The sequence below is a fragment of the Urocitellus parryii genome, chromosome 1 (genome assembly GCF_045843805.1).
Source record: "Urocitellus parryii isolate mUroPar1 chromosome 1, mUroPar1.hap1, whole genome shotgun sequence".
Lineage (NCBI taxonomy): Eukaryota > Metazoa > Chordata > Mammalia > Rodentia > Sciuridae > Urocitellus > Urocitellus parryii.
The window spans coordinates 228434768-228502739 of record NC_135531.1 but is presented as its reverse complement, the minus strand read 5'-3'; the positions used below and the strand labels follow the sequence as shown (position 1 = coordinate 228502739).

Sequence of the window (67972 nt, the reverse complement as noted above, 5' to 3'; positions counted from 1 at the left end):
CTCCATTCTGCCCGATCCACATCCCAGATCCCTCACTAAGAAAAGCTCTTCACCCCATCCCGAAAGGGATTTTCATTGCCAATGTTGCTTCTCAGCGGCATCAGCCATGGAGCCCAGTTGCCGCTTAGAAGGTCTCAGACAAGGGAAAGTGCCCAAAAGCCGTAGATGAGCACAGGAACAAGGGAAGAAGATCCTCTGCATCCCTATCCCAGAGACTCTGGGATGTCCCTGAGGATGAGTAAGGGTCCCAACCTCCAGACCTGTTGGCGAGCCCCTCCTTTTGTTCACCTGTCCCAGCCAGGGCGGAGACCCACTCGGGGTGTCTCTCCCAGCCCGACCGTGTGTGTCCCACTCCACTCCCACTCGGAGGACCCCGCCCCCAAACCTCCCGCTAGGGGCCAAGCCTGAAGCCCGCGGCAAGTGTTAATCCCCAGCCAAAGAGGGGGGCTGCTTTGCGGGAATTTGTCTCCAGGAAAGGATCTAAGCCTTCTTCAATCGGAGCATATGTTCATAGAGCAATAAACCGGAAAGATTTACAGTCCTCGCCCGGCCCCCAACAGCCTCACACCCTTTCAGGAATTACTTACGATGATTTATCACACCAACTCGGGCAATTGTCACACTGATAAAATAGCCCGGGCCGGTGCCCGCCAAGCCCAGGCCTTGGGAGGCTGTTAGCTGCCGGGCTGCCGGGCCAGGGAAGCTTTTTCTGGGTTTCTTTCTGGGCCTACAAGGGGATGTCTGGGTGCGTTGAAGTGGGTGGGGGTGGGAGGGGAGACCATTCTCATTGAGAAAAATGCAAGCAGCTCAGAGAAAGCGCCCGGAATCTGCGCTGGAGTCACTTGCTAAGCACATAAACATTTGTCATCTTTGAATAATTGAATTAATGTGTTATTGTTTGAATGTATAATTCATAACGGAGGAAACTTTGTTTCTTTCCTGACGGGAAAATATACACACACCAAAAAAGAATGAAAACACACATAGTCCCAAAACAACCACCGCAGACAGCCAGTTCCAGCTTGCTGAAATCATCCTCAAAGCCAATGGAGGCATCTCAGGAGGAAAGGAGCCGAATAAAGAGACTGTTCTTTGGGACACACAGGTCAGAGCTGAGAGTTAGAGGAAGAGAACCTTTGCTGCTGCCCCCAGCCCAGGTCCTCAGCAAGCTGGGAGTGGGGTGTGGCGGAAGCAGAGGACTCCAAATTTTGGAGTGCGGGTGGAAAAAGAAGGCTGAAATGGGAGCAAGCGAAAGAGGTGGCCTTTTGCAGTTCTCCCCGGCCTCCCCCGCGTATCCCTTTCCTGGAGGAGCCCTTCTCCCCCGGCTCTCGGCTCTCGCACTCAAGCTTTCTTTTGCTTTTATTTTAGATCTTAAAAAAAAAAAAAGTAAAAATACAAAAAATACAGGGAAAATAAGGAGAAACTCCTCTCTGGGAGAAGGAGCAGAGCTTGGGTGAGGAAAGGGGAGAGTGGGAGAAGCAACTCGGAAATCATTATCTGTTGGTTAAAACCTGCCTGGGGTAAAATTTCAACTCAATTTTATAGCCTTCTATTATGACGCAAAGAAAAATTTACGACCCTCGCTTGAAAAGAGGGCCGGGGCCTTTTCTCGCCGGTTTAAGAATAGGCGGCAGATGCCGTGACAGCGACCATTGTTCCCGGTAGACACAGGCGACCGGGCAACCTCAGCCCGCGTGCGCCAGGCGTGTCCCCAGCCAGGCCGGTTTCTTACAACTCTTGTTGTCTGGGAGCAGCCTGCGCGCACCCTCTCCCTCACCCCTCGCACCCTCGCCCTTTGCACACCCTCACATCCTCTCTCTCTCTCTCTCTCTCTCTCTCTCTCTCTCTCTCTCTCTCTCTCTCACACACACACACACACACACACACACACACACACGCACACACTCGGCCGCTCTCAGTGATTTTTCATAAGTGCAAAGCTTTGCTGAACCAAGGGTCACTATCCAAGCCACAGACAACTTCTCGCCGGCGCGCGGTTCCAAATCAGGAAGCAAAGGGAACTATTTGTCAGCGGCCCTGACAGCTAAGTTCATTAAGGATTTAAATCTGATGAAATAAAAGTCGCCAAATATTTACCTGCCGGCCGCGCTCCCGCGCCCGCCGCCTGGGGCCGGGGGTGGAGGGCCGGGGGCGCCACGCGGCCCCCCTCAGCGGGTGATATTCTTGGGATCCCTGCACTTTCCAAGTCGGAGAGAGCCCTTTGCGTGGCAGATTAATGACGACTCCTTGTTTCTTAAGGGACGTGCTGAATTAATTATTTCGCCAATCACGTGGTCGGGACTTGTAGAAATCTATTCTTATCATCTTCCTTGCACTTTGAAAATTCTCCGGGTTATGAAAGGCCCTCCCCCGGCTGCCAGCGAGCCCCGGCCGCTCAGCCCGGCGCGGGGGGCAGGGAGGGCTCCCCAACATGGCGGGCGGGAAGCGCCTTCTGCTGAGGGTCCCGATTTACTGTACTGTACTCAGCGGGCTTGGCTATGGACTCGCTTCCTTCTCATCCCTGCCGGTGATTCAATACACACAACGGTATTGATGTATTGGTGGGCACAGGAGGAGCCATTAACCAGAAGACGGGCAGAGGACAATCATAAAATGTGTCTGAATATTTAAACTTCTGTCTAAGCACTTATAAATACACATGTCCACGCGTCTGGAGCGAGTCCTTCCATATATTAAGGATACATGTCTGATTTTATGCATTCTATTCATTTCCTGTCTCTATCAAGACCCCCATCTATTTTGGGACTCCTGTCTTGGCCCCCTTTTCAAGACTGAGGCCAAGATGAGGAAAAGCCCTAGGGATAAAAATAGTGCACGGTCCTTTTTTTTTTTTTTTTTTTTTTTTTTTAATAGTGGGAGTGTTTATTGTTGTCTGAGGGGTGGAGAGGTGCTGAGAAGGAGAGGCAGGTGCTGAAGGCCCCAGGTGGAGCTGAGCAGCACCAGAAAAGTAGAGGGAGCCCAGGATTGGAGGCCAGCCCGGTCAGATCAGAGGAGCTACAAGACAGCCTCAGCTCAGGTCAGCCCAGGACCAACACTCTCTCCCAGCTTCTGGACAGCTGGAAGTTTTCTTATACAAATTACAAAGGCTTCCTCTGAGGTCCTAGACTGAAGGGGTCTGGGGCTGGCCTGCACCAAGCAAAAAGCCAACATGGAGTCCCCTAATAGCCCAGGCAGTTACTTCTTTTCCTTTTAATAAATAATGCCCAACACCCTGCAACCTGAATTCAATCCCAGACTTTCCAATGCTCACAAAATAATGGTGGCCAAACTGGGAGTGTGTTTATACTAGGAGGGGGTAATAATAATTGCTAAGCCTTATACCCCTTAACAATCACACCTTAACACCAAGTAAATTGGTGCCATTTTTTTTTTACAGGAAATAATAAGTTGTTTATCTTGAATGTTAGCTTTTAAAAGACTTAACGAATGCTTCTGTCGAGGCATCAAACAGGAGGGAGATTTTGCTACACTTTTTATTATTTCAAATATAGATCAATGGATTACATCAAAACTACAGGCAACAATTAGTATAAATAATACTTTAATCAGTGGCAGCAAAACATTGGTCAATTCTATTAAAAAAGCATCTCATGTGAACAGACTCCATGGGGCTGACTGACAATGTCATCTCACAACAAAAGGCTGCAATGGACAAAGTGAGATGGGAGTCTGAGGAGCAGTGTCCTCAGCAAACACTTCACCTCCCCCTGTCATGACCCCAACACAGGTTTAAAAAAGTAACACCACAAAACCAAATACTACTGGCCCATATATGGGGGGAACAAACTGGAAATAAATAATAGCAAAAGGGTTCTGGAGCTTTCCACACAGAGCATATTCCCAGATGGAAACTGATTTCCTTCCCTGCCCTAGGTGGTTGGAGGGCCTTTCCCCTTTCCTGGCCCACTCCTGTGGGGCCCAAATGGATACTGAGGTCTGAGTGGGATATCAGGGTTGGGAGCTACCCTCTGGGTCATCCAGGCTCCATTAACATTTCAAAAGACAATCCCTGGAAGCTGAGAAGAAGAGCTGAGACTCATAAACAAAGAAGTTGTTTCTCTGATGAAATTACTTTCCAAAGTAGAGGGACTATGTTTAAGAAGAATCTGGGGTTTTCTTCAGGAAAACATGACTCTTGCTTGGCTTTCCTTTGAGACAGGGGAAAAGGCAGTTAAGCAGTGTGGCATTTGGTCTGAAGTTAGGTGAGTGACCAAAACTTTTTGGGAAAGGAAAATCTACATGATAATTCTCCATAATAGATTGTAGTTAGATGTTGTGAAAATATATACTTTTTTACTTCTCCCCAGGGGAAGGTTCTATGTATGCACAGATTAGGGTTTTAGGAAAGAATCTTAGCAACTCCCCAATTTGCCTAAGGATAGTGGCTCTTTTCAAATGCTACATCCAAAGACTGCTCTCTACGTTAAAGGGGGGGGGGGGAAGAAGGGTAGTTAGAGTCCAAAAGGTTAAGGGTTTAGAGGTCAGTCCTCCCGGCTGAAATACAGCTAATCGAATAGAAAATTTGTCCTCTGGATGAACCTGATTCTGTAATTTAGCCGAACTTCAGTAAAATACCTTTTCAGCCTCTCAACGTGGGGCATCAGAAAAAAAGACATCTTGACTATGTATGAACTCTGTGCTTTTTGTCATAGAAACAATGATGCGAATAATGCAGGAATATCCATCTTTAATATCCCGACGTGGCGATATTCAAGTATTGCCATGTGCAAGTCTGAGAGCCAGGCTCACCCCAAAGAGGAACAAAGAGCTGTCCCTAGGGTCTAATACAAAAGACCAAGGCTTGGAAGACACTTTAGAGAAGCGGAATTTTAGCCTAGGGAACCTCAGTGAATACCTGCCCTCAGCTCTCAGGAGACACAGCACCAAAGAACACGCCTCTTTTTCCCTCTTCACTTAAGTGTATTTTAAGAATTACTACTAAAAGCTAAAGCATTCTAAAGTACTAGGGAAAAATAACTTCATTATGGATCTTAATATTAAGTTTTTAGCTTACCCTTTCTGCTTTCCCACTTGGGTCACTTATAACTAGGGGTTTCTTTTTTGGAGGCTTTTCTTTTTTGAAGGCTTTGGGATTCAAACTTTTGAAAACTTGTTTCATTTGAGTATATGAACTCTGAACATTACCTTTGACTCTTTCTCACTTATCCTTAAGGGTCAACATTTTTAGAAAAATGAGCTTTAAATTCTTCCCAAACATGGCATTTAAAAAAGTGACTAAAAAACATCTCTTCTGTGGTTCAAGACTGATTTTTTAAAAGCACTATTCTCAAGGCAAAGAAGAGGGTCTGAAAACTTTTGTACTTTTGCAATTTCTGCTTCTAATTAATGGATTGAGAAAAACTTCCTTAGGGTTTCTTTTCCCCCTTAAATTAAAACTTCAGGGGGAAAACTCCCTAAGACCAACTTTTGTACACTTCTAGATTCAATTAGTTTCTTTCTTAAAGCAATACTTCCTCACCTACCCACTGTTCCCAACTGCACAAACCCTCCACCATATAGGCCATAACACCAATTCCTATGAAATCCTGCATAGCAGGATTTTGGAGCTATTTGGAACCCAGTTGGAACAGAAGATTCAGTCATTATCTGATGGCCCAGGGCATAGAGGTTTTGTTTTCCTTCCCCAGAAGGAAAATGTTGAACCATTTGTTTCCCCCACCACCACTCCTTTCCTTTAATTACCCAGAACTGCTTATAAGCACTGTGCTGGAAAACAAGCACATGTGGAAATATATTTTTCAAGAACTCAACTTCCAGTAGATCCTTTGCTTTCTCTAGAAGGGTTAAGGGTCCCCTATATTTCTTTTCAAGGAATGGGGAGGGAGTGGAGTTCCAAAGGCAGGTATCCGCCAGGAGTGAGTCCACACATATCTGATCCAGCTCTCTGAAGCTCAGCCCCTTTGGCCATCTAAAGATTTTTGGCATGATGGTGTTAGTTATTTCTGTACCCATTTCCAACAAATAAATATTTAAGCAAATATAATCTAAACATAAAATAACCCGTTTCCTTTCCTTCTTACACTATTTCTTTGGGCATGGGACCATTGGGAGCAAAACATTTTCTTTTCTAATCACTCTGGAAGTATAACAACCCAGAAAGTTCAGAAATCCTGGCCCAGCTTTCCAGCTCCCATTGAAAGCACCTAGCACAGGGGTGGCCAACCTTCTGCCTCAACTCCCCCACATTACTAAACCACAAAGCTCCCTGGAGGGGTGGAGTGGGGGAGGGTATCCAAATTCATAATGGGATAAAGCATCCAACCTTCATTTGCAAAGTCAAAATCCAACAGCTGAGATTTTCATGAGTTTAATGACTCGCCAAGGTTTTATGTTCTCAGTAGCTCCTGCCATATAATATACGTAGAGAGAATCCCGCCCATCCCTCCCACCCCCTTCCCCACTCTAGGGAGGGGGCTGCCCTCGGGCGGGATGCTAACCTAGTCCGAGGGCGGCCTGCAAGTCCCAGGTCCACCCCACAGTACCTTAGAGCCCAGTGAGGTGACAGCAGGCCCGGCCTGCCCCCGCAGCTTCGGCTCAGCCTGGAGCGAAGGGAGGGTTGGGCCCAGAGTCCCCACTTCTATAAAGTCGTCAGGTCCGTATGGTGGTCCTTGGTCATGGGCTGCAAATGCTGGCCTGGGGTGGCTGAGGAGGAGCAGGAGGAGGAAGAAGATGATGATGATGACCTGCCTTTGGTGTTGGGCAGCTTATGGTCTTTTTTCCACTTCATCCTCCGGTTCTGGAACCAGATCTTGATCTGGCGCTCCGAAAGACACAGGGTGTGAGCGATTTCAATCCGACGGCGCCGTGTCAGATACCTGTTAAAATGAAATTCCTTTTCCAGTTCTAGGACTTGCTGCCGGGTGTAGGCCGTCCGGGAACGCTTGGGCTCCCCGCCGGTGTAGTTGGGGTTCACTGCGAGACAAAAACAGACCGGACAGCCAGGTCAGCGCCAGGCCACTAGTTAGGCCCCTGGCCTCTGCCGCTCACTTCCTGGAGCGCCCGAGGCCGCGGCCCGCCCGCGCGCGCGCGCTCCCAGGCTCGCGGCTTCCTCCCTCCTGTCCTCTCCCCGGCGCGCACACTCCCACCCACCGCCTCACACCCACTCACTCCCCCCCAGCGCCTCACAAAATCCCCCCCCCCCAAATGCTCCCTTCTCCCTGCTCCATCAAGAGCTCCGGAATTCCTAAACATTTTGGAAATGCCCTTCTCCACTGCCTTCCTCTCCTCTGAAAATGGAGTCCTCCCCCACCCCATCCCATCCCCACCCCCTTTTGCTCCCACAGCTAAGCATCCAGCCACATGGTCCCAGCCTGCTCCCTCAGCTATAAAAATTTATGGAGAGAGTAATTGCAGCGCCCAAGGAAGCTCCACCCGTCCCCATCCCTACATCCCCATCCACACACACCCTCTCCCGGGGGGCCCAGGCCAATGGGCTGTGGTAGGGGCCGTGGGGGCACTGGACCCCTGCCTTACCCGAATTCACGTGCACCTTCTTCATCCAGGGGTAGACCACAGCAGGCTGTTTGAGTGCCGTCCCGGGGGGCGGCTGCTTGGGGCCGCCGGGCTGGCTGCAGGCCCGGGCGCCAGGCAGGGGTGCAGGCGGAGGCGCCGGGCACGGCTCTCCTGGGGCGCTGTAGTGACCACCAGGGCCGCTGGGCTCTTGTCCGTGACCCCGCGCAGGCAGTGCTGAGCCGGGACCGGGGCCGCCTCCTCCAAAGGGCTGCTCACCGAAGTCGGGACGCGGGTAGAGCCCCGGGGGCTGGAACTCGGCGCCCTGTGCGCTGCCGTAGTAGTCGGTGCCCTGCTCGCCTAGGTAGCCGCCCTGCAAATACTCCTCGCACGGAGGAAACTTGGGGTCCACATACTTAGAGTTCACCATATACGAACTCATGGCCATTAATTTCAGAAGGTAGAAAATACTAATTTTTCTCGTGTTGTCTTTTTTTCTCCTTCCATAGGGCCCTCCTACTTGCTGTCAACTGAATAAAGTTGGGCAGCCATGTGACCAGGCCAACCAATGGGGAGGGAGGGAGTTTATCACTGGGTTGGTGAGCATCTCATAATTTTCACAAATTTAACTAAATAACATACATGTAATCAAGTGACTTGCCATGCCACATTTGAGGGCCCCGCCAGATGTTAATGTAGTTACAAATCCCCAGCACCCCTATCCCCAGCAGGTAATCCTCAGCTTTTGTCTGCCACTGACTTTGCTAACCTTCTATGCCCTCTCTACTCACCCTCTCCTGAAAGCAGCTCCTCCAAAGTGGGCACAGTTCAAGGAAGAATGAATCCTTCTATTCAGACACAGGGCAACGAAGTGTGGGTAGGCAAGGTGACCTCCGAGTTGGGCAAAATGTCCCAGGCAGGCAGACTGCCTGCCCAACCCGCGGGAGCCGGGACTCTGCCATACAAAGACGGAGTAGGGCTTTGTCTTCATCAGGGTCACCCAAAAGTTACCAGAATCCGGTAGGCCTGAATTAAGTTAGGCAATGAGTAACTGCCATGCTTTTCTACCAGTGCTCAGAATGGGCTATTCCTAGCCAAAAAGTTGGGCCCTGCTGATAAGACAGGAGGTCCTCAATGCCCAGGTTCTTACAGCTGAAGGTTGTAGTGGGAAGGTGGCAAGGGGACCCTCACCTCACCCAAAAGCACCCCAGAAGTGACCACTATCCTTCCTCTCAGTTTGCTTTCTTCCCACATAGGGCTCTAAAAGCCACTGAGTCCCCATTTGGGTACCTACATCTCTTGTCCCTGGAGGAGAGAGCAGGGACTAGAGCTAGCTGGCCATTCACTTTACTTCTCAATACTCCAAAACCTAGCCCTCTAGCCCTGCATTTGTACAACCAATCAGGGTTTCTTTCTGTAGCAATATCCACCGGAGTCTCCATTTAAAGGTGAGGAACTTCTTGAGGAAAAGCCTGCATGATATCACCAGGCACAGTCCATCCTCCTGGAGTCCAAGGTAATGAAACAGAAAAAGGGAGCTGACCCATACCAGCTGCTTTCGTCTTTGGTCTTTGGCTATTTCAGAGAAACTTGAAGTTTTTGCATCGACCATATATTCCCCTAGAATCGAATCTGTGACTATGTGGATACCACACAAATTCGGTTCTACAGGGTATATATAGACAACGTTACAACCTCGGGTCCTACCCAGGGAGAAACTCAGACGGCTGCCAGCTCTGGCCTCTTCCTCTGCATCACCACCAGCCCAATGCAGCCACCAGCATTTTCGGAGACAATTTAAGTAGACTGACAGGTTTGGTGGCAATTTGCAGCAACCAGTTCCTTAATTCTTTGCCAGGGATGGGGTTATTGAGCAGCAAGAAACCAGGACATTCTTCTTAAAAAAAAAAAAAAAGAAAGAAAGAAAGAAAGAAAGAAAAGAAGAGAAAGATAAAGCATCCTAGAGATGGCGGCTTTATTACCCCCTCTTGGGATCCAAAATACCCTTCTCCTTCCTCATCAAGTGATATTTTCCAGAAAGGAGTAAATGCCCTGAGCAGCAAAAGCAAAAAAGGCAAGAAGGAAATCTCTTTTGCCTGTTCCTTCCCCCACTGCTTGGCTAATTCAGGTTGGTGGCCAAGCTAGTTGTCCCAGAAGCCACACATTTACCTTCCTGGGCCCTCAGCCCGGCTGGCCTCTCCGTCCCTGCTGCTCCTGCAGACCCCAAGGCAAGGCGCTGCTCACAGGCACCGAGCTGACCTGAGCTGAGGCCGGAGTGCTAATGGTGAAGGGTAGGGTGAGGGGTCATTCAAAATCATTTACAAACATATCACAAAGTTTCATTATTTTTGCTTTGCCGACAGCAGCACACAAGAGTACAAAAGTTCACGAATTTTGCCCGCCCCAGCGCCTCTGTGCTGTCCGGGGCTTGCCCCTCAGTTCAGGGCATCAAGAAGGAAGACACATTTAGAAGCCAGGCAGAGTTCAGAGACAGAGAGATTTCCTGGCTTGAATGAGGTTTTTAGATGCATGATAGTAGGCCAAGGGTATCCAAATTTTTAATATTGTTTTGATCCACCCCACCTATAATTCAAAAATTAGTTTTTCAGTCTCAGACCTGGGTCTGTGGGGCAGGGATACCCCTACCCCCATCATGCCTGGCAAATTCGGCTGCTTACTTCTATTCTGCACTTGGTACATGCACAAATGCCTCCAACTCTTTGGTTCTACTGCTTTAGTTACTTTACAGGAATTTCCTCTGTGTCTCTTTTAACAAGGGCTTTAAGGCTACTGAATCTCTTTGTCCCAAGAGAGTATCACCAATTTCCCCTAATACCAAGTGCTTTCCTCTACCTGGCTTCCTAGAATAGTGGGCCTACCTAGGTATTGCCCAGGCAAATTGGGGGAGTCTGATGAGGTGGGTGAGGACTTGGGCCAGCGTACACATTTTCATATTTGTTAGACGCTGTGACCTGCATTTCACCTTATTGCTCGACTTGTTCAGACAGGTCAAAGCCAACGAGTTATTGATGAACAAAAGCGTTAAATATTCACCTCTCGCTCAACTGCCCATACTAATGCTTTTGATCTCTCGGGCTTTTTGTGCTGTGTTCAGCTACCAGGCACCAAATGTGAGTTTGCAAGTGAGCAGCATTGGCAGAGATAAGCACCTAGAACCAGGGCAGCAGGAGAAAGGCGGCAAGACCAAGAGGTTCTGAGGACACTCTCAGCCTGGAGCCCAGTGCCCTATTTTACTTGAGCCAGACTGGGTCAGAGAGGAACTAGGTGAAGTGCTGGGTAGATCTCAACATCTCCGGGTGAGCACAGCCCCAGGGAGTCAACTACTACCCAGCCTAGCAGGGCAAAGAAACTCAGCCCTGAGACTAGCACTAGTTTCTCCAACCATGAATAGAGGGGCCGCTCACAAGAAAGGGAGGATGCCTGGTCCCTGCAGTCCTAGCGCATCCCATTTTCCATTATAAGAAAATCACCTCCGTTTTGCAGTGAGGGAGGGGTCATTATTGTTTTCTTGACCCTCCCACCACTACCACAATCTTAATGAGATGGTCCTCCTGGAGACTTCACAGATCTCCTCAGAAGTGTACCTGTCTTTCACAGGCAGCTCAGAGAGATCCAAACTTCCGAACCAAGGAACCCAAGAGTCCCTGGCCCCACTCCACCCCACCCCTACTGTTTCCTTAGGGCACCAGCAACTCTGGCCCAGAAATTCTTAAACTGCTGTTATAGAAAAGCAGAGGTGAACAAGAGGAATCTGTACTCTCCTCACCCAGCTCGTGTCGGAAACCCAGAGCCCACACTGCTCAAGTTGGAGCAGGGGGAGGGGTGGGAGAAGGATGTCCGTGTAAAGCTCCAAATTCTCAGCCCTTCCGGGAAGCGGGCCAGCTGAAAACACGCCAGCCCATTGAGGGTTTTTTGTTTGTTTGTTTGTTTTTAATTAATGTATTTAAATGGAGGGGGCAGGAGAAATCTGGGCTAGACTGGGCCAGATTAAGCTGGACTGGGCTGAGGAGGGGGATCACTTGCTGTTTACTGTGTTGTTGGAGCTGGAGGGGATGATCCCCCGCTACTTATTAGGGTGGGCTGCTAATTAGCTGCATGCTTCTTGACCCAAGCGACCGCTCCAGCGGAGCTGCACCTGTGTGAGAGACGAAGCCTGAGAAGGCCGGGAAGAGCCAGGGAGGCCCAAAGAGACCAGGGCGAGACCCCGCGGCAAGTTCCCTTAGGCAGGTGACTGTGAACTAGGCCCCAGAAAAGCTGCCCAGGAGCTCAACTTGGAACCTCCACCTCCCAAAGCGAGCTCTTCTCCACCGGCCAGGCCCGGGGAGGCAGGGCCGTTCATCCACCCGCCCACTGCGCTGGCCCTTCACCCACCATCTCCCAGGATCAGGACCGCCTCTTCGCAATTCGGAAGAAACGGGAAGGTACTTACAGCGGCGCTTTCTCACGGTCCTGAACCTGTTGCAATGAAAACGGAGCTCACTTAAATTCCACAGAATAATAAAAAAGAAATAGATGACACAGAAAAATGACAAGACCCAGACCTCCTCACCCCAGGCCATACCCAGACCTTCCTGCTTTGGGCGCGGGTCCCTGGGAATTGCGCAAAGTTCTCCTCGGACCGCAGCGTCCAAGGGCAGACCCACAGAGAACAGGGGAGAGTTCGGTCCCCACCACCTCCCCCACTCCCCGCACCCTTGGGCAAAACCCTACTGGTTGTTTGGCCCGCCTCAGACTGTCTTTAACAGGGTTTCCGCAGTGGGAAATCGGGAAGCGAGGAGAAAATGGGCCTTTGTGTCTTGCCTTCAGCATAATCAGCCGGGTGGGTGCAGGTCTACTGGAGGGAATGACCGGTCCATCTGTCCCCTAACCCAGCTCCCCTTCTCTCTCTCTCTGGAAGTAATTCAGCTTTCTTTTCTAGTTTCAGATCGGTTTCAAATTCCTCAACCCCAACCAGTGACCCTCCAAAACCTGCCTTCTCTTCCTCCCTAAAAAAAGGATCAGGCATAACTGGGACTTGCCTTTTCTCTTCTTCTCCAATCTAACACAAAGAGCAATTTCCAGGGGGAAATGAAGACCCAAATGATAATCAGGGAGGAAGAAAATCAATGGGTTTAAAGGTAAATGGCAATTCTTTAGATTGTTACCTAGCTCTCTGGGTATGACATCAATGTTTCAGAATTGCTGCTGGAGAACCCACAAACCATCTTACAAGGCAGCGGTCCTTTCAGGGATTGGTGTTCAGCTTTAAGTATTTAGTCTTTTCCAGTTTTATTCTAGGATAGCAATCTTCTCTGAGAAATCTGAGGGGCAAAGCCATTTCCACACTCATTTTCTCTCCCCACCCAGAATACCACTGCTTTACTCCACTTATGAAGTAGATGCTCCATCTTGGGGAGGGGAAAGGCAGTAAGTTCCCCTTGTGAGTTAGAAGCCTTCAATTCCTAACTTTCCATGTTCAGAAGAGAAGGAAAGAAAACTTAGATTCCCATTCTATGTGTCAATTTAGGGTTTAGGTTTAAATTAGAATTAACTTCAATGAGACTCCCTAAGCAGCAAAGTCAGGGCAGAGCAATCCTCCCCCCACCTCCAGTTGTTGTGGAAAAAGTAAGTGACTTACTGTTTTTCTTTCCTAGTGGGCAGGGGAGCTGGGAGTAGAACTGTCTCCTTCTGAGCCCGGCGCTGGCTGGAGCCTCTCACTTTCCTATCGCTGCTCCAGGAATCAAGCATCTGCACTTGTATGCTCTTAACCTAATTTATGGTGGGAATTATATTTTGGCTTGTCAACTCTCAAGCCATAAAACAAAGTTTATTGGAATCACGTGCTTGTAAATAGCCACTCAGGTCCCATCTCTGCAGAACCATAAATAACCTTTGCCTTTAAACTTTTATTCACTAAATAAAGGTTCACTGCAACTGTTCCCTCAGATTTAAATAGTTCCAAATATCCAGAATGCAAGGGAGGTCATATTCATATCAATACCCCAGGCTTTTCAAATAGCATCTTTTCAGAGAAGGCTGTTTAAATTGGGAGATAGTGCTATTTGGAAAAGGCTGGTTGGTGGGCATGTCTTATGATTCTTTGGCTGCATTCGCTGTGAGTACCATCAACTCCTTTATTTCAATCGTTTTCTAGCTTTAGATGTGGTAAAGAGGAAAGTCAAAGGCCACTTCTTATTTGCTTAATGAAAGAAGTTGGAAATTATTTGAGATTTTGTTCAAGTTTCAATAGAGAAAGAGTGGTTAGGGAGAGGCTGGGTGGGCTTCGGGTGGGGATGGCACTTGGCTTCCTCTGTATTGTTGTGGATGGGCTTGGAGAATGTTGAAGATAGCCACATGCCTAGAGCTTTCTATAATTTCCTTAGATCTGAAAGAGAAGACTTTGCAAGTGACCAAACTGCTTAAAACAGCAAGACTTGGGGTTTGGCAAAGTGAGAAAGTGGAGAATAGCCCCATCGGAATCTTTGGCAACTGAAGCTCTAAAGAAGGTTATAAAACAATAAAAAGGTCCTGGTGTGAAGGGGAGAGGGTGTGAGGAAGCAAATGAGGCTCTCAAGGAACTCAAGCACAGGAAGTCAGATGTCCCCACTCCCACCAGGCCCCCAACCACAGGGCTCAGGGCTCACTGGTCCCAGAAGGTCCAAATTTGAGTGGGATCTTCAGGAGAGCTCCCCTATCCTCAGCCCCCACCTGGACATTGCTGTCCCCACCACAGGGACAGCCTAAGAGAGGAGGAGGGAGTGTGAGGCAGTCCTGCTGAGAAAGCCTGGGAAAGGCAGAGGCACTTGGGCCCCAGTGCTTGGGGGAGGCGGGAAAGGTGAGAGTGAGAGGAGGCAGTGGGGAAGATGCGCACAACTCCAATTAGGGACACACAAAAAGAGAATTGACCCCCCTCCCCAGCATCCTTCAATGGCCTGCTAGAGTTGCCTTCAAACAGTGTGAAAACACATGATTTTGGCTATTTTAATAAGGTAATTTGTGTTCCTTTAGATTTGTAGAGCACACATCATACTATACAGATTTCTAAATCAAATTAGTTGCAACATTTCCATCTGAAAGTCATCTCCTTACAACTTCATTTCCACCCCATTCCACATGCATTTCCAAACTTATTTCCTGATTTGACTTTTATTAGCAGAAAATAGGGGGCTGGCTATTAGCCCAGACAATAGGACATCCATTCCTCACCCTTTTATATTCCATTATCCACATAGGTAACTTTTATTTTGTTTGCAGTATGTGGCATCTGTTATCAAAATAATGAGTATAGATAACCCTTCAAAAAGTTGTTTCAAATTCCATTAGCACCAGGTGAGCAGCTTTGAAATTAATCTTTATTTATCACCTGTTTTAAAAAATAAAAGTTTGAATATTGAGAAAAGTTTGTTTTTGAGTTAATAACAAATTAATGAAAGGATTAATCATGACTTTTTAGGCAATTATTATGAGATTTTTATGGGACTGAGGTAAGAAGAAGGCAAGCTGAGGAGAAACAGTGCTTGGAACAGGGCCTTCTCCTAATCAGGGCTCAGTAGATATTTTTGGGTGAATAGTGATGAAGGATGGCAATTGAGACTTGCTTGCCACCTTCACTGTAGCTTACACCAGAAGATAACATTTTACAGTCTACTGTGTGTATTTATACAATGACAGAAAAGGAGTAAGAAAAAGGAGGGAAGAATAGGATATATTGAGACAAACATCTTCTATCATTTTCTGATCTTAGGACACTCAGGCAAAGTTATTAAAGAGAAAGTGTCCACTTCCTACAATTGTCCTTTGTCTCCCCCACCCCCAATGTCCTGGGCTTCTGTAGATGAAAGAGAGTGAGGGAACTGGAAAGACAAGCTGAGCATGAATGGGAAGAGCACAGCTAGCGATGTGGGAGCTTGGGAGGTTCCCAAAGACTCAATGGTGGGAGTGGTGGTAATAGTCTGTATGTGTTAGGGGGAGAATGAGCCTTTTTAAAAATCTTTAAGGAATTAGTTTCTGAGTAAAGTAGAACTTTGGTATTGTCCCTTCCCACATACCTAGAAAGAGCAAGTCTTGGGAATTTCTGCCTGGTCAGCTTCCATAAGACAGGGCCCCTTGTATGACTTCTCCAACATGGAAGCCACAGCTGTTCCCAGGGGGAGAGAGGAAGGGATTCAGGAGGCTGCAGCTCTATTGAAATGTAATGCAGGTCAGCCCTCTGCTATGTGGCCCCAGGGAAGGATATTTTGATCTTGACTGTAGGAGGCCTCTTGCCTGGAGGTGGTGTTGAGTTCTCCTCTTAAACTAAATGTTTGAACAACCAGAAAGGACAGGTAGAGACTGGAGCTTTGGATGAACCCCATGAACTTCCTGGGCAAAGGTAGAAGGAGTAAGGAGAATGCCCAGAGTTAGTACTTTAGGCACAGGCTGGGTTAAAGCCAGAGAAGGGATGAGCAGGGAGTCCCAAGCAGGAGAAAAATGTGGTTCAGGTACTATTATTATATATTACCAGTACATTACTGATACTGTACTATTCAAAGCATAACACCTTCCTCCCCTCTCCTCCACAATGGAATCATTGGAGCTTGTTTGGAGTCCTATGGGAAGGAAAGTTGATCCCAGCAGAAAAGGCCAACTGTGGGATATAAGACCCCTTCCCAAAGAAAAGGATGTCTGACTCAGGGTCAGGGCCAGAAAGGGTTCCAATGGTCCCAAGAAGGGTAGGAGTTAAGTAGCCATCTAAATTATAATAAGAATACTGAGGTGAGATGGCACAGAAGTTGGAAGTGGCTAGGGAATTTGAGTGCTCTCACCCAAGGCCATGGACAGACTCCACCTGACAGGGCTTATAGGTGAAAAGACTCTTTTCAGAGAACATCTTGCCTACATGGACTTCTAATGAAGTCGAAAGAAGCAGCTCAGCCACAGCTGTGGAGGAGGCCTTGTATAAAAAAAACCTATAGGGAGATGTCATGAAGCCAGAGCTAAGGAGATACACCTGGTTGCAGATGTATGCATATGTATACACTGAAGAAGTATTTCTATAACTCTGCATAAAAGATATAAAAAGTCATGTGAGGATCTCATGTTTGAGGTCAGCGAGGGCAACTTAGTGAGACCCTGTCTCAAAATAAAAAATAAATGCCAGGCTTGATTGTGCACACCTGTTATTCCAGCAGGTCAAGAAGCTGAAGCAGGAGGATCACAAGTTCAGAGCCAGCCTCAGCAACTTAGTGAGGTCCTAGGCAACTTAGTGAGACCCTGTCTTTAAATAAAATATAAAAAGGGGCTGGGGATGTGACTCCGTGGTTAAGTGCTCCTGGGTTCAATCCCTAATACCTAAATAAGTAAATAAAGGGCTGGGGATATAGCTCAGTGGTAAAAGCACTCCATTCAATCCCCAGTACCAGGAAATAAAGTAAATAAATAAAAAGATACAAAGAATTGGAAGAGCCAATAGAGATTGTGAAGAATAAAGTCTCTCTAAGACACACCTTGGCATAACTCTGGCCTGAGTTGTGATCTGGGGCTCAGCCATATCAGTGCACAAGCAGATTGAGGGGTGGGGTGGATGGAAGGGGGTGGTCCCTAGTTTCCTCTGCTGTTGCCCATTGGCCTTTTGTGTTCCTTCCCCACCTCAGATTTCAAGAGACTAAGAAGGTCCTTCCTCTGGGGCTACAGAAGAGTAAGAGAACCAGCCAAGTGGGTGTGACTGATAGGAGGAAATGGTAGTGATGAAGAAGATGACTGTGGGGGCTAGGAAATGGGACCTGCTCTCAGGAAGGACCTGAAGCCCTCTGTGGTAGAAGACATGCCTGTGTGAGATGAGACTCCTCCACACTAAGAAGCTAGGTACACTTTCCTCCTAGGTATAGCCCTGATAAAAATATGTGCTAGGCACTGATTCTCAATAGGCCAGGTTCTATGCTGCCCACTGCAGTAAAAAGATAGAACCCAGAACTTTGTCCTCTTGGGGCTACTTCCTGTGTGGCCAAGCCTCTTTTGTTCTTTGTAGAATTTAAGGATTTGATGAAGGCTAAAGGTGTAGCTCAGTGGTAGACCACTTGCCTAATGTGCATGGAAGTGCTGGATTTGATCCCCAGCAGTGAAAAAACAAAAAACAAACAAAAAACCCATCAGGATTTGGTGTTTGGACCAAGTCTCTTTTGGCTGGTAAGTCTGATTGCTAAGCATAAAAGGGATAATAATAATTAGGAACACGATTTGAATTACTGTCCCCAAATACCACTGTAAATACTTAACTAGTGAATTAAAGTAAAGCAAACAGTGCCTAACATACAATAGTATAAGTAAAAATCCACACAACCACCCTTGAAGGTACTCATTATCCCTACTTTTCAAACTAGGAAACAAGCTTAGAGAGTTTGTCCAACTTGCCTAAAAGTCACATGGCAGGTAAGTGTTAGAGTGTAGGTTAGAATTCAAGGGGTTTTGAATGCAGAACCAGCTCTCTTTGAAAATTCTTAGCCAAAAGTAAGGATCTAGGAGACTCCCTGAATGAGACAATTACTCAGCCTTTGTGGTAGTCAATGTAAAAAAACCAATCACAGATGGAGCCCCAGGATCTCTGGGAGATGCCTAGTTGTAGAGACAGACAATTAACACAGCTTCAGAAGAACAAAGAACCAAGCAGGGGAGACACTTGACCAGTGATTCTTAAACATAAGTGTGTATCTAATTTGTTCTGGGGTGGGGCGTTTTAAAACTGCAGGTCCCTGGGTACCATATCTGGACATTCTGATTCAGGTAGTCTGGGAGGGGACTGAGAAATCTTCAGTGAAATCATTGCTCTAGAGTAGGGAGAGAAGGGGGCAAAAGTCTGCATTGCTAGGAGACAATAGGTCATCAGTGGGGTTGATCAGAGCCAGTTGTTAAAGTTGGGTGTTAACTTCTGGTGCAAGAAACGCCTGTAGAGCCCACCAAAGGCCTGAAATGAGCCAAATGGTGGGTAAAGGGTGTATGCATGGTGTTGAGAAGAGTAGAAACACACATGTGTAGTTCTCAAGTCATGAAATAAATGGGTTTTGCCCAGGAGTTCTTAAAGTCTGTTAGGAGTCACAGGATCCAGGCCCGGTTCTAAGTGAGCAGGGGCGAATCCCATCAGCTTGTTGTAGGAGGCTCTGCACAAAGTGCTTTTTGAAGGCACCAGGAATCTGAGGGTAGGGCAAATGACAGGAGAAGCAGCTAGAGGTAGACTGGCTGGAAACCAATGGGCTGGGAGCAGCTTGCCCCATCACAGGATCCTAGTTGATGGTTCGTAGGAGCACAGCTTACGGAAATCGCGCCCCCTCTGGGAAGGCGGAGAAAACGAGGTGGTCCCAATATCCCAGCACTGGCTTTAAGGCCCTTGAGGCCTCGGAGCTGCCTCCTCTGCTTGTCAGAAGAAGAGACCCCTGAGTATGGGGCAAAGCATTTCGGACTTTCGTCCAAGGCTCAATGCACTTTGCTCGCGGAGGCGGAGAGCTGGGAGAGGGAGGGGCGGCTCACGTGTCCTCTTCTTCCCCCCCCCACACAGCCCAGTCAGCTCCCGCCCGGGGCATCAGCGGCGTCGCCGCAGCCCGCGAGACGCTTGTCCTACAGCGCCTCCTCCTGGACAAGGTGCTAGACAGCAGAGCAGAGAGACAGGCAGCCCTGGAAACCCCAGTTCTGGGGTTTCCTCCAGCGGGTGGAGGTCTCCCAGCACCAGAGGCTCGTCCTCTAAGGTCCCCGAGGGCTGTCTCTCACCACCCCACCCCCCAGCACAGAAAACAAGCCCGTGGCCCAGAAGCGCGCATCCCCCATTAATTAGACGAGCCCAGGCAGAAAATCCGTCCAGTTTGTCGGTTTATTTATTTATTTACTTGACTGCTCTCCGCTGAGCCGCTCTCCCCACCCCAGCCCTCGAACGTGCTGCGCTGGCGTAACAAGATCCGGGAATGGTCTGCCTGAAAGATTGGCCTTAAGTTTGGCGGTTTGAACAGGCGCCAAGAGGAAAGGCCTCTTCCCAAAGCAGACGCACCAGGCTGAAAAAAAAAAATAAAACGAAATCTATACACTTCCCCGAGGGTCAAATATATCTATGTCTATAGCTGTATAAATACCTTTTAAAAAAAGATCGTCTCCATGGGCTACTAACTGGTGTTTGCAGCCTGTTTCTAAAAATACAGATTTAAATCGGGGTGGGGGGAGGTAAATCACGATTGAAAATAATGTAGCGAGGCAAAACTCTTTGGCTATATTTAGACGGAAGGCTGGAATAAAGGAATGGAGAGTAGCGAATCCTGAGGGAAGGGGTAGTGGAGAGATCCGGTTGTATCTTCCTGCCAGGAGTCCACTGGCCCCCTCCCCCCACCCATGCCGCACTGGTTGAATCCCTGGGCTGGGCTATTTCACTGCACATGCGCCAGACTAGCACGCGTGATCGACGTTGCGGGGCACTGAGCTGTGCCCGCTGCGTGCCCTTCGGAGTGCGGTATTGGGCACCACCCTCTACTCCTGCGCCTGGCTGCAAAGGAGCTTCGAAGCCCCATCTGGAAAAGGCAGGAGATGTACTTTTCTTTTTCAGGAAAACCTGTACTAAAAAGCCTCATCCATTCCGATTTGCAAGCCCTGTACCACCAAACCAACAAAATCAAAATCGTAATGTTGTCAATGATAACTGTGTGTTGTCATTCGGATCTGAAATTTCATATCTAGGGCACTTCTTTCCCTTAGTCGTCCATCAAGACGGGGAAAACCACCTTATGTTCAGAGAACACAACTTTTCCCTCTTTCTGCAAAAGTATCAAGTCTAAGGGACCAATCCCTAACAAGACGATATCTATTTACATCATTTCCCAAAACATGGCTCTAAATTGGATTTAAATCGGAATCTGAGTTCTTGGTAGCTTCTCCCCAGCTTCCGGTGCTCCCCACAATCCCTGCCTGGTCGCCGCACTGCGGCGAGGCCGTAAATACCTCTAACAGCTGCCTGCCAGCTCAGGGTGAAATACTGTCTTTGTTCCAATTTCTCCTGCCTCACGGATTCAGAGAACAGAACTCTGGTGAAATATATTTGTTTGGAAAAATATCTGATGGGAAAACACAGTTGGTTTTCAGTTCTAATTCTTGGCCACATTTTTAAGAGTGAGCTTGGCTCTTCTTCCTGGTCCTCCCAGAGATCACAAGCCGGACCACAGCCTGACCCAGAGACACACTGAGGCCCCGACAAGCTTACTGGCTTCCTAATCTATAAATGGACAAAGGTCTGGTCAAGGACGCTAGGAGTTACACTTCCTGGACTCTGAGCTCTTACGGTACAAGGGTTTTTAAATTTCGTTTCATTTCAGTTGTCGGTTTAACAGAGACAACAGGGCAATTTCGTCAGTGGCAACAACCCCAACTAGTTTCCTTGTGGACTAAATGGCCTGAGTTGAAATATAAGTTGCATTATTCCTCTAGATACAATCAACCATATCTTTCAAATGAGCTCAGTGCTATTATGGGGCTTACAAATAGACCCTCAATCCTCTATATCTGTCCATGACATCACCCTCTGCTGCATAATCGAACCTGCAGACTACCTTGGTAGCTTGAACTCACTGGGCCATGAACCTGGGGAAAAATGTTTGAAGCTCTGAACCCTCAGCTTGTTCATTAGAGCCACAATTTCACTCCTACCCCCACCCTTGGTACAGCTGACCTCCAGTTCCTGGCCGGGCCTATGAATGAACCGTGCTCAAGTCTACTTTTCAATAGAGAACACTTTCTACAGATATCAAAGAATGATCTCAACATCATCAAACTGGTAAAGAAATAATTACAAAATACAGAAACTCCAAATAAAAAAATATCACTTAAGAATTCATTATTTGTTAGTGATCAGAGTTAATGACTTAGGACAATCCTGCAGATGTCACTGACCACAAATTGTGGCCCGCCATTTTGAAATGAACATAATCCCATAGCTAATACCTAAAAATATCTTTCTATAAATATGGCATATATTGTTCAGAAATGCTCTTCCAGCCAACACTGTTACACTGAAATGTTTGGGGGAACAATAAGGATTTGCAATAGGTGCTTTGGGGATGATACCCTGACATGCGCAGTTAGACCCCATGCGCAATGCGGCAGATTGTCTAAAGGTTTTCATATTTCACAATATTCATGAAGGAATTAGGCAATAGGATTTGCAAACTGCATCCTCAAGTGCCATTCAAAATCTGTGAGGGAAAAGCAGTATAAAAATTTTCTACGTTTTTCCCCCCTAACAAATGTGTGGTTCAGTAGTTTTGAAGCAGAGAGGAAAATGTTGCTATGTAATGTTTATTGGTAGGCAAAACCACCAATATATTTAGAAAGCCCAAAGACCTACTCTTTTGCTACTCTGGCAAAAGACAAAAACACCCGGTGTTTGAATTTACAGTGCTTTGCATTTCTGAAATGTCTGTTGGGTTTATCCTAAGATGTGCTCCAGTTGTTTTTTTTTTTTTTTTTTGACACTATTACTTCCCAAACCATGCATCCATTTTGTAGCATAAAATAATCCAAATTCATCTGAGAGACTATCAGATTCGGAAGAATTTATTTTGAGTTATTATTTTTTTAAAAAATCCCCTGAGCACTAAAGAAATATTTAAAATTTTATCCCATACCCAAGGCCCAATAAACCTTAAACCCTAGAAATTAGCCAGCATCATTACCAAAGCCTCGATTAAAAAAAAAAAAAAAAAAAAAAAAAAAAAACAAAAACAAGCACACTCTGAGTACACAGAATCCACCCCACCCCCATCCAAAGCTCTAACCCTCAAAAAACACCTGTCAGCCTCTCAGGTACCTCGGAACATAGACAAACCGCAAAACCAACGTCTTATTCTACAGGGTGCCTTTATTGACCCCCCACAATTCCAACAAAGCTAAAATACTCAGAAACCATCTTCACACCCTTCCTCCAAGGTCGGGATTGAGGGGCTCTTGATTTAGTCAGTGGGATCCTAGCTGCTGCTGCCCACCTCTGGAGGAAACCAGACTTTCCCCCTTCGACTTCTGAGCCCAGCAGGTCCCCACGCGGGCCCCAAGGGACATCCTGGGGATGGATTAGAGGGCAGGGGTGCATACAGTGACCCCTAGGTTCCAGGGATGTATAGGGGGCTGGGCTGGGCTCCTCGAACCGCGCTAGGCGGTTGGCACTTCGAGCTCTTCGCTGGCAGCTCTCGGGGCGCGGGGAAGGGATGACTCTTACCCGGAGGCTGTCCAGCGGGAGCCGGCGGTCGGCCTGGGCGGCTGCTGTAATCCACTAAGCACAGCCTGGCTGCGCGCACTCTGGGCAGCAGGAACTGGCTCATGTTGGAGAAGAAACCGCGTCGGAACCGCGCGGCTAGTCACTCGGAGCAGGCCTGCTGCTGCCGGCAGGCGGTGTCAGCGCCGGCGGGGGCTCGGCGCCTGGGGCTCCTTCCGGGCTCCCCACCAGCTCCGGAGGCGGCCACCGTGCGTCCGGAGCTAGCGGCCGTAGGGTCAGGCCCGGCGCCGGGCAGGAGCCGAGGCCGCAACGGACCCCGCAACCCCGCAGCCGCCGACTGGAGCCCACCTCTGCAGAGACAAAGGTTAGAAAAAGAGGGGGTGAGGCTCTGGGAAAGCAGAATGCGGGGGGAAATTCGCCTGGGAAATCAGGAAAAAGGCCGTGAAGGCGAGCGGCGCCTGCACATGACCAGCCGCAGCCAATGACGACCGCAAATAGGTCATAAAAAGGTCTATTACCAAGTTGTAAATTTTCTTCAAACAAAAAGGAATTTACTGCAATTCCTTGCGGATTTTGCACATACAGCTCGCAAGCGCCATGTTTTTTCCTCTTCCCCGTCTTTCTTTTTCTCGATTTTTGCTGCCCTCTCCCTCCTTTCTCTCTCTCTCAGTCCCACTCCTCCAGTCCTTTTTTCCTCTTGTCTCCCAGGTCTGTTGGTCTTTCTCTCTTTCCTCTCCACCCTCTCTCTCTCTTTTCTCCCTCACTCCCCGCCTCTCCTCTCTTCTTTTTCTAGGAACGTGTGTGTGTGTGTGTGTGTGTGTGTGTGTGTATTTAATTTGGCTTAAAACCTCTGTGCCTTTGGCTGCCCTGTTGGAAATGGTTGGCTCAGGTGCTAAGGAGGTCATTCCTCCAGCAAACCCCCAATGTCTTCCACTACCTTGATAACTTGGCTTCTCCTCCCTTCCCTTCATAAAAGGCTTGTCCAGAGGGGTAGCCAAGCACTTTCATTTTTAGCCTTTTACCTAAGGCAAGCCTACCCCAGTGATCTTGCCCAGAAAATCTGGGCTCTGCAGACCAAGAAAGCACAATCTCCCCTCCCACTCCTCTCCAACATAAATTCAGATCTTCCATTTGCTGGGGATTTCTTTGGTAGAAGAATTACCAACAGTCCAATAGCTAAAATGGTTTTAAGTACTTGTCAACCTCTCCAAAATAACAGTTTGGGCATCCACTGTTTGGTCAGTGTCTCCGCATAAACATCCTCCTAGACAGTCTTGGGTTACAAGTAATCATTTGGGATCCCCTCTGAAACTCCTTGCTTTAGGTCCCCTCTGAGAGCAATTCTCATTTCTGTGAAATTCATTCCTAGCTCTTCTTTTTCTCCTTGAACCCCAAATATTTGCCCATTGAAAAGTCTATTCAATGCAGTTGTGAAGAGGAGGGCTCCTTTCTCCTTTTCCTGTTCAGAAAAGGAGTGACTCCCCAAAACCAGTCAAAAATGTTTTTCCTCAAAGGCAGGTGTCACATCTTTGCATTTTTCATAGAACTCTGCCTGAAAGTAAATGTCCTCAGCTGGCCTCCAGTATTCCCCTCATGGGCATGGTAATCCAGGTTTCAGTACTTGCCTGAAAAAGGTTCTCTCTCCTGCCCCCCAACCCCACCAGCATATTGCCAATCTTTTCCTTAAAGATAGCCTTTAAGGACTACTAACAATGTTTATATTTTATATTGGTTATGTGTGTTTAAGTTCTCTACTAGTACCATCTTCACACTAAGTACCTCAGTGAATGTAGACTTCAGCAGGAAATGGCACACCATCCTCTGGAATAGGCAATTTGTAACCTATGAGGAAATTCAGATGACCTTGGATGTTTTTTATTAAAGGACTTCTGTTGTCATTTTTCAGCAAAAGTCATATTCTTTCTAGAAAAGCCAATGGGTCCTAATTTTGCTAAAGGGAACCACAGAAGCAGACAAGAGTTCATTCAAATATTCTCTCTTCCCCTTCCCACCCCCAGATGCCCAAGGACTCAGAAAATACCTTGGAAGTAGAAGACAAAAGCTTGAATGTGAAATGGCAACACCTTCTGCATTGAAGACTAAAAAATGTTTTATTACACAAGGAGTTGGAGCAAGTTGTTGGGCCCTCTCAAGTCTAGAACACTTTCTACTGATCTATACACATGAACTGAGGAAAGAGTGTTGAATTCTAAAAATTTTCTGAGAAATAATCTCGATAATCAATTTGTCTTTTTATTTTCTCCCCTTTTACCCAAATAAAGCAGAGCTTCATGACCCTCCTTTTCAACTTGGGGAATGAGGACTGGGAAGAGACTCTTGGCACTGAATGGCAGCCATATTTGCTTTTTCCCCTTCTGTGCAGAAGTAAGCAATGCATTGATCTTTGTGGAACCTTACAAAATGGCATCCCTGAACTGTCTTTTCTCTAGACTGAGACCTACATCCTCTTTTGTGTTTCTCATTCTTGCAAGTACAAAGCCTAATTCACTTGGAAAGCTTAGCTTTTTCATTGTTAACATTGGAGGGTCCTATTTTTTCTTACAGACTTAGGCATATTGCTGCAGCTCCGGGCAGAAAAGCACTGCCTGGATTTGCAAAGGGTTCTCTGAAGATTTATGCAAATTTTTGCAGCAAAAAAATGTTTGTTTGATGCTACAAAGCTTGAATGTTTACCGATCTGAGCCAATTAGAAAGGCAACTTGGGTGCTCGTCACTGGTCCTCTGTCTATATGAGCTACCATGATGGAGGGGTGGAGATGTCTAGCCATTGTAAAAGAAGGTGGCGAATATGTGTGATGTGTAACTCCTCAGGGTCTTTATTTGGAGACAAACCTATGTGTTTCCTATCTACAGAAGAAAATACATATACCTACATTCATAACTAACACTTTCTCCATGTGTATAATCAATCTATGTATATGTACAAACTCATTTCTCAAATATATCAGTTATTGAAATGAAGTCATCTTCTGTATATGAGCTATGATCATGGTTTAGGGGACCAGCAGGGTCAGAAGGTTCATTTCCAGATCAGCACAGAATGCCAAGGAAGGGACATTTTTACCTTCCCTTCACCTTTCCACCTCTACCCATGCACTAGGTCCCTCACCTAATAAAGAGACTTGCTCAAATCTATAGCTCTAAAAGAAATATTTGGGGAGCATTTTTGAGTGGGATATCAAGTTTTGCTAATATACAGAAGACTCCCTTAAACCAACTAGAGTTTAGATAAGCACAGGTCTTTGGATAGTTTATTCTTGGGGCTGCTCCCCAGCCATGCCATCAGCCCTAGGCATCCTTCTCTGTAATAGCCAATATTTCAGGCAGCAGCACACAATGCAAAACATTCTCAAATCCAGCATGTGCATTTGCAGCTGTCTCCTCTCATCCAAGTGTTTTAGCCTCAGCCACCCATGTATTAAAACTGTCTTTCCTGGATTAAAGAGCCTCTTCCCAGGGTGGAAAGCCAGGTAGGTGGTGCTTCATCTCTGACCTGGCCAATACCAATATTTCTCTGGTTAGTGGAACAGCAGAAAGATGCCTGGCAATACCTAAGGGGGCAGGCAAGACTGGCCCCAAACTAAAGATCATCTTTTCTTACCTGTGTAATAAAAACCACTCTGGAAATTAAAATGTGTCTCTAATCTATTCCCAGCACCATGTACAAACACACAAATGTGCCTCTTTAAAAATAAATGGCTAAAATAAAAAGAGCTTTTCAACATCTATCTAATAAAGATGCTTTCCATTTGGGGGGAAAAACAATCCTTTTCTTATATTTATTTCTTCCCTCTCCCTTCCTACATTCCCCCCACCCCTGTAAAATGGCAGCTGCAAGAGCAGGCTCCAATGGGAAATGGATACCTTGTTAATAACAGATGCCAAAACCCAGCATCAATGGGAATCAGGGGAATTAAGCTGTGGCATAACCTGGACTCTGGGATGTCCCCTACCGGGCCTACAATTTGAGTACTTTGCGGAAGTTCAAAGCTTTCATAACATCTTAGCAGGATTACCAGCAAGATGAAACACAGATAGTATAGCCAGCTCTCTTGACTACAAGAGCATCCCCCATCCCAGCTTTCTTTTTTTATTTTTTTAAAAAAAGCATGGGAAGTGTGTTACCCCCAACCCTTTCTTATCAGACAGAAGCCTTGAGCAAGTTGCTGCCTTATAAGGGCACTGGCTATTGTATGTAATTCAGTAAAAGGAACATTTGCGGCGCTCAAAGACATTAGCTCTAGAAAGATTCATTTCTTTATTAAGGAGCTAGCTATGTTCTGGAGCGGTTGTTTACACTCGAGTTTTCTGCATTTGCTCTCAGGGTTTGTTTCAAATATGTGAGGCCATAGTTCTCCTGAAGAACAGCAGAGGACCATACCAACCGTCATCTGAGATACCCATAGCAAATTGGCTTAAAAGGAGCATGCGAACAGAGCGAAGGAAATACAAATAAATATGGCACATACTCAAACAGAATCACAGTGGTGGCCCTAGTGTAGAGACCAAGCAATTTCAGGCGATTACAAGTGAGGTTCAAAATGAAAGCAAGGCGACTTGCCAGAGTGAAAGGTTAATGAGTGAAAATGTTATAAATGGTTTTTCAAGTATTAATTCACTCTAGATTATTTAATTGCCATAATTTGTATGGACTATAGAAAAATGATTAAATGTCAATTGTGACGTCCTGAAACTTTTGTCACTGGCCCAACATTTTCCCGAAGTTCAAGGAAGCTGCCAGAGCCTGGACTACAATTATACTCTTTAGCTAACATGTGCTTTTCAAATATTTGGCCCAGACTTTTCCCTGATATATTACATCAACAAAATACTCAGAGAAACCTTTAACTACTTTAGAAGTAAACAAAAGGCACCTGAACCACTCATTATAAAAGCATAAAGAAAAACATAAATAATACATTTTAATCAAATAATATAAAGTAAAAATTCTTCAGGCATAATTTTTTTAAAAATTAATACTTAATTTACTCACCATAAAGAAAAGATTTAAGTTGTTCAAGTGCACTTGTTTGATTAATAAAGCATTTCATATTCAATTATTTGTGCTAATAATTAGGAAGTTTACGTTGTTGAGGCAAATCACCAGTTCAGACATTAGAAACTACCATTATAAAAATATAGCTACAAGGTCAGTATCAAATTACCCTTTCATAGGACAGCCCAGGTATTGCTTCTATGCAACACTAGAAAATTTGTTTAAACACCCAAATCCCTCTCAAAGCGCAGAAACCTCAAGAGCAGTGACATGAAGGTAGCTTGAAACACAGGTAAGGTCCTTTCCAAAAAAAGAAAATAGGTGGTGTCCACCAGCATATGTTGACCATTAGTTTTAATAGTCTGTGGTAAAATTTTAAAGGTAGAAGTTAATTTGTCGGGCCTTCAGCTCTGTCTTCCTCCAGCTCTTGGACTTCCTTTTTAGTTTCCCCGTCCTTCACCTCCTGCCGGGAAACGGGAAATTTGTCCTTGTTGTTCTCCTTTTTCCATTTCATTCTCCTATTCTGAAACCAGATTTTTACCTGTCTCTCAGTGAGGGCTAGGGCGTGGGAAACCTCAATTCTTCTCTTCCTGGTCAGATAAGGGTTAAAAAGGAATTCCTTTTCCAGCTCTAGGGTTTGGAAGCGACTGTAGGTTTGTCTTCCTCTTCGTCTACCAGGAGCTGCTGGTTAAAACAAAAAGGTGGAAATCAACGTTTAAAAAACTGCAATGGTGTCTCTGCAAGTTGCTGGAGGTTTCTGAAATGGGTCTAACGGGTGAAATATACAGAGTGCTCTTCAGCTCTGTATATACAGAGTGTTGCAGGCAAGAGAAGCAGAGACAAGGTCTTCACAACTATTTTGTCCCTATCATCTTTACTTTTAAAAAAACCTTATTACTTTATGAATGAGAGCCACCGCGGCTAAACAAGAAAGAAAAGGAGCGGGAGAGGGAGAGGAAAGGGGAGTTTTAAAGCTAGAACGTGAGGTGAAAGCAGATTTCTCCCCTCTTTAAAAAAAAAAAAAAAAAAAGGCATCCCAACCTTGTGGTCTCATCCAGGGAAACATTTGAGAAGGAGACGAGCTCTGATTTAAGTGGTCTGGGTCCTCGCCAATATTACCACTGGACGATTTACAGTCAGGATATTGTACCAGCTCGGCCTCTTGCTGGGTCGTAAAAATCGGCTGTCTCTGTAAGTTATCGTATCCGTAAAACTTCGCGGGCTCCCCGTGACAGGCAATCCCGCCGCAGGGGGGAGGCGGCGGCGGAGGCGGAGGATGCGGAGGAGGAGGTGGGGCGGCCTGGTAGGCAGCGGCCGGGCTGCCCCCGCCCGGGTGGAAGTAATCCTGACCCGGACCCCGGCCGCCCCCACCGCCGCACCCAGGCCCCGTGGGCGGCGGGGACTGGTGCGGGTGCGCGTGCGCCTGCGGGGGCGCGTGCGGGAAGCCCGCGGCGCTGTTGCCATAGAGCTGCAGGGCGGCGGCGGCGGCGGCGGCGTGGCGGCCGCCGACCTCGGGCGCGAAGTGACAGTCGTAGTAAGTGGGATTGATGGCCTCGCCCGCCGCTGCCGCCTTGTACTTGGAGTACAGCGGGTTCACGAAGTACGAACTCATCCGGGCGGCGGCGGCCGAGGACCGACGTAGGACGGCACAAGCGGGCGGCGTGGAGCAGTCAGGGAGCGCGCCTGGGCTCGGCCGCAGTGCCGCGGGGGCCTCTGGGGCGGCCGCTCGCGCCGCTGTGGCCGCCGGACTACGTCGCTGCTGCCGCCAGCCCGCCCTGTGCGCGTCGCCTCAGAGGCCCAACAGCCCGGGTGCTCGGCTACTGGGCATTCATGCCCGGCTGGGGCGCCGCCGCCTCGGCCTTGCGCCGCCTCCCTCGCGGGTCGCGGGGCCTGGCCCAGCCCCCGCGCGCCGCCGCCTTCCCAGCCTCTCCTGGCGCGCACCGGCTCGGCTGCAATATAATCGCCGACGCCCTGGATGACCTGCCCCGCTGCCTCCACTGTTTCCTCTCAGGCACCAGGCGGCCCTAGCGCACCGGGACAAGAAAAAAGTGCGCCCGGCCTGCGGGAATATTCTTTTTTTGCTTCAGTTTACAAGTCCTGCTCTGGAGGGAAAATTGGGGTGGGGGGGGGAAAGAAAGAAACCTTTGCCCGTTGCTACCTCTCCCCTCGCCCCCCCCCCGGTCCCCCCTCCCTCCAGTCTCGCCGCCGCCCCGGTGCGCGCCGGCCAGGCATTTTCGTGCCCCACCACTGCGAGGAGAGGTAGCGAGATGGGGGCGAGATAACCGCGCGGAGGGATCCACGCGAAGGCGAGGCGAACCGTATGTCCGACGGGACTCCTCACTCCATCCCCGAGATGCCTCCGCCAGCCTTAAAGGGGGCCCATAAAGCCGCACTGCCAAGGGCTCACTGCGCTCCGTGGCCGAGAGGACGCCTGCCTTGGCCCGCTGAGAAGGGGCGCGGCAGAACCTTAGACTTGGGGAGTCAGGGAGGACACTCCCAGGAGGCTGCAGAGCAAATGACTCCCTCCTAGAGCCCCTGGAACAGCCCTATGAAGACTGGCCATGAGTTTTGCATTTCTGAACACGGGGAACTTGGACCAGCAAAGTTGACAGACCGGACCGTGCATTTGGTTGGGTCTAAATAGTTTGATTAAAGGTCATAAGTATGGTCCCAACTCTTGGCGTTATCAAACGAATCAAAGTCCTTTCCAACAGAAAGGGCCTTGTGGAAACGAGAGGTACATTTACAATTGACGCACTGCATACCTGGCTGAGGCTCCTAGGTTAATTGATATTTAATGAAAATCATGCCCATGAATATAGTTTCCATCATTTCACCCTTGATAGACGTCAGTACTAGGAACGGGGGAGACTGTAGAATGTGGGAAGAGGGGCATTAGCACTGCTGAGGGAGTAAATAGAGGAGCGGAAAGAAATGTTTCTAGCAGAGAAAGAGGACTCACGCTGGGGTAGGTGGCATTTCCTAGGTCAGGACTTGAGACCCCCAAGTCTCAGCCCCCACGCCTGCGAGACCAAACCTGAAAAGACTGTCCCCCCGCTGGCGCACCGGGAACCGACACTCGCGAGTCCCCCTTGGAGCCTTAAGACTGGCATTCGGATCGCGCTGGTTCCAGGCTGCTGCAGGCGGCCCGGTGTTCTGCTAACTATTCTAGTTAATTCACCTAACCTGTGAGATAAGCTGTGTGAGAGTGGGCTCCAGGCTTATCTTAAAGTTGCTAATTTTTCCCGAAAGAAAAGAAAAAGTTAAGCCTAGTTTGTAATTAAAGAGGAGGAGAAGCAGCCAGAGTTATGTATGAATTGTTGAGTATGAATCGGTAAAATATTCCTGATTTTAGCAGCTCTCTCCCGAGTTGCTTGGCATTACACCACCAACCTTCTCTCCACGCTTCTTCTATCTTCTCCCGTTTTAATAAATGTAAAACATTTAATAAATGCCATTTAATAAGTGTTCCAGTAAATGTAATGGTTCTCCGCTGAGTATTTTTTTTTTCTCTCTCTTTTACTCAGCCTTTTTCGTGAGTTCCTTGGATGCTGAGCCTCTTTCCCTTCTAGGTAACCCAGTGTTGAGAGGGCATGAGACCCACTGGCCTTGGGAACAGACCTCAAAGACACGCCCAGCCCACCAAGGACGATCTGGTTTAAGCTACAACACACCACGCCGGCTTTCCACACCAAATGTAATGCCTAAAAAACCCAATGGCTTCGAAGTCGCAGCAGGCCAGTGATTTCAATTATCCTGGCGTTCCTTGTGGGTTGGCCCAGCTTGTGTGATTGGGCATCCTGAGGGTCGGTCCAGCGGACTGAATATCATTTTTACAAATGGAAAAAATTAAGGTTGAGATGGAAAGGCATAGAAAAATAATATTGTCCGACCCAACTCTTTCTACAAGGAATGGCTGGAAATGGTGAGGTTACACAGATTGTTAATGAATCTGGAAATAAAGCCCTGCTTTATTGAAATTTTAGTAGAGAAGGCTGAAGACTTGTTTTAGGGGTGACAGGGGGGTAAGATTATTAAAATTTTTTTTTGTTTTCGTTTTGTCATTGCCAAGCATCACCAGATAGCTTTCTTTGAATTCAGATGGGAAGGAACTGATTCTAACAGTTAAGGGTTTATACTTCTATTTGCAAATATCCAATTAAAAGATTATTTTCAATAAAAACTGTAATGGTAACTCTGTAATGGTGCCCTTTTATTTCACTATTTGGAGTGTGTGTGTGTGTGTGTGTGTGTGTGTGTGTGTGTATGCACGCCCTTGCATGCTATGTGCCCGCTGGTGTTTGAACCCTGATAAATGAATGGGTTTGGGAATGGAATTGGGAACAAATAGAAGAGATAACCCAAATCTCAATGATATAAGACACTTTTTAGAACTGTGTGATTCATGGGGTGGGGCTGGGAAAACAACACTACTAAATACATTTCTACACATTCAGGCCTAATTTAGAAAATATTAAAATACAATTTTCTCTTTGGACAAAACACATTTTTAAAAAATTTTTATATATAATCATTTTGTTTATAATCTGAATAGAAAAAAAGCAAAATTAGCTCCGTAAATAAAGATCTATGCTGTTACACGTTTTCGTTTTGATAGAACGAATTAATTTAGCATAGCGTTTTGGAGTTTCGCTGTACCAAAGTCCAAATTTTCCAAAATCCTGGCTGAGCCAAATTTTATGCCTGGAAAAAACTGATGGACAAGTTAGCAGTGCACACTATTTGTTTTTGGTTACATTTATCTTAATTTGGAATTAAAAATAAGATTGTAATTATTTTTAATCAAAACCTTTCTCCACCGCAACTACAGCTTTATGAGATCAGAAAATGGAGCAACAGCGCTCTCTAGTGGCCAAATGCCAATCGAGCTGACCGAGTTCAACTTCGTTTTTATTTCTCTCAAACCAATTCTAGTCTTGTTCATTAGTCTGACTGGGGTTTGGACCACTGACACAATAATGCTTCTCTATTTGATTGTCAACAAGTCGACAGAGCCTCCTCAAAGCTGAGAATAATTTTATTTGTGCTCCCAAGAGCTTGTAGTAGTGTCTTTGCCAAAAGCTTCCAGCACTTTTGTTGGATACTTTAGGTCCACATTCTGTAATAGCCCAGCTGTGCCTTTTAGCACAATTATAGGACAGGCTAGATTTAACAAAACTCAACTTTTAAAATATCAATTTTCGAGAAGCTTTATTTTCCCTCAAAGGAACCAAGCACTTCAACAACAAAGAAAGTATGGAAGTCAGGAATTGTAATTTTTCTTTTAAAGCTGTTGCTTTTAGCATGAGATAATAAACATTTCTATTTTAACTTTCTAAGTTTGATGTTCTGGGCCCATTTAGTTGGGCAATTTGGGAGGAGTGAGGCCAAATTGAAAATTTTTTGCTGGATTTCTGAATGGCTGTCTGGAAAGTCCCTTTTGGGCTTGTGTTCCTTTGAAATTCTATGGACAGTAATGGGATTTTAAACTTTTATAACAAAAGTTACCGACAGAGCCAAATTGACTAAACATTCCACTTGAATTTTTTTTTTTTTAAAGCTCAAACTATTAAATCAGCTTAGGTGTTTCCTGATAGGTTAATCTCCCCCCCCCATTTTAAAAAATGCGTTCTGCAAGTTCAGGTGTAATGGTTGTATTTTTGATAAGTGAATAGATTTCAATATTTTTGCTGTGAAGTTTGGAATGAAGGGCCCTATACGTTTTTGTAAAGAGGCATGTAACTTCATCTTTTCCCATAGACTATATTTCTGGAGACTCTTTTCTGAGTAAATGACCCAAGCTCACTAACCTTCCTACTCTCAAGTAACAGGGTGTTGTTGTAGTGTTTTGCTTTGTTTGGTTTTGGGTTTTTTTTTTTTTCTAAGAACCAGCTAGAGTGAGGCCACAGTCAAAATATTATAAAGAGCCAGTCGCCTTAAGCTACTTCTAATGCTCAGCCCATTTTAAAAACCAGAAACACATCACCTTCTTTTTCCTATCTCTCATTTTTATTTCCTATGTGCTCACACCTCACTCGGGGGCTCCCTAGCCCCTGCCTTCTCGGTTCAACACAGTCTTGTTTATATTTTATTGTCCAGATTTTAAGACCCAGTTTTGTCTGCATTTTTCCTTTCCTCTCACAAACATCAAAATGAGATGGTTTCAAAGCGAAGCGCCTGGCCTGTCGTAAACTCATTACCTCCAGACGTCTCGCCGGCTCGATGGCTTTATGACACCTTGGCTCTTCCTGTTTTCAAAGAGCTCTAGGTATCGGGCTAGCTGCAGGGGTGGGGGGTACACAGCACCTCCGCCAGATCTGGGCCTTGGCTTTCTGTCCCAGCCCCCCTCTGCTTTCTCTTCGAGTCCCCTCTTTCATCAGGATCCCCAAGATCTCTGCCACCGCCCCCGCCTTCCGCCCAGCCCAGGCCGCCAGGCGCCGCCGCCTCCTCTAGGGCCTGCAAAGACTATGCTCCGCCTGAACCCTCGCTTACAATGACCTTCATTTTAGCCTCTGAATGCGGACCTTAGAGGGCCAATCTGGGGGCTAAACATACACAGAAGCTGGGTGGAGGGAAGGGGGCGGCGGAATGAGGGTGGCCGGGAGTTGTTCCTTGACCATTTTGATCCGCTAAGGTCACTTTGGGACTCCTGTGGGGAGGGGCGAAAGCTCACAGCTTAACCAGCTTGGACCTCCCGGAGCCAGCTAGCCCCGCTGAGCTGGGAGAGTAGCTCCAGAGCGCAGAGTTGGCCTTTCCCTTGTTTGGAGACCGGGGTTGGTGGCTGGGGCTCCATGGGTTGAGGCAGGCGTGGGGTGGGTTATGTCAAAGCCTTAGCAAAAGGGTGGTTAGTTCCTGGGGCCTGCCGGCTCCCCCAGACGTTGCTGCGGTGCTGACAACTAGGCCCAGAGCACAGAGTTCATTGAAATGCTCGCACCAAGATGAGGGAGGCGCCAAGACTCCCTCAGGGGCTGCACTCCAGGCCAGGTCAACCCACACAAAGGAAGTTCAGAGGAACATCAGAGAAACCTGCCAGTTGGAAGGGCCCCGATTATTAAGCAATGTCTCCCAAGAATAGAGGCAAAGTCTGGTGAGGGTGATATTTTGTAGAGACAGAGATGTGACACAACGTTCAGGACCAGCGTCTGGGCTCCATTTGATCAGGTTAGCATTTATTGGTAGGAAGCATTAACATTTACAACTGGTCCTCGAGCAGGAACCCTGAGGGCCACAAACCAAAGCAGCCCACGTGAGCCCAGCCTTCCCAGAAAGAGTAACTGCTCCAAAACGTTAAGAACAGACCCCCACCCACCCACCCGAGGCCCCGGGCTTCTTCCTAGGCCTCACTGGAAGTCTCAGCCCACCGGGTCCCTGTTAAAAGTGGGCTTTCAAAACCCGGTGGGTGACCGAACCACTCAGGCTTAGGCCTGGGCGAGCAGCCAGGGTGTGCACAGTGTCTTCCTCTGCCTTCAGCTTCTTGGGGCGCGCTTGGTCCGGTTTGTCGAGGCTTCGGGGAGCTAAACTACAGCACTTTTCAGAAACATGGGGCACATTAACACATTGAGAGGGCTCCTCAAGCCAGCGTGCACTCACAAAATATAGCATTTCCTAAGGAACCGATGAAGCAGGAAAGGGAAGGAGTGGAATAGATGAAACCCCAAAGCCACTTGGTTTCTCCAACACAGAAGCGAGCAAATACAGAGTTCCCCAAATACCTCACAGAGACCAACCACACAGTCAATTCTACCAAGAAAAAAAAAAAAGTCTGAGTCGCTGCAGAGTTTCTGGAAATCAAGCACCCACAAAGAAAAACTCCGTTGCCTTTGAGAGCTCCTGCCGGTACTGAGCTGGGTCAGTCTCCTTTGGGGCATTTCTCCTTGCTCATCTTTTTCATTTTCATTCTACGGTTCTGGAACCAGATTTTGACCTGTCTCTCTGTGAGGTTCAGAATCCTGGCCACCTCGTAGCGCCGGTCTCGGGTGAGGTACATGTTGAAGAGGAATTCCTTCTCTAGTTCAAGCGTCTGGTATTTGGTGTAGGGACAGCGCTTTTTCCGGGTGGAGCGAGCGTGGATCCAGTTCGCTGCGGGGTTGTCTATGAAGAGGGGGGTTTACAGAGGAGAGCGAGGGGCGGAGGGGAGGCAGGGAGAGACGACAGGGTGGAGAAGAGAGGTCGTTAAATTAATTTCACCAAGGATGGCCGCTTTTCACAACTTGGGGGGAATTATCATAAAAAGCCTTAATGCTCGCGCTGTTTACCGTACAAACCGCGCGCCCAGGGTAGGTGGTTATGGGAAGCTTTTTTATGGATGCGTGTTGCTCGCCTAGGCATGGGTAGGCGTCTAGACGTTTTTATAGGTTAGTAAAACTATCAGTTTTGCACATTCGAGCCTTACAGGTTTCAGCAATAAATCAGAGGGCAATTTCTTTTGCACTTACTTGGGTCAAGTTGCTGCTGCGGCGGCTGCGGATGCTGCTTCTCCTCCTCCTTCAGCGGGCAGCCCGGGCTCGGGTGATCACTGCAAGCCGAGGGCTCCGACGAGCCGCCTGCCCCGGGCCCCGACCGGATCCCCGCCCCGGGCCCGGTTCCCCCCGCCGCCGCTGCAGCCTTGTCCCTCAGGAACGAGTTGCACGAGAAATCGGTGCCGCCGCTCCCCTGGGACTCCCGGGCCGCAGAGCACTCAGTCCGTTTGGAGGAGGAGGACGAGGAAGTGGAGGAGGAGGAGGTGGAGGCTGCGACTGGGGCCGGGGCCGCTCCGGTTTCAGGCTTAATCCCGTAGTGGCGCCCGTTGGCTGGGCCACCGGGGCCAGGACTGGGACCAGGGCCCGGGGCGCCGCCTCCGCCACCGCCACCGCCACCACCGCTGCCCGCGCCACCGGGGAAGCCGGGCAGTGGCTCCATCCAGGAGCGCACGTAGCGGCCAGGCTCGGAGGCGGCGGCAGCGGCGGCCAGGGGCGGCGGGGGCACGTACGGGTGATACAGGCCGCTCATCGCCGCCGCCGCCGGGGGCTGGGCGGGCACCGCGGACCACGAGGCAGAGAACACGGCCGATTTGGGGGCAAAACTACACGAGGCGAACTCGGCGGCAGACGCTGCCGGGCTGTCGGCCACACCTGCAGGCCGGCCCTGCGCGCCTGGCCCCGGTGGCCCGAAGCGTGCCGCGAACACCTCGTCGCCCTCATGGCCTATGAGGGAGTCCACGTAGTAGTTGCTGAGGGTGCCACTGGAGGACATTTTGAGGCGCCGTGCGCTCCCACCCAAGGTTACACTGCCCGCCGCCGAGCCGCTCCCCGCCGGCTCCGGAGCCGCCGACTAGTTCGCAGGCTGCAGCCTCCACCATTGGTCGCGCGGCCCACGTGATCATATTTACCAATACCGGGAGTAAATCAGTCCGCTAAACTGGGGGCTGCTGTGATTTAAAAAAAAAAAAAATCATCATCAACATAAGCGCGATAATTAGAGTCGAGGTAGGCCCAGGTATATGAGCCCGCTCGGCGTGGCCCGGCCCGACCCGGCCCGGCCAGCCCGGCGGTGGCTGGGACCACAGGCCCATCAGCGGCCGGAGGAGGCGCTGGGGACTATTTGTTCATCTCCTCTTGCCACTCTGGGTCCTGCAGTCTCGACCAGGGCTCTGGCTCTCCAGCTCCTGGGCTCAGAGCCGCGGGTCGCGCGTCCACAGGCTCACCTAGCACTTAGCCAGAACCTTGAGCAGCCGGAGGCAGGCGGGCCTTTAAGGGCGGCCCCCTGGCGCCCAAGGGGAGTTTTCTCCCCTTGTTTCTCTCGCTACCTAAACCCACCCCTCCCCACACAGACACACACACACACACACACACACACACACACACGCTCTCTCACAGCTTGTCGTGTTGTTTAAAACAGGTGGAAGACCTCTGTAATGATATTATGCCTTTCAATAAAAATTTTATGAGGTGTATTTGATTATAGATTAATGTGTCCCTAATAAAACGGACGGATGGAGCAGCTCGGAGCGCCCCCTCCCCCTACCACATTCACACACGCCCGCGCAGCCACACACAGCCTCGACGTGAGGCTAGGCACACGCCCGAGGCCGGAGGGGAGAGTTGAGGCGGCCTGGCTCGTGGACAGGCCCAGCCAGGCTCAGCGTCGGCGGTGGCCGTGTTGGGGATTTCTGTCAGCCCTCGGAAGGGCCAGCGAGCCGTGGAGTCTACCGCGCAAACAGTGTCGGTCAGGGTCCGTGTCTTCTCCCCGGCGGCTGGAGAGGCCCTGAAAGAAAACACGCGACAGAGGGAAGAACCCAAATGCCAGTTCGGGCCGGCCCCCACCAGCTGCCCTGTCCCCGGCTTCAGAGAGGCCTGTGGGAACCGTGTCTCCCAGGTCAAGGCTGTTTTGCGCCTTTCTCACTAAGAGGCCTCCAAGTAGATTCCCGAAATATGTGGGGAAAAAAAAAATCCAAAGGGCCAGATCCTTGGGCCACTCCTTTCCCAATTCTTTTTCTTGCTTCCAGAGGTAAGGCTGGGCAGCCTTGAATCTGAGGGAGATGCCCATTGTCACTCCCAAATCCATGGTACAAAGCCTCTGAAGCCTGGCCGGTAGCCGAGACAAAAGCGGCCTGGGTGTCGCCGCCGGCCGGAGGGCATATTACTCGCTCTACAAGTTGCCCAGCACCTTTGAGGACTCCCAGCCCACCTCCAACCCCGGAAAGAAAGGGGGTAAATGGCTACTTGTGGTCTGATTGATTGCCTTTGCCAATGGCTTTCTGATTTTGTTTCAGAGGGAATGCCCTTTCCTGTAACATGGAAAGGTTTTCCTCCCTGACATGGCCCCCAATCAACAACTAATGGCGCTCCCCACATCGCTGGGAGAAATGGGGAAGTTAAAAGTACACTCCATCTTTTGCCCAACCAATGTAAATCCGGGACAAATCTATTCCAGTGTTCCCAATCTAGCATGGATGCAGATCCCTCCTCCTCCCATCATTAGGAAATGATGCCTCTAAAGGATTCTGTCTGGGAACTTGGGATGGTTCCTGGTCTGGGGGAGGAAGTTTAAAACTGAATAAATACTGAGTGTCCCAAAGCCTCCCTGGCTGAGTCTCAGAGCTCCTAAATAGATTGTTCTTAAGGGGGAAAAAAAGGACCCGTTTTCTGAAACTCCATTAAGCTATTGGAGGTCCTCTGAAATTGCAGCCAGTACCTGGAGCAACGAATTTTCTGTCAAATTTCCCCCATAATGTTTCTCCTCCCTTTTCCCTGGCAGGACTGGATAAATCTGGGCTCCATGATATGGATTCTGCAAATGCTAGTGGGAATTTCCCAAGCCATGCCTATAAAAGGAATATTGGACTTCAAGGAAAGTCATGTTCACTTGCATGTTCTTTCAGTCATTTTTTCTATACCTTCTTGCTTTTTATAGTAGTTCCAACTGCATTTTGTAATTAAATACTAAGAGATTTGACTAGAGAGAATCTTTTCATTTCTTCCTTTAAATTTTTTCATATGAGCCACTAAAAGGTAATGACTGAGCATAAAATCCTTCTACAAGGAAAGCAAAGCAAAGTGTGCTAGGAAAACTCACCCATCCTTCCCTTCACTGGGGCCTGGCTGTCTTGCACTTGAGATAGGGGTGGGGTTGAGCAAAAGGGAGAAAATTGGATGCCATGCAATGCTAAGTTGTTGTTTGTCCTTGCTTCTGTAATGGAGGCCCGGTAGTTTCCAGGTGGACAAGACTAGTTTCAACCTAGCCCCTGAGGATGACTTCCCAGCCAGAAATCACCAAGATCTCCCTGAAAACATTAAAAATAACACAACCAAAACCCACAGAAAAAAATCTCAATATCTCTCTCTCTCTCTCTCTCTCTCTCTCTCTCTCTCTCTCTCTCACACACACACACACACACACACACACACACACAGGGGCAGCTAAGAGGAAAAAGCAACTTGTGGCACAAGCTTACTTACCAGGCTCGGGCTAGAGGAAGCTCACACCCTTTGAGAGTGCAATTATATTCTATGGTTGGGGACTGGGAGAGGAGAAAGGACTCTCTTTTCTCCTTTACGAAAAATGCAAACCCAGGCGATTATCACTCTCCTTCTCCCACCACTGTCCAATTCTAGCACCATCTCCTGCTCCCGTCACTTCCCCCACCCTACTGCCCCAAAAGCAGTTTAACCAGAAGAGAACCTCCCCAAAGGCTTTCATTTCCACCATAATATTTTTCCATTTCAGAAAGCAGAGGGAGCAAATTTGTTTCCAGAATTTATTGCATTATACATGCTACCAGAACATGCACAGAAAGGACAGGTTGCTGTTGTACTTCTACCAAACCACAGATGCACCACAAGGGAAAGGCTACAAGGCATAAGTTGTCAATATTCCATCTCACCAAGGACAACTGCTAAATTCATTTGTGAAAAGATACATTGTAATGTGCTTTTTAAGTCCCCTCCCCCCAAAGCTTGTGGGTTTTCTTAATCTTTTTTAAATATATATATATATGTGTGTAATTTAAAAAGTACTGGATGTTTTCAAAATGTCATTAGTTCATGATTAACCACACACAGAGAACTTTTGTGTTAGAAAAAAAAAAACATGAAAAAGGTCACATTGCTGGATGGATGGATGGATGGATGGATGGATGGTTAGATGGATGCTCTACAGTTCCAATAAGTTAAGACCCAAATGAAAATGTGCAGTAATAGTTACCCTGCATTATGATGAAAAAATAATAAATTACACGTGGTAAGTTTTTTTAATATATATATATATATATATATATACTCAGGGATTACAGATCACTTGCAGCACGAACAGAATGACCCCAAAGTCACATTCTAGCAGGAAAACAAAACAAAACAAAAACAAAAAAACAAAGAGCAATGAAGGTTTTGTTTCCACCTTCCCAGTCCTCCAGCACTGGGCTCTGGAACGCGGTGCCCCTCTCTGATCCTGGCCTCCCACCGGCCTCCGACCTAAGAAAAGGTGAGGTTGGCGGTCAGTTCTCGGATCCGGTTCTCTCGGCTCATCTTCTTGAGTTTCATTCGGCGGTTTTGAAACCAAATCTTGACCTGCCTGTCGGTGAGGTTAACGCTCTTACTGATCTCTAGGCGGCGCTCGCGGGTGAGGTACATATTGAACAAGAACTCTTTTTCTAATTCCAGCGTTTGGTGCTTAGTGTAAGGGCACCTCTTCTTTCTGCCACTCTTTGCAGTAAGCCAATTGCTGGTTGGAGTATCAGACTTGATTTCCTCTAACAAAATTAAAGGGAGAAGAAAAAAAATCAAGAAGTTTTTTTTTTTTTTTCTTTCTCTCAGTCTGTTCAAATTTACCCTTGGCCATGACCTGCTGGCAGGCAGGCTGCTTTGGGCAACCCTGGTATTAAACATTACTCACAGAGATGGGCCCTGGAAGGGATTTTAAATCGATGCCAAATTTCAAACTAAATGCCCAAAGTGACACAATGGGAAGATAGTCTGCATCAGTGGGGTCTCTCTCTCTCTCTCCCCCCTCCCTCTCCCACACATGCAAGCACAGGCACAACTTTCTGACTCAAACAAAACATTAGTATAAAAGTAAACTTTTCTGTATCTCCTAGTGACATTCTCAGTGGTCAGCTCATGACAGAGCAGGAATGGAAGATGCCATAGCCTAGACAAACCTTCCAACCCCATTGCTTCCTCAGGTCCCCAGATCTGTTGCTTCTCCTACCTACCCTAGGCAGGAAGGGAGCTCTATAGCCAGGTTTATAGGTGCCTAGTCTCTAAAGATAAATGAGGAAGCAAGGATATCTTCTCTATTCTGCCTGAGTATTGTTGCATTTACTCCAGAATTTCCTGAATTCTCATGCCTTCTTGCTCCAACACAAAAGCATTCCCCCAGAAATGTAACCTGCATTGTGGCCCACCTCTGGGCACTGGGAGAGAGGCTCAGGGGATAGGGTTCCTTCTCAAAAACCCAGATCCCTGGTTCTTTGCCCTAGTCCAACCCTAAGGCTGGCCCTGGGAAGTGGGCAATGCGGTTCTGTTCTCCCCCCATGTGCCTTTGCCCTCTTTGTAGATGGATTGCAAAGCCTGCGGCACTTTTCCCAGACAAAGCCAAGGTTATCCAGCCCAGCAAAGGCAGGAAGCCCTGATCCCCCACTCAAGCACCAAGCAGTCCAGCCATCTCGTTACCCTAACAGACCCCAAGCTCGCAGGATGCGGGGTATATACACTTGAACACGAACACGGTGCCTTGGGCCACCTTAAAACAATCATTTGGGTGCAAGGCAAAACAGATTCCAAATATGAGCTGGAGAAAAGAGGTACTGGGGCCCTGTTTACGAGCTGCAGGTCTCCTTTGCCTCTTTTGTTGCGTTTCAGGTCTAGCTAAGGAAAAATAAACCCGGCAAGCCTTTCCTCTGCCCAGGCGCCATCAGCGTGGGGCCAAGACCGGCGGGGAGGGCCAGGCAGCGGGAGAGAAGCAGGGACCATCTCAAAGCTGAGATCTCCCTTCTGCAAGCCGGGCGGGAGCAGCACCTGCAAGTCGGACAACCGACTCCGCTGCCTGGGCTCCGCGCTGGGCACCCAAGCGCTCCCTCTCCGCTGGGTTTCCAGACTGCGCGCCCCGCTGGGGTGGCAACTCTGTTCATACCGACCTTTGCTTTCCTTCTCCTGCACTTCGGGACTGGACACGGAGACCTCAGCCAGGCAGCTCCTCTCTTCGGGAAGGCCGCCTTTGGCCTCAGGGCTCTCCACCTGGGAGACTTTGGTGGACTCCTGGCCGCTCACGTTTTCATTCATCTTCTTTTCCATCTGCAGCTGGGCAGCGGAGAGCTGCGGCTTGGCCGCGCCACGAGGGTTGAGCTGGAGCATGACAGTGGAGCTGCCTTCGGGGCTGTTATTGTACTCTTGGGTTTTCCCGGTGGCGTAGGTCTGACTCAGTCTAAAATATCCAGGGACAGGAACCTCGGGGTTCTCAACGGGACAGGACTCGGGGACCAGCCTCTGGTACGAAGGGACCTCGGCAGAAATGAGTTTGTTGCGCTTATCAGAATACATGCAGCAATTGGATTCTTCTTTAATGTTGGTGGTGAAAGAGCAAGTGGGGACTTGCTGTGTAACAGGTTGCTCTATTCGACAAGATCTGTTCGGGTCTGTCCAACTGTCTACTTGAGGTATATAAGGATGCACATTCATACCCATATTTTGGTGGTTCACTTCTCTTTTGGCCAGAGACGGGAGCAGTCCACAGGTTTGCATTCCATAGGTCCCCATGTCTGCGCTAGGTGGTGGCATGTACATGCTGGCGCTGCTCGAATAAAAACTGTCACTCCTGCAGGCACTGATCAAGGAATCTACTAAAAAAGTATTAGCAGCAGGAGAGCTGTTGGGAAAGGACATTTTGGGGAGGAATTTGAAGAAGAGAGATTGTGTCCTTTGTAGGCTGACATCTCTAGGAAAACATTCCCCGTGTAATTGTGGATGCCTCTGCCGACCACATGACAACCAAGCCAATGAGATTTGAAAATGGCCTTGAGCCGCAGCCTCCTCGCAGGTCACGTGCTCCAGAGCCCGGCCGGCCGGCCGCGTAAGCACGGACAACAGCGACATCTACTACGCGCCTGCGATAGTGCGCGCTAGAGACGACTGGCCCAGAGCTCTCCGCCGCCCGCTCTCCTCCCCGCCTCCCCGCACAGCTCGTTCCGTCTGCCTGCCCCACTCGCGTCCACCGCCTTGGCCACCGGGCTCCGCCGGCGGAAGGAAAGGCTCGGTCGGAAGGACCTCGGGGAGGACACGCGCGGGGAGGGAAGCTGGAGCTCTGTGGCGCCTGCACACAGAGGCATATTCCAGCGCACACACCCAGGCAGAAACGCGCCCAAAAGGGCCGGGTCCGGGGCAGACGGTTGGGGCCCGGGCTGATTAATTTAGTGCCGGGCAACCCGGGAAGGTGAATCATATTACCCTGATCCTGAGACATCCCATTCCAGGGGTCCAAAGGAAAGATCCCGCGTGCAAAGGTGCGGCCAACGTGTCCCTGGAAGCGGAGGCGAAAAGGGCCGCGAGGGCCGCGAGGCCACGCAGCTGGCCGGCTCCGGAGCCCCAAGGATGAGCCCGGCCCAGCGTCGTCCTCTCGGCCTTCCCGCCCCAGCTCTGAGCCCCTCCGCGCCCCTGCGAGCTACTGGAGCCTTTGGTTCTCAGAGGAACCACACCCTGACCTTTGAAGGGCCGGGCCGCTGGGAGCTTTCAGCCTGAAGACAGTCCCTGGCCAGCCGTTCTCTATCGGGGAAAGCGTCCCCCCGGCTCCCAGCGGGAGAACTAAACGGAGATTTCCTTCCTCACACACCCTGATAATAGAAGGCAGAGAGGAAGGGAGGGAGAAAGAAAATAATTTTCTAAAGGAAATAGGAAAACTCTGACCCTCAGACTCCAGAAGTTTTAGAAAACTGACTGGGCCAGGCAGGAGAGAGAGAAATGCAAAGGTGTCATTTGGTTTTTCTGCAAAGAAAAATACGTTTTCCTTTTATGGATTTTGTAAAAGCATTGGTTTCTGACAAGCGCAAGGTACAAAAGGTTGTGGAATTTATTAATACATATTAAGAAGAATCAGGGCGATCAATAAAATTCTCATCTACATTCTTGAGCTACTTGGTAATTTTCTTGCTTCTGAAGGTTTTTAAAGAGTTATACCCGCTGTTGCCACACACGGGAAGATATTTTATTAACAAATCAATCGAGACTTTGTAAAGGATAAGATTAATAGTTAAGATTTAGCATAATGGCGTTCGCTTTATGAATTATTGAAAATTATACTATTGATTTTTCCCCTTCACTACTAACCAAGAAGGTCAATTTTTGTTTTAACACAAATCGTCAAATATTTAAAGCTATACTTTTGTGTCAAAAGTTGAGTTCTATAGTTTGGGACAATCCTTAAAATTATTTGACAAGATTTTGATTGGATAAGAGGGGGAACAGATGGGGGAATCTGTCCTCTGTTTCCTCTGGTGAGGGAAAGTTCTATAAAGAGGATATGGTCTGGAGTTGTGGTCTAGCTCATTAAAGAACAACCACCGACCACTACCAGCATGGAAATTCAGAGTTTTATGAGAAACTTGAACAACTTCCTCCCTCCTCTGGTTGCAGGCGGGTGAGCCGCCCAGCGGAAGCCCTGGCCTCGGACAGCAGCAGGGAGCTTTAACCTTGATTTCCAAAGGCTTTCCTTAGGTGAGGGGCCCTGCCAGCACTAGGGAGTGATCCTTCCACCTTCCGGATCCCCTTCTGGGCAACCAAGAAAGTAAAGCGGCCCGGGGAGACTCTGATGACCATGAACCAGTTCTCTGTTCCCGAAGGCATCCGTGTTCTTTTCCCCACACTCACTCAGGCATGGGCTGGCCTTGGATTTCAGGCCCAGAGACTGAACTTGTGGGTAAATCGGGTTTCCGCCTCAGCAGAAAATTTCCTTGGGGTCCAATGCTCATTAAAGCACCTCTGCATCCTGGGGACCTAGTAGCCCGCCTGCTTCTTCACAAAAACCTTTTCCAACAAGCCCTTTGGCCCCCTCCCCAAAAGGAATTTCCCCTGGCCTGGTGAAAACAGGCATTGGACATTATTTTCGGCCTTGGGACCAATTCGCCTGTCCCCTCTCAGTGCCCTCGCCCAAACAATAACCCCTTTTAAAAAACTCCGCGGTGGCAATGAGACAGACCTTTTAAACCTTTACGCAGCTGTTCAAATACAACATCATTGTCAGGTTAAAAGCCTGGCGCCTCTAACTGCTCAGGCTGAAGCACCCTGGCTTAGGCGGAGGTTTAAACATTACCTTTCCACAGGGTGGGTATTTTTAAGTTTGGGGATGGAAGTTAAGGAAGGCAGAAGAAAAACAACTTTGGTCTCTAGCTTGCAAATATTCTGTTCAAAGATAACAGCAACTGATCAGCTCCCCAAAATTTCCTTTCTCGCACTGTGGAGATCCTAATCTGAGCCACAGCTAACCATGCCCAGAGCTAAACAAAGTGCCCGCTAGCTATACTTGCTTTCGGCAGGCGCCCTGTCGCCAGCTTGGCGCTCCAGCCTTGTGTTCCTTTGCATCTGGGCCAGGAGTGCTGCCCAGAATTCGGTAGCCCAATTTAACCTATCTCTACCAAGGCAAGACTGTTCAATCTAATCAGGAATTTTATGCCCATCAAATGCCTTTTCATAATCCTTATTTATACATGAAGAAAACATCCAGGCTAAAAACAAGCAATTGTTTTTTTGCAGAGCGGGTAGGTCTTCTATGAACCAGGACAGGCAAGAGCTGCCTTTTGCATTTGGGAGCCTTTTTGCTTTTAGCTCTCTGTGATTTCAAGCTGAAAGTCTCCCACACTGAATTCGATGTTAAGAAGTCTTCACCCACGGGGGGAGAAAAGTGTATATCAGAGTTTTAAATTTATTCTCACAAAATTCTGTTTTTTTTTTTAATTTCAAATGTTTACCTTCAGACCCGTTCCTTGGGGCCAGAGGCCATTAATATTTTAGAGATTTTTATCTTAAAAATCAAGAAAAACAATAATACGAGAGAATGATTTGGATGGAGGATAATAAAAAATGAACCTTAAGACTTAAAGGCTGAGATGAAGCAAATGGAATTAAAAGGCAGTGGCTTTAAAGGCAACCTTTATTTTGCTTAGAGCATTAATGTAGTTGCTGGTTTCGATCATATTTAGATCAGTTGGGACAGTTACCATTAATAATAAATCAATATTGCATCATAAAAGAGATGGATACTCATATTTGTTTCAAGACACCCTTCTCCCTGGCACAGTTATTTCCAGGAAAAAAAAATTAAAAGGGTCGCCTTAGCAAGAAATTAGCGTTTGGAAATTTTTTAAAAAGTGACTTGCATCTGCACTCTTCTGTCTCTGGAAAGAAGAGTGGAGCCCCTGAGCCTGAGAGAACCTGGGGGTTCTTAAAGTCGCCTAGAATTAGTCCTGAGCAGCCTCTAGGCAATGTCACTTTGGAGGGACAGAGTGGATGGGGACATGTTAAAGGAGACCTCCCCAAGACAGCCCCTCCAGGTTGCACTGTACACCACCTGGCTAAGGTGAAAAGAAATCCAGGGGTCAAATGGGGAGACTACCACTATGGCGATAAGGAGTCCACGGAGACGTGCAGAAGGGCCGCGGCCCTAGAGCCTCTTTCTGTACTGACACAAAAGACTCCTACTTCGCGCATTTTCCCTCCACTTAAGAATCTGCGACTTTGGTGCTTCAGCATCTATGGCTACCCTCTTCGAGCCCCACACGTTCTGAAAGGTCGGGGGAAGGGAAGGTTTTCAGTCTCCAGAGGTTCTGGTCGGACCCCCCCCCCCCATCTATGTCAGGCCTATGTTGGAAGCTGCCAGGAGGAAAGGAGCTGCAGACAGCCCTGGTCGCTGGCGGCTGCCAGCCAAGGCCAAGGGGCCCCCTGCATAGCCAGATGCGCAATTGCTGGGGCCGCCTACCCAGGAACACAACGACATTTGGGGAGAGACTTCTCACCCCACGCAGACTGAAGCCCGGGTTAAGCACCAGAAAAGGTCGCTTCACAATAGCTAAGCTGGACCGGCGGCCAGACAGGCGGAGCCCGGGATACCCGCGGGGAACACCCACGCCTCTCCTTGGCGCCTTGCCGGGGAGTCATGGCGCCCCAGCCTCCTGGAAAGCCAATGCCAGCTCCCCTCCCGGAGGCGGGGGAGCGAGCGGACAGGCGGGTCCCAGAGTCTTAGGTCCAGTGCTTGGAAGGCGGGATGCAGAGACTGCTGACAAGGAGGCCAGCGCTAATTCTCAGAGCTGCAAGCTTTTCACAATGAACTTCTGATGGGAAAAGAGGGCAGCCATCCTCTCCTAGAGCTGCCCATGTCCTGTTGTCCTGTCCTCTCCCTTTTGGGGTTACAGACACTCCCCAATGTTAGGGGCTTTACTGGGTGGGGAGGGCACGCAGTGAATTCACTGCTTCTGAAAGCAACGCCAAAAACAAGCTTAACACCTCAAGGCCAGAGGGCTGCTTGGAAGGGTGGCTCAGGATCTGTCAAATGCAACACCCGTTTGCCTCAAATACATTTCCGTCCCACAACGCCTTCAAGTATAAACATTTTCCCCGAGAGAGCCCGCTGCTTCCTGCAGCCGCGTCAGCCCAGCTCGGCACCCGCACTCCAACTCATAGTCCTGCCTGCGCCTCCCCGGTCGCCTGGAAGAACCCTGTGCCAGGCATGACTCGAGGCTCCCTAACCCAGAACGACATCCTTGTCCCTCAATGCGTCTCATTTTTTTCCCCCTGCATATACACTCAGCTAAATTACCAAAGCCTGAATGTGTCTTAAACAAAACCCCTTTAATCATCCCAGAGATCTGAGGGCTCACAAGACCGCATGTGGTTTTGGAGAGCCGGGAAGAAGGATTCTACCCCCGGACATCACTCTCCACACTCAAACCAACAAGAAAAATTATTTTTGCTAACTTAATAAACTCTCAGTGGCTATGACATATTTCAAAATACCTAATTTATCTATTAAAAAATCTCTCCTCGACACCATCAGATTATACCAAGGTATCATTTGCAACAGCTTTATCTTCAAGGAGACAACGATTAAGCAATCTCCTGTTGCAGGAATGTAGTTGCTCCCTTTGTTCTGTCTCCATACAACTTCTCACACTTAGGAGCTGCTTAGTACAAACAGCAAAACACCTTAGCTGCCGCCCGTTTCTAACGGGCCGAGATTGCTTATTAGAATCCAGTATTGGAAAGATAAGGTACCGCAGCCTCTCGGCCAAACGCGGCTTCTGGAACGTGAGCGCGCCCTCGTGTGGCTGTCCAGGCCCCTGCAAAGGCGAAATGGTACCTCTCCGTTCGGCTTACCTATGGTGGCTGGCGCACAAACTTGCTACATTTAGATGCAGTTAAAAAAAAAAAAAATCACAGACGGAGAGAGAAAAATAAACTAATGTTAAGCTCCTAAGAAGATCATACTAATAAGGCATTCAGATTTTAACTGATGCCCAGAATTTCAAACAAAGGAATCCCCTTCCCAACGAAATCATTTGTCCGCCTTGTTTCTATTACATCTTTCACCAAAGGTTGAGAGAGGCTTTTAAAGACCATACAAATATATTTTTTTGTTCCATAGCTTAGAAAGTGCCATAATTTATTTGATGGGTGGCAAATTGCTTTCAAATATAACAAAGGTGTAAGTCTGAACAGAACTTACTTTTTCAAATGCCTGCTTTTAATACTGCAGTTCTTCATTAGAGCAAAGGGAAACATTTCTTAAGACCCCCCCCCCACATCTCCAGCACATCCCAGCTGTAGTGAAAGCTAATAAGCATTTTAGTCTAACCAGTATTTTCAAAAAAGAAGTCAATAGCTACTGAATCGCTCAAATATTTGAAGGGAAATTAAGGTTATTGATCCTGAAATTAGAAATTTTCTTAGATTTATGGGGAGCACCCAGTAGGATTCTGTGTGGTCATAAATGTGTGCATGGGTCTGTATGTGTGAGCATGTATGTATGAGAGTGGGTGGCAGTTGAAAATCACAGAAGAACCTTAAGGCGCCTAATTATTCAGAGAGGTTAAAGGTGATGACCTTGACATTTTGGAAGTTCAAAGGCATACACTTATGCACTTATGTTTTTCCTTTTCCCCCAAGAGCCTTAGCAATTAAATATTGCTGCATGTAAAATGCATACTGCCTCAGAAGATGCATGAGGTGCTGTGCATCTTATGGATTTATATTTTGAGTTTGGGCTTATGAGAGGTTAAGAGTCATAAGATTCAGTTCACTCTTTTCAGAGAAAGAGAAGCTTTTCTCACTTCTCCAGTTTATTGCACATTGCGGAAATCTCTTTTGGGCCCACCAGAAGGTGTATAATATAACCCAATTAAGCTGTTTAGAACTTTGGCTTTTATGGTGTTGTCTAGACAGTTCAAGGTTTTGTAAACAGCCTGGCCTGGCCCTGCAACATAAAGTGCAGTGCAGCCCTCACCACATTCTTTAACTTAAAGCGATAAATGCAGGAAGAAGCAGGTCTGCAGCCCTTGGCCCTCATCCAATGAGGGGGGCTTACATTCCCTGGTACAGGCCCACTATGACACTAGCAAGGACCCCAAACCCTTTCCACTCACTAAACCTCATTTTAGCATCCCTCCACTTACATATTAACAAGGAGGGTTCTAATTTTGGTTTCTTCTTTTAAGGAACCCTGGCTCCTTGTCACCTTGTTAAGAGATAATTTGGATTTTCTAATCAGTTTTAAATTTTTGTTTGTCTTTTCAGAAATTCCAAGTTCAGTAGACTAGAAGTGGGGGTGGGGATTCACTTCTTAGGTTCCTTCTGCTCCAGCCTCACTGCCTAAAGAGGACAGTACCAGCATGGCTGGGTCACATCTTTTTAGAAATTCATCACTAACATGATTTTTAAAAACAGTGTTCCCAGAGATGGGAGGGAACGACTCCTATTTTTAGAGACTAAAAAAGTATTTCACTCAATTTTCAGAGAAGGGTTCTGGCCACTAAAATATCCTAATCAGTCACTAAACTTCTTCAAAGAGGAAAATTCATACAGTGTATTGAAGCTGTGACCTCAATTTTACTAGAAACCATTTATTCACACACAAAAAGACAGTGACTCATGCCTTGATATGACAGACCAAAGGTACAGTTCCCAGAGTTTAAATAATTTGCGTTCAGGGAGGGAGAAGGAAGGGATATCTTAATCTCAGAACAAAACGCCAGCGCCTTCTAGCCCTGTGGCCTAACTCCCTACAGATCCCGCTGGGTCCCCGCGAGGACTCTGAGAGGGGGAGGGGGAACGACAGCACATTGGCGGTAAAATTGTAAAGGGACGTTTGCATTTACCATTTTCCCCTTATTAGGATCCGCTCGGCCAAGTCCCCGGTCCGCAGGCTGCAGTGGTCGCTGGGAGGTCTTGAGTTGACCGTGGGAAGTAATCGTGAAGTTCCACAGAGAAGAGGCGTCATTAAACCCAAGGACATTGGGCCTGCGGAGGGCAGGCTGGTGGGGAGGAGGGTGGGTCAGTGGGGCTCTGGGGAGGGGGCGCTTCCTGCAGCTTTCAAAATAAGGGGTTTCCAGTGAAATACTGCAGACGGTCTCTGTTCAGTTTCTTTTCTTTCATCCTGCGATTCTGGAACCAGATTTTGACTTGCCGGTCAGTGAGGTTGAGCATCCGAGAGAGTTGGAGTCTTTTCTCTTTGTTTATATATACGTTAAAGAAAAACTCGCGTTCCAGTTCGCGGATCTGGTACTTGGTGTAGGGACAGCGCTTTTTCCGGGACCTCTGGGGGGCCACTGCAAGGGAAAGAGATCAAGGGGTGAGAAAGGCCGCTGTCTGCAGAGGGGGGCCCCCCGCCCGCCCGCCACTGAGCTAGGGCCAGGCCCTGGCCCCGTTAGGGACGTCCCCTACAGTCGCTGAAAGGCCCTGCCTGCGTCGTGGGGGATGATATATGGGCGGGCACAGGAGAGTGCAGGCGTGGACCTATGTTCACACCCTGACGGACACACACACACACACACACACACACACTCTCTCTCTCTCTCTCTCTCTCTCTCTCTCTCTCTCTCTCTCTCACACACACACACACACACACACACACACACACACACACACAAAACCAGCCTGGCACGGAGATAGAAAAGAGGAGGGCGAGTCAGGCTTTTAACTGGAACCCAAGAGAAGAGAGACACCAGTGCGCCCGCGGGGGCATCTGCTCCATTCCAGCGGTGCGCGTCAGCCAGCGGCTTGGATAAAGTCCAGTGCAAGGATCACCCACCCCTCCTCCCTTAAAAGCCGGAGGCTCGCGTGTCCACACTCACCAACTGGCTCAAAATCTCACTCCCTCTCTCCATGGTCTTCAGCACCCCCTCACTAAAACAGAGGGAAAGCTCTCTACTGCGATTAATGTCCTCCTCGAAGTCTACCTTAAGCCCACCTAAATTGGTTTCCTATCATAAACACGCTTTACAACGACCCGGGAAATCTTATAGGATGTATAAACCCCTTCGAATGCTTATAAAGTAGCACATAAAACGGCGCAAGCAGAGGGAGGCCCCCGCCGCCGCCCCCCCGCGCCCACGGCCCCCGGGCGGGCTCAGCCCCTCGCCCTGCATCCAGTTGCCTACCTGCGCCGCCGCTCTTCTCGGCCCCCGCCTCCCCCGGGGGGCCCTCGCCATCTCCGCTGCCACCTTCCGCTGCCCCCTTGGGCTCCGAGCCCGGGGTCGCCTTGGCGCAGGGACTGCCCCCGCCGCTACCAGTCCCGGTCTTGGGGTCACCCTTGTCAGAAGCACCCTCGGGTTGTGGCGGCGCGGGCGGTGGCGCGGGCTGCGGTCCGGCGAATGGGGGCCCGGGAGCCGCTTCATAGAACTGATCGAAACCCTGCGGCAGGATGCCATTGCGGCCCACCGCGCTGTAGAAGTTGGAGGCGGCGCCCGCGGGGCCGTGTGGTGGCCCGGGCGCCGCGCACACCGGCTCTGGCGCCTTGAAGAGTACGTCTGGCCGGCGACCCGCCGGCGGGAGCAACTCGCGCTGCATGGCCGCCTCCTCGGCCGCCGCCGCCGCCGCCGCTGCAGCCGCCGCCGCCGCGTAGTAGGGAGCGTAGCCCCCAGCGGTGCCGCCGCCCCCGCCAGGGCCGCCCCCGCCGCCACCGCCCCCCGCGCCGCCGCCGCCACCGCCGCCGCCACGGTATGGCCACTTGGCGCGCTCCAGGCCGTAGTCGCGGAAGGCCACTTCACGCACGGGCTGGACGTGCGGCGCCAGGTTGGAAGAGTAGGGGAAAGTCATCTGGCAGGACGACGGTTGTGAAAGGAACGACGGCTTGCTAGCGAAGTCCGACGGGGCCACATAGTAGGCGCAGCCCGGCAGGTACATGCTGGCTGCGCTCGGGCCGCACTCGTCAAAGTCGTTCATGGCTCCGTGGCGTGCACGCCGGCAAGCCCCGGGCCGCTCCCCGCGCCGCCAACCTGAGCCATCGATTGCACAAGAGGCTTGGGCCAGGATCAACTAAGCAAAAATCCCCACCGGGCGCTGACGTGCAATTCATCTTGATTGATTCTGGTGGTAATTATGTCACGTGACGCCATGGAGAGAAATGTCCTTATATCTATATCAGTGCTCGCCAACACGCCCCGGGACTGCTCCTGGCGCCGAGACGCGCGCACGCTGGGGGCGGATCGGCCTCCTTCTCCCGCCAGCTCTCCCCAGGCGCCCCCTGACCAGGCTGTGCTGCAGGCCGGTCACCTGCGCGTCGCCGGCGGCTGCCACCGCTGGGCGCATCTGCCACCGCCCGAATGGGCCGCCCGCCCGCATTCGCCCGCCCGCGCGGCTTTAAGTACGCGGACCTAGGCCGGCGGGGAGGAGGAGGGAGGGGGAAGAAGGGGGAGGAAGGGGGAAGGGAAAGAAGCGGTAAGCGAAGGGGGGAGCCCCTGCCCTGGCACAGGGGACTAGGTGTGAGGGTGTGAGGTTCCCACTTCCACCCCCTTTCCTGCAGCCGTTCCCTCCCCCGCGATGCCGCCACCCTCTGCAGCTCACCCGCCAGGGAGCTTGTTGCTTCTTGTTCTAGGGGTGTAATTGCGCCACTCTCCAGGGATCAGGGAACCCTGATTTACATATTTCTCTGCCCAGAGCATTCACCTCGGAGTAACTTGGCTCTCTCCGGTTCTGACCCAGGGGGCGCGAGAGCTGGCCTCAGAAAAACCCACGCTAAACGCCTCCCAGGCTCTGGTCCAGGCCAGGACCTCGGTGCCCATTAGGTCCTCTCTCCTCCTTTCTGGTTTCCCCCCTCTTGTTGTCTCCCTCCTTCTTTTCTTTACTCTTCTCCCTTTTCTCTATCCAGTCCTCTCTCTTTTCAATCTCTATTTCTTTTTCCCTTCTTCCTTTTCTTTCCCCTATCTTCTTCGGTCCCCTCATCCTCTCTCCGTTTCTCTAAACTGTGTGTCACTGTCTCTTTCTCCCTGTCCTTGTCTTCTCTCTCAGTACTAAAGGGAGGAGGGAGCTCAGCTAGCAGAGACACCCCAAAGCCGTGGCTTCCCTAAAAGCTGGGAGGGGGATTGTCTTATGAACAAAAGAATCTGGTGTCCTACCTTCACTGTGCCTGGCCTTCAGCTCACCCACCAGGAGAGAGAAACACCCAGGTGCTTCAGGCCCTCCTTACCCCCACTGATTTGAGGCCTGGCCTGGGTCCAGTCTGCCGAACACCCAAACCCTTCACTGCTGTGAGAGCCCTGCCAAGGCCTGCTCATCCACAGGGCTCTCCCCCAACCTCCTTTTGCCCTTTGGTCGGCATGGCCACTGCAGCCCACCGGGACATCCGTTGGCTCTCCAAGGGTCTCACTATCGACTGCCTCGAACTAAAGCCCCTCTGTACCACCTGGCGCTAAGGCAGATTCTTCAGCACTTCCCATACATCCACTCGCCCCAAGGCTTCAATTTCCTCTAGCTTCAGCAACCCTCTCCTAGCTCAGGGTTCCAGGCAGGCAAGGCCTGGGTTCCCACATCCCACCCGGGCTTTTCAAAGGTAAACCAGTCTCTACTCAAACCCGAAGCCCAGAACCAGGGCAGGAGACTGATTCCATCCCCAGGATTTCTCTGTCCAAGCAACACAGCACTGAGGCCTGGGCCTCAGCCCTATGTCCAGAGCAGGCGGTGCTGGCTGTGATGCTGGTTTCTTCCCCGCCCAGGCTGCTGAAGTGCTGGTGCTGTGCTCTCTGTCCACCGTGCCGACAGACAGAGAAAAGGCGGGTGGTCTGAGCTAATATCTATTTTCTGGCTGATGTACCCCCCCTTCCTCTTTTTCTCCTCCCTCCTTTTCTCCTTCCTCTTATTCCTCCGCCCCTTCCACATCTGCTTCCCTCCCCCAACACTGCGCAAACAGGTCAGTGGCTACTGGAGGGCACCAAGCCTTTCCCCACCTAGAACTGTCCATTCTGTGCCCCCTCCCGGCAGCTGGCACCCCAGCCCAGATTTCAGCTTGCACCCTTCGCCCCAGCCCAGATCCCGGCACACTTATCTGCTTCTCTATCTCCATCCCAGCCCCAAGGCTCTCCCTTTCTGGCTCCTGGTCGACGCCCCTGGATCTCTCTTCTAAAATGGCTCCCCGGACACTGCACACTGGCCCTAGGATCGTTCAGGACCCAGGGAAGTGGCGGGGCCCCCCAGTATGGTCTTCGAGTGTCGGGGAGGAATGCAAAAAATCCTCACACCTTCTTTCCTCACCGCACGGAGTGGGGCTCAGGCAGCCCGACGCCCCCCAAATGAAGCCTGCTGGTCGCCGAAAAGGGAAATGGAGAGGACGAACCATTCAAGTTCAACGACATGGCGACGGCGGCTCCGGCGGGAGCCGCGCTTTGGCAGCAAAGGGTGCGCCATCTGCAGAGGCGCCGGGGTGCATAGGGGAAGGGGGCAATGGGCCCCCTTGGTGCATTAGCACAGACACTCGCCCCCCCCCCAACCCAGGGCATTCGTTCTGGGCCCAACCCGATTCGCTCTTGGCCCCAGCTGCCTGCTCTATCCTTACCCCCCCCCCCAAAAAAAAAAAAGGAAAACCACAGCCTCTGGACCCGCGCGTTCCCCGCTCTCTCGAGAACCTACCGTGAAGACCCGGGTGCTGTGGCCTTGTCCTTGCCTATGCGGCCCCACCCGAAACGCAGAGAACACACCAGGCCTTCGGGGCGCAGCGAGCAGCTCTACAAGCGATAGCTTTCCGCGCAGCGCCGAGACGCGATGCGGTAATTTTGAGCCACCCAAGATAAGACACTAACTTGACCTTAACTTTGTCAGGGCGCCCCTGGTATCTGGAGAACGTGAACAGACACTGTCTGGCAGCCCTCGTAAAAGCTGACTGGGGAAGGGATTCTGAGTCATTTCATTTATTGCCACTACAGTTCTGCAAGAAAGCTTTTCCTCCCTGCCAAACTTTAATTATTTATGCTCTTTTAGGAAACGAAAGAAGGGAAAAGCAGGGAAAAACACCCAGAGCCAGTCCCTTCCCTGCAGAGCCTTAGAAGAGGACTCCTGAAGTCGAGGGATTAGAGAACAAAAATGTGGGGAGATCACCTTTGTCCAGGGACTGACGGTCAGGCGCCTTGCCCCCACCACCACCGCTGGGGGAGGAGTGGGTGGATGCAGCTGGTAGAGGCCAGTGATGGGGCACACATACACCTCCCTCCTTCACCAGAAGACATGAATATTTACAATGATTCTGGATTTCTCCTCCACCGGCCCGCATCCCGGAAGCCTCCCCAGCCGCCTCCCTTGGGGAGAACCCCCAGGACTTAAAAAGCTTCCGTGGTCGACCCTCTGAGCTAGAAGCCGATTGAATACCAGAATAAACAGTCTCCCCCACTCCCCGCCTCGTTTTTAAAACCTTTTTTCTTAGTCAAGAGGCCCAGTGGACTGCAGCATTTTGGAGGACACATTTATCTTTCTACAAGGGATTGTTGAGCACTCGTTTCAGCATCATTTCTCTCTGGCATTTATTTCTTACAAATTTCCTCGTGATTCCAAATCTCTGCTGGGACTTCAGCTAGGGAAAGAAACACCGTGGTATTTGTATTTGTGTGGATCAGCAAAAGGGATACATATGGAAAACACCGCTGAACCAATAGATAAGATTTTACACTTAGAATAATTTCTCTGTGGGAGTGGTCTTCATGAATATTGACCCCATCCCAGACTAAAAGGAAAGAACATGGAGATTTAATAGTATGTATTTTTAGAGAAACAACCTACATATGTTGTCTTAGAGCCTGGATCTGAATAAGTCTGGTTTCTTCTTCCTTTCCCCAGCCCTCTGGACCCGAGGTCTCAGTGTGGCTTCCGCCTTTGTTCAGTTGTTTTCAAGAAGGCAAACCTTTGAATACAGACTGAGACTGAGACCAAGCTCTGGAAACCACCACCTCCCAGTGCACAGCCAGGTGGGGAAGGCTTCGGCACTTCGTGGTTTTTTTCCCCCATTGTGTATACATAATTTAAAAAAAAACACCAATTAAGATATTGTTCAAGATAAGTAAAATTTGCTCCAAAAAAGAGGAGTTACAATGTAGAGTACTCAGTATTAGGAATTTATCTATTTTACTAATTATCTGAGAGCTATTTTCCTCCTCCGTCAGTTAGGAGTTGGGGGCTTGCCAGGGAGTACCAAGCAGGTTCTGGTTTTACAGGACTGAATTAGAGGCTACAAAGGCATGGGGAGCGGGTCTTGAAGCTGCATTTCCCCAGGGCCCACAGGGATCCTGGCAAAGGTCCTTTCAGGTATCTTCAGCAGGCGTGGCCTCTTCCAGAGAAGCCTGACTAAAACTTGGCAGAAAGATGTTTTGTTTTGAAATATGAGGAACCTCAAATTTTGGCACCCCACCTCTTAATAGCAAGATTCAACATTGAAAATTTAGGTAAAATATAGAAACCTCAACACACAACAAGCTGAGTCCCCTTGGTATTGAAGATACACTCAAATCTGTCCAAGGTCGCCTTCCCCTCTTTGGATATTTTATACATATTCTGTTCATGGGCTTTTATAAATCATTCCTGAATGCCTCAGAAGCCCTTTTCCCATTTAATGAACAGTCAACACCTGAGGTAAAACCACAACCAGTGGGGAAAAACGAATTTGGTGGCTTGAAAAACATTAGAAGGGAATCCAAAGCATTTTCAAAAATCAACATCAGCCCCTTAACTGTTTGGCTGGGGCCTGAAAATTTATTTCCACTCAAAAACATTTCTGTGTCTAATATATACAAGAAATTTTTTCGACAAAATCAAAACAAAATTTCATGACAACTATTAGCACAGAAAATGAAATAGTCTAAACATCAAGCCTCCCTGTAAGATACCCTCCCCAGGTACAGGCCCTGGTCCTCTGCCGAAAAGAAATCACAGGGACTATGGGAAGGAATCATAAACCCTTGGCCTTTCCTGCATCTTGCTAGGAGTTGGGAGGGTGCTACATCTCAGAAAGAGAAAAGTCAGGGACCATAGTAGTTTGGGAAGGGGGAGGCTTGGGTACATTAGAATAAGGTTGGAAGAATAAGGTTACAAGCCCTAGCACACCCCGAACAAGACTGTCTGGGATTCAGGAACCCTGGCATCCACAAGACAAACCTGGTAGGGCCCAGGGCTTCATAGACTTCAAGCAGGCAGGCTGGATATGTCTCAGAAGGGACATAGTACATGGGCCTTTGATGGAGTTGGTGGGTGATGGAGAGGGTAAGAGAGGAACTTCTGGTCCTCTCTGTTCTTCAAGAGCAGCAACCAGGGACTGAGAATCTCAGAGGTCTTCTTCCCATCCCTTAACTTTTGAGGAGGAGTTTTTACCTCTCCTTGTGGTAGCACACTAAGGTACTTCAAGAAAGACACTTAGACATCTTTTCCACCTCAAGAGGAAAGCCTTATTTACAGTCTGAGTGAAGGACCCCTCTTCCTCTTGTTTAATCCCTTCTCTTCCCCATGGATATCTTTCTCTCCTACCTGTGCATCAAGCCTCAAAGCAGACCAGCAGATCCCCTAAGCAGAGCTCAGCTCTGGGGGTCCAAGTTATAGGGTGCATGGGCCTGGTTTAGCTATATGTGAAGAGTGGGAGAAGTAGCGGAATTTTGCTTATCTTGTTAGGAGAATGCAGTTTGCTCTGAAGTCTCAGCCTCTCTTCCTTCCCATGTGTGGGAAGGAAGTCTCTAGCCCATTCTACCCAGCTGGAGGGCCCTGTCCAGTCTGCATTCTGAGAGGTCGCTCAGTTTGTCTGGCCACCCAGTCCCTCTCCTCCCACCACCCAAGTCTGAATGTCTAGGGCAACTTTTGTCCTCCCAAATCAGCCAAGGCAGATGGGAGGAGGAAACTGGCCCTCTCCTTCCTCTAGAATGGAGATCTTGGCTTTGCTACAAAGGACTTCAGTTGCAAAGGTGTATCCACAGCCCTTTCCATTGTGGCTGGATCCTGAGGTATTCCTGTGTTCACTTCCATCCATCAAGCTAGGCGTCTCCTAAATGCAGAAAGGGTTGGATAAGAGGGAAGAAAGGAGAACTAACTAACAGAAAATCCAAGTCCAAGGGTTCAAGAGTGAGTCCTCATGGCAAATGACCCAGACAAGAGCAAGTACAGGTGACTCCAGGCACCACATGGAAGCCTTAAAGTTAAGGGTGCATTGCAACATCCAAAGGCCCCAGGAGCTTATCAGAGAGAGGGGAAAGCAAAAAGGCCCAACTGTCTTCATCTCCAAATCTCCTACTGTCCTCTGGGGCTGTAGACTGAGCAGGAGAGTACCCGGGAACAGTAGGAGTAGGAGCCAGAGGAAAAGCCTCAGCCCCCAGCACCTCCCCCGCACGCAAGCCAGGCCTCGGTCCAAAAGGGCAGGCCTGGCTCCTCAGCCCGCCACACTAGCGGCTAATAGAGCGCCAGCGCCTGCTCACGCAGCACCACGCGCTTCTTCTTCATACGCCGGTTCTGGAACCAAATTTTGACCTGCTGGTCGCTGAGGTTCAGCCTGTTGGACAATTCCTTGCGCTTCTGTCGGTTGATGAATTCGTTGACAAGGAATTCGTTCTCCAGCTCCGCAATCTGCTGCTTTGTGTAGGGTTTCCGCTTCTTGCGGGCCCTCCCAGGGGCCGACCCCCACGGCAGGCCTGCAACACAGCCCCAATCTAAGTCAGCTCTGCCGGCTCCCAGTCGATCGCCCGCCCTCGGCGGTTCCCCTCCCCCTACAACTCCTCCCTGCATCCCGCCTCCCATCCCGGCCCAAACCGGCCCAGGGAGTGTGGGCACCGTTTACCGTGGGGCAGCGAAGGTCGCAGGCAAGAGGCGACGCCCGCCGCCTGCATTGTCATGTTCAAGTTGAGCGGGCCCTTGGTGTCCTCCTTGAAGCTGGCGGCGCAGGGGGCACCCTGGAGCAGGGTCGCTGAGCCTGGAGCCACACGGCTCATACCCGCGTAGTCGTACTTGGCTGCTTTGAGAGCAGCTGCTGCAGGGGCCAGGCTAGACTCAGGGACGAAGGGCTGCCGCGTTCGGCCGCGCTCCTCTGGCCCAGAAGCCGCTTCAGGCGTATAGAATTTGACTTGCTCTTCGGGTCCATCCTTGGCCCCCGGGGGCTGTAAGCCAAGAGGCCCAGAGCCAGCCAGGTAGGGCTGCGAGAAGCCGCCAAAGGCAGTAGCGCTGGCAGGCTGCGCTGGAGTGCAAGAAGCAGGCGTGGCGGCCCAGGGCAGCGCGCCGCGCGGGTATGAGATGGGGGGAAGCGCGGCCAACTGGCCGCCATTCGGCCGCAGGTTGGAAAAGTAGAAAGAGTCGGGCGACTGCAGATTCAGAAGCGAACCCACATAGCCCGCTCTGTAGAGACTGCGCTCACACATCTCCAACAAAGGGCTTCGGCTGCGTTCGCAACAGTATTTAGTTACAACCGGGAATAAGAGGACAGGCTCAGACGATTGGACGAAACTTTGCCTGCAGGTTCTTCAAAGTCGGTCATTTCAGCACCGCCTACATCCCCCTACCCGTTTTTCCCCCCCTTCAGGGTATTATGATAACACCAGTAATGTTCGATGGCGAAGGACGAGGCTGCGGGCAGAGCCAAAGCATGTTGAGCAAGGCGAAGCTTCTGCGAGTTTCCGGGCCTGGCTTCAGAAGCTGGAGACACTGAGCTGAGGGTGCCTTTGCCCAAGTCCCTTGGGACCCTTCCTAATCTTGATTGGCTTTGCCACCCTGTCTTCTGCTGGCTACCTGGGCCGGGCTTGCTTCTACGGGCTTTAAGTTGCAGCTTTAACATTTTCAGTAACAGGCACCTCTGGGCTTGTCTGGAGAGAGTGCGGTCTGGCGCGGCCACTTCTGTCCCTGCATCTGAGCATTGCCACTCTTATCCCAATATAGGAAGGATCTCTCAAGAGGCCTCCCCCCAGGGATTCTGGAAGCAAAGATTCATTGCCTGAGCCCTGGGTCCCAGGCCGCAGACAACCTGAGAGCTTTACCAAACAGAGAAAATGTATCAAAAACTCTGCCCAAATTTGGCACCTGGAAGGAAGGATGCTTCACAACAGTCTTGGTGTGTGTCCCCATAGCCAGGAACTCTGCTCCTAGAGAAGTTGCTGTCCAGGTCCCTGGAGACTGCTACCAGGGAATCCGGCATCTTGAGTAGCCAATCCTAGCCAAAGTCTGCATTCCTTTTATCGCCAGGAGTCACCTTGGCAACTATGCCCTGCAAACCAGAACTCCAAACTGTTTATCCGCCTCGTGGTAGACAGTGCAGGACAAACTCCCACCACCAAGTGGGAAAAGGCAGAAGAGCCAAGGCACCTGGCCAGGGAAGAGCAGGGCGCAGGAGGCAACCAGCTAGCGGTGTTTCTTGCCTCTGTGTTTCCAGGGGCGCGGGCTGCGGGCGGGTTCACCGGTCTGGCAAACAGAAGCGGGAAGGGCAGCAGTTCCTTGCGGGGAACAGTATGCGCAGCCCCATTGCAGGCCCTCTTGTCAAGTCTAGCTGGAGGACTACGGGTCTTCTCATACATCGGGTATCAAGAACTCCCTAGATACCCCGTGGTGGGCGCCAGCCCCAACCTGCAGCAGGCCCCGCAGTCCCGAGCCAAGCTGGAACTGGTTAGATCTCCAGCTCCAGCACCGAGACCACACAGGCGCCGCCAGAGGGCAAGGCTGACCACCGCGCTGACTTTATTGTGTGAGTTATGGCGACCAATTGGGCGGCTCTGGAGAAAGCAGTCGGCCTCTTCCTCCTGCAGTAGGGCGGGGGTGGGGGATGGAGGTGGGGAGATAGGGAAGTGAGGAGGTGGGGAAGGGAGGTGGTGTTGGGAGGTGAGCGGGGAGATGGGGGTGGGGAAATCCGGGGGCTCCTTGAGGGCGTGGCAGAATTTCCTTAGGGCCCTCCTTTTTTGGGGGGGAAATAGGGATAAGCCCAAGCTGTAAACCCTGTAACTAAAGGCCTAAGGGAACCAGGTATTGGGTCCCTAACAATTCTCATCTTGGGGGATTCGCCCTGTTTTTCAGGAGGTGCAGCCTCCTCAGGCCGAAAGCTCCAGTTCCAAGAGTGCCTGTAGTCACCTCATCTCTGGTCTTCTATGCACAGCGACTTCCTGGTATTCCCAAACCCAGAGGTGTCTCCTTTGGACTCTTGGGGCAGTCTTAGAATGGCTATTTGCCTCTTAGGACTCAATGCATAAAACAACCAAGCGAGAAACAGAAAAGATTGTAACACCTAAACTTCCTCTATTGTTTCTTGCCCAGTCACCCAACATCTACCTCCAGGTTTATGACTTTCGAGGGCTGGCAGGCAAAGCCATAGGGAGCTAGGAGCTGAAGAACCGAGGGGGAGGTGGTGGCGGGAAGGAGGCTAGGCAGATGAGCGAGAGAATGGGAAGGGAGCTTTTGGCGGAGCTAAACGGTAAGCTCTGCCAATGCCGCCGACCGCCCAGGAGATGGCGAGCGCGCTCCACGCCTGGCGAGGCGCTTCCGCACGGTCAAGATCAACAGTGAAGGGCGGTGCAGCCTGCCTGGGGTCGCCAATCCTCCCGGTCATGGCCCGCTGCCAGGCCCTGCAGATAACTTCGTAAAGCCAGAGATCGTCGCAGCGAGGCTAATCCAAAGAGCAAAGCCAAGGGACCCAGCAGGCTGCCAGACTTGAAGCAGCATTGCAGCCGCCTCTTTGTCTGGCCTTGCGTCTCCAACGCTTCCTTCGCTTCTTGAACCACTTTTACACGCGGATCCTAGAACCCCACCAGTGGAGCAAAAAATGTGCCAGGTTTCAGAGTAACTCTCCCAGAGGGTTCTGTCTCTTACCGTAGTAACAGCCTCTCAAACTCCCTTTGCCTTCCGGGCTCCCTGTGGGCCTCGCTTCTAGGGCCTTGGCCACTTACCCATTCCTCTCCTGCCTCCGCAATTCGGAATATAAAAGGAACACATAAAAATAACAAAGCCTTCATCTGTTATTGATTTAGCCGTCAATCCAAATTCTACCAGAGAGCATTTGGGCGCAATTTTAATCTTCAGTGAACCTCCCATTTCTCTTAGGCGGAGGGAAACTGACTTGCAAACCTCAAATGGAAAGAAAACGTGGAGGCAAACCTTCTACTCACGATGGGAAAGCCGAGAAATGGACCTAGGAAACGCAGCGCGGTCTTGAACATATTTAAAAAAACAAACAAAAAAAAAAGAGGAGGGGAAGGAGAGGACACCGATTGGAAGAAGGAAAATTAGGCCAGTTTCTGATGAAACATATCTTGAGAGAAAAATATTGAAAATTTCAGTGACCCTTTCCAAAATGTACTGTCGGAGACTATTTTCAGGGGTGATTCCATATACTGAATGGAGAGTCTATCTCTGTTTCTTTCTTTCTTATAACGAAGTAGGCCCTGCAATCGGCGGTAATACATGGGGAAAAAATAATAATCAAGCTGGGCCAGAGAAAACGAAAGTAGTTCCTAACTTGAGGTCCCTGCGTTTTCTCGAAGAACCAAACCCTGACAGAGAAGTTTACATTTGTGGGAGATTTTAAAAATCCGTGTTTAACTAACTTGCATATCAAAAAGTTCGCCACCACTAAATCCTATTAGGAGCTAACAAGGAAGAGTGCCCAATTTTCCACCGGCCATTTCCCTGAATGGCAAAAAGGCCTCAAAGAGAAAGTTCCCAATTCCTAAAAATTGTGTCTAGAAGTTAGAATGTATAATCGTGTTTCTAGTTTCTGGTTGTTAAGTGTTGTGCATAGACTGCCTGAGAAAAGGACGGGGGATAAGAAATGTTCCTTTTTCGATTTCCAAATATGGATATGCCTTTATAATTTCAAGACCTTCCTATCAAAGGTATTTATAATGGCTTTTCTGGGCTGAAAATTTCCAAGTGAGATTTCCCATAGCCAGGCACACTAATATATATATGGATTTTTAAAGTAAGAAAAACTGGATTGAGGATGTAGTCCAGTGGTAGAGTGCCCTGGGTTCAATCCCCAGTATGAAACCAAAGTAAATTAATAAATAAAAATATTTAAATGAATTTATAATGGAAGAGAAATAAAATTTTATTGGAAATATTTTAAGGCTAGGCTGGGAAAATACCATTTTAGACATTGCAAATGATATCCTTATTTAAAAAAAAAAAAACATCACTACTTATGTTAAGGGGAGGAGTTGTGCAGAAGTAGAACATGGAGTTTTCAGAGACCAGAACTGGTGCTGAGTTTCCTTCATTTATAGATAACATCACAGTGTTCAGGAGAAGAAGATTTTATAATAAATAAGAACAGTTTCTAGAGGCAAAACAAACTTGAAAAAAAGAAAAAAAAAGTATAAAGACTCCAGGAAACAAGAAAGTTCTGTTTATTTGCATCTCCCTAGGAGTAAAAAAAAAAAAAAAAAGTGAATTTAAATGCCTGAGGCACTGCTTTATGTGTTCCAGCTCACAGACATTGCATCTAAAAAAATAATCTCTCAGTTGTATAAATATGCAGCACTTTAAAAGTAGTTATTTTGCATCAGTTTCAGAAACATCACTCTTTTCTTCTTGGACCTTTACAGTTACACATTTTAAAAATTTGTTAGATGTTCGAAAGCTCTGTGGGAGTCTCAATGCATTTGTTCAGACAGTTAAGTTCTTCATTGGATTCTGAATAAAAGTTCCCACCCATGGCCACATTGGTTAGTCTCTTTCCAGGGATTGAGGCCAGTTGCATATTCCTGAGTCCAAGGAAAGGGGTGCATTTATACCATCATGGGTCACTCTACCAATTGCAGTTATTTAAGCATTTGCATCTAGAGTTTGAGAAATGAAGGCATCCATGAAGACATATTATTTTCAAATAATTGAAGATTATAAAAGCCCAAATCTACAAAGTGTGTTACAAGTATACAACTAAAACAGAAAGTAAGACCCAAAGTTGGAAAGATTGTCCTCATTTTCATATTGATACAAACACTATTTAATAAGGTAGCTGCTTTTAAAGTCATCACAGTGCCTTTAGCCTCCGATTTTCAGACTTTCTGGGTGACCCCAGGGGCACTGACTGCGGAGAGCTGTTTCTACTTGCCTCAGGGCAACTGCTGGGAACTAATGATTCAATTAACTAATCACAGGATATGAATGACTGCTAATGTTCTAACCTAATGGGTTATGAAGATAATCAGTGCTGGAAACACAGATAAAGTGATTTAAAAAAATAAAGACCTTAAATCAGAATGGCACTTCTGAAATTCATTTCGGGGATTATTAAGAAATACTCAAGTCCTTTATACTGGCCTGGAGGGAGAAACAGAACATTTAAAAACATCATTTAAAAATAAGCCTAGACAAGAACAAAACCAATAATAAACAAGTAGAAACAGAACTACAAAGTCAAGTTGGGAAGCAAAAGGTTTGGGAGCCAGACAAGAGTCAAAAGAGAGAAACAATTCACAAAATTTGCCATCATTGTTAGGGGATAGGGGAGGGGAATTAAATACATATTCAAGTCTTTCCAATGGTCTTTTGGCGACATTTGAAAGCATTTAAACTGTCTGTGGCCAACTTGGCCCACGTCAGGAGACAGTATCTTTGAGCTTGGAGACAATTTTCTTGTCCTTCACTCTTCGGTTCTGAAACCAAATGGTCACTTGTCTCTCGGATAGGTTCGTGGCAGCTGAAATCCGCCGCCGCTTGTCCTTGTTAATGAACTTGTTAATGGCATACTCGTTCTCCAGTTCTTTGAGCTGCAGTTTGGTGTAGGGCACTCTTTTCTTCCTTCCCCGTCGGTAGACACACATGTCCGGCTGATTTAAAGCCACATCCCCTGGTACAAACAACAGCATGGGGAAAATTAGACTGGGATATTTGGAGCACTTAGCTGGGAACTGTGTGTGTGTGTGTGTGTGTGTGTGTGCGCGGGCGCGCGTGCATGCACACATGAGCGCTTGGAGGGATGTAGAAGGAAAAAAAACAGGTTGTTTATATTTTATTATTATTTACAGACTTTTTTTTACACGTTATTAAAGAAAGGCTATTTGTACTTCAAAACAAAGGCTAATTTGATGGATCATCATGGTTTCTCAATCCGGCATCTTAACAAGCCGGTGATTTTATGGCCTGGTTATTGGGGACGCTCATAGGACAGTTTTTCTACAAATGCCAGTTGCATACATTCAATCACACACAAACACACATGCACACAAATTCAGATATTTTGCTCAACCTTTGATTCCTGGGTCCCCTGTGTTTGGAGTTTGAGCACTTTAAGAAGCTTTAGTAGTTGCCCTGGGGACAGTCCTTGAAAAGTGGGGGCTGAATTCTGTAACACCTCTTAGGAAAGAGGCCTCTTCAGAAGAAAGACAGTCCTTAGCAAAGGGCACCCAGAGACTCTCAACTTTAGGAGAAAAACTTACTTGCACCGCACACACGAAGGAAAGGATTGTGAGAGAGGTGGTTTAAATCAGAGGAAGATTTTACAGCTTTCAGAAGAACTGGACAAACTTCCACTGGGTTAACCCTGATCTGGTTAGCAGCACAGGCATCTACTCCCAATTAGGGAAGCACACTCCTAGTTCTTTTCTCCTCTTTCCCGTCCCTGGTTGTCTTCCCCTTTTCTCCATTGTCCCTACCTGGAAAGGATGATTTCCAAAAGTGGGACCCCTGTGGCTGGTCCTTGGCGCAGTACACCTGGCTGTTCCACCCGTTGGCCAGCGTCCAGGACTGGTAGCCCTCCATGGAGATATATGCCTCGTGCCGAGGCTCCCCGGAGCCGAAGGTGGACACCATGTCGATATACCCAGGCACGTGTTGGTAGGGGCTCGTGTAGCCCTGGTAGAAGGACACCTCCTTGGCTCGTGCGGGCACCTCGTTAGTCGGTACACTGCTGCTCGCCAGGCCTGACACGTCCATGTACTTCTCCACCGGGAAGCCTCCCAGAGAGGCGTGCGGGGACGACTTGAGAGCATTCTGCTGTAAGCCCACGCCGTGCGACATACGGCAGCTATAGTAGCCGTTGCCGAAGTGGTAGCCGTAGCCCAGCGCTGGAGCGCCCGGTGGTGCTGCAGCGGCCGCTGTGGGTGCAGGCGCTGTGCACTCTTTGGCTGGGGGAGCCTCTGGGCGCGCAGCAACCACAGCCGAAGACGATGACGATGAGGCAGAGCCGGTGCGCTCAGAGGTCCCCGGGTATGCAAAGCTGGAGGCCGCCGCCGCCGCTGCCGCAGCTGCCGCCGCTGCGGCTGCCGCCCGCCCTGAATGTGTCCCAGCGAATACTGGAGCGGAAAGGAAACCGCGGCACTGGCCGGGAGCCGCTGCCGCCGCCACCGAGGAAGAGGAGGAGGCCGGGGCGGCCCCGGCGGCCCCGGCGTCCGCCCGCAGCCCGTCCATGTCCCAGCTCCCAGCACGGATCATGGCCTGGCCTGGCCCGGCCCGGGCCCTGGCCCTGGCCCCGCACAGGACACCATGGCGCGGTGCACCTCCTCCCTCCTCTCCTTTCTCTCGGGTTCGCTCGCTCCCGCCCTCTTCCTCTTGCCCTCTCTCCCTCAGCGAGCCTCCCGCCTCCGCCCGCCCGCCCGCCCTCCAACAGGTTAGCTCATCGCGGGACGTTTATAAAAACGAAGTTCAGGTTGGGAGGGGGCTTGGGCCGTTCGGGGGGCCGCCTCCCGCCCCGAGGGCGCCGGCCGCGGGCCGTGCCATTGGCTAAGCGGGGCCACGTGGGGGTGGGGGCGAGGGGGAGCCAGACTCCAGGCGGGGGCCTGACTGGACCCACCCACCCGGCCCCCACCCCTCCACAGCTCCGTGCGGGGCCCACCTCCCATTCCCTCCCTCCCCCAGACCCAAGCGTTTGCGCCTCAGCCACCCCCACGAGTTGATTGCGCGACGGCCCATCCCAGGCCCTGTCTGCGACCGAGGCGGGCGCCGAGGCCTGCGCCGTGTCTCAGTTATGGCTGTTTTTGCCACCTCTCCTCGGCTCACTGGAGCTGCACAACAAAACGAAGACTAAGGACTGAGATGATCAGACTGACGTGAAAACAGACCAATTTTTTTTAATATTATTATTCTGTTGCTCAGTCTTTCGTTATTCTATCTCTAGACCTCAAACTCGAGAGAGCCAATGTTCTCTAACTCGGACATTGTTAACCGGCAAAGACATTTCACACTTATAAATAAGAGTCGTTGGATCAGACCCTTCCTCTACACATACTCAATCTCCACCCAGAAAATGCCCACGAAGCGCTCCCAGGGCGGCGGCAGGAACTCAATAAGAAAATCAAGCAGAGGAAAGACCCACCTCACCTCGGTGCGGCAAGCCTTGCAATCTGCCCCAGCGAAAAAGTTCATGGATGCCTGTTCCACATT

The 67972-nt window shown here is 49.4% G+C and overlaps 7 protein-coding genes and 1 long non-coding RNA gene across 9 annotated transcripts; all 8 read right to left on the bottom strand.

Annotated features, from left to right (window-relative positions):
* Positions 1–6619: 6619 nt before the first annotated feature.
* On the bottom strand, positions 6620–9087 carry Hoxd4 (homeobox D4). Its single transcript, XM_026405651.2, has 2 exons — positions 7516–9087; positions 6620–6954 (listed from the first exon to the last, which is right to left on the bottom strand). Exons 1-2 carry the CDS (start codon positions 7937–7939, stop codon positions 6620–6622), a joined length of 759 nt encoding a protein of 252 aa, XP_026261436.1. The 5' UTR covers positions 7940–9087.
* Positions 9088–19313: 10226 nt separating this feature from the next.
* Positions 19314–23484, bottom strand: LOC144254930 (uncharacterized). The gene is made up of 2 exons (XR_013343641.1): positions 22706–23484; positions 19314–19505 (listed from the first exon to the last, which is right to left on the bottom strand). It is a non-coding gene; the product is annotated as an uncharacterized LOC144254930 (long non-coding RNA).
* A 3513-nt stretch (positions 23485–26997) lies between these two features.
* On the bottom strand, positions 26998–29897 carry Hoxd8 (homeobox D8). 2 transcript variants are annotated; one of them, XM_026405649.2, is made up of 2 exons: positions 28761–29897; positions 26998–28400 (listed from the first exon to the last, which is right to left on the bottom strand). In XM_026405649.2, the coding sequence occupies exons 1-2, from the start codon at positions 29329–29331 to the stop codon at positions 28108–28110; spliced, it is 864 nt and encodes a 287-aa protein (XP_026261434.1). In that variant the 5' UTR covers positions 29332–29897; the 3' UTR covers positions 26998–28107. The 2 variants fall into 2 exon arrangements, with proteins under 2 accessions (XP_026261434.1, XP_026261433.1); XM_026405648.2 differs by having other exon boundaries at positions 26998–28403; positions 28761–29896.
* Positions 29898–35046: 5149 nt separating this feature from the next.
* Positions 35047–37056, bottom strand: Hoxd9 (homeobox D9). The gene is made up of 2 exons (XM_026405644.2): positions 36155–37056; positions 35047–35810 (listed from the first exon to the last, which is right to left on the bottom strand). Exons 1-2 carry the CDS (start codon positions 36948–36950, stop codon positions 35569–35571), a joined length of 1038 nt encoding a protein of 345 aa, XP_026261429.1. The 5' UTR covers positions 36951–37056; the 3' UTR covers positions 35047–35568.
* Positions 37057–40666: 3610 nt separating this feature from the next.
* Positions 40667–43075, bottom strand: Hoxd10 (homeobox D10). The gene is made up of 2 exons (XM_026405646.2): positions 42331–43075; positions 40667–40944 (listed from the first exon to the last, which is right to left on the bottom strand). The coding sequence occupies exons 1-2, from the start codon at positions 43073–43075 to the stop codon at positions 40667–40669; spliced, it is 1023 nt and encodes a 340-aa protein (XP_026261431.1).
* A 7686-nt stretch (positions 43076–50761) lies between these two features.
* Hoxd11 (homeobox D11) lies at positions 50762–52612 on the bottom strand. The gene is made up of 2 exons (XM_026405647.2): positions 51829–52612; positions 50762–50997 (listed from the first exon to the last, which is right to left on the bottom strand). The coding sequence occupies exons 1-2, from the start codon at positions 52610–52612 to the stop codon at positions 50762–50764; spliced, it is 1020 nt and encodes a 339-aa protein (XP_026261432.2).
* A 6462-nt stretch (positions 52613–59074) lies between these two features.
* Positions 59075–60033, bottom strand: Hoxd12 (homeobox D12). Its single transcript, XM_026405656.2, has 2 exons — positions 59460–60033; positions 59075–59313 (listed from the first exon to the last, which is right to left on the bottom strand). The coding sequence occupies exons 1-2, from the start codon at positions 60031–60033 to the stop codon at positions 59075–59077; spliced, it is 813 nt and encodes a 270-aa protein (XP_026261441.2).
* Positions 60034–65190: 5157 nt separating this feature from the next.
* On the bottom strand, positions 65191–67024 carry Hoxd13 (homeobox D13). Its single transcript, XM_026405657.1, has 2 exons — positions 66247–67024; positions 65191–65441 (listed from the first exon to the last, which is right to left on the bottom strand). Exons 1-2 carry the CDS (start codon positions 67022–67024, stop codon positions 65191–65193), a joined length of 1029 nt encoding a protein of 342 aa, XP_026261442.1.
* Positions 67025–67972: the final 948 nt, after the last annotated feature.

Coding starts and splice junctions, on each gene's coding strand:
- Hoxd9 (XM_026405644.2), bottom strand. CDS start 36,950: ATGTCCTCCAGTGGCACCCTCAGCAACTACTACGTGGACTCCCTCATA. Junction 35,811..36,154: donor GCAGCAGCAACTTGACCCAA/GTAAGTGCAAAA, acceptor CCCTCTTCATAG/ACAACCCCGCAGCGAACTGG.
- Hoxd8 (XM_026405648.2), bottom strand. CDS start 29,331: ATGAGTTCGTACTTCGTGAACCCGCTGTACTCCAAGTACAAGGCGGCA. Junction 28,404..28,760: donor TCCCTGGATGAGACCACAAG/GTTGGGATGCCT, acceptor TGTTTTAACCAG/CAGCTCCTGGTAGACGAAGA.
- Hoxd12 (XM_026405656.2), bottom strand. CDS start 60,033: ATGTGTGAGCGCAGTCTCTACAGAGCGGGCTATGTGGGTTCGCTTCTG. Junction 59,314..59,459: donor GCGACCTTCGCTGCCCCACG/GTAAACGGTGCC, acceptor GCTGTGTTGCAG/GCCTGCCGTGGGGGTCGGCC.
- Hoxd10 (XM_026405646.2), bottom strand. CDS start 43,075: ATGTCCTTTCCCAACAGCTCTCCTGCTGCTAATACTTTTTTAGTAGAT. Junction 40,945..42,330: donor GCAGGAGAAGGAAAGCAAAG/GTCGGTATGAAC, acceptor TAATTTTGTTAG/AGGAAATCAAGTCTGATACT.
- Hoxd4 (XM_026405651.2), bottom strand. CDS start 7,939: ATGGCCATGAGTTCGTATATGGTGAACTCTAAGTATGTGGACCCCAAG. Junction 6,955..7,515: donor GAAGGTGCACGTGAATTCGG/GTAAGGCAGGGG, acceptor TTTGTCTCGCAG/TGAACCCCAACTACACCGGC.
- Hoxd11 (XM_026405647.2), bottom strand. CDS start 52,612: ATGAACGACTTTGACGAGTGCGGCCCGAGCGCAGCCAGCATGTACCTG. Junction 50,998..51,828: donor CGAGAAGAGCGGCGGCGCAG/GTAGGCAACTGG, acceptor TTTCCCTTGCAG/TGGCCCCCCAGAGGTCCCGG.
- Hoxd13 (XM_026405657.1), bottom strand. CDS start 67,024: ATGATCCGTGCTGGGAGCTGGGACATGGACGGGCTGCGGGCGGACGCC. Junction 65,442..66,246: donor TTGGAAATCATCCTTTCCAG/GTAGGGACAATG, acceptor TGTTTGTACCAG/GGGATGTGGCTTTAAATCAG.